Here is a 72,089-nt window from a genome sequence, read left to right on the forward strand (position 1 = left end):
ATAAAGTACATGCTCTTTCCTAACAAAGTGCTTCCCACCAAATTCTTTTATTAAAGCACTGATCTCCAAGCGCCAGGCTTTCTTTTGTTTTCGCATGTTCACTGAACAGCAGACCTGAACTGTGTACCAGGGTGGGATGCCGCCGCTCTATACACCATATATACTTACATTGTTTCGGGTCGTGTACAAGTTATAGGTAACCAAACGCAGGACTCTACCAATAAACTACAAGAGGAAATTAAGTAGAGAACATATTTTTCTGTGTAGGGTAGTAATTATATAGCTACAATTTATATCGTTCTCTTTAATTCAGATTTTTTAATCATCTTTAGTCCACACCTGTGGAGTAACGGTTAGCGCGTCTAGCCGCCAAACAAGGTGGCCCGGGTTCGATTCCCGGCCGAGGCAAGTTACCTCGTTGAGGTTTTTTTCCGGGGTTTTCCCTCAACCCAATATGAGCAAATGCTGGGTAACTTTCGGTGTTGGACCCCGGATTCATTTCACCGGCATTATCAACTTCATCTCATTCAGACGCTAAATAACCTAAGATGTTGATAAAAGCGTCGTAAAATAACCTACTAAAATAAAAAAATAATCATCTTTATGGTGTTCAGCTTGGAATCCGTGTGGAGTCGTGGGTTACATCATAGAATTCACATTAATAACAACGTTCCGAAAGACGAGCATAACTTACCTGTTTGCCCTCTGGATCAGCATGGAGAAATAATTCTTTATCCCAAGCCTGAGAACTGCAGCGAATTCTACCAATATGCTAATGACTATCTCTACACACACGTTTGTGGCCCAGATCTTTACTATTGTGCAGCCAAAGAGAGATGTCAATACAGCTATAGTTGTGACTTCAGCAACTGTGAAATGAAATCTTTGTTAAAGAAGTAAGATTAAGAGATGTCTTACTTATGGCTTTTAGAGAACCCGGAGGTTCATTGCCGCCCTCAAATAAGCCCGCCATCGGTCCCTATCCTGAACAAGATTAATCCAATCTCTAAGAGATGACTAGTGATTACAGTGATATGTAGACAGTGGATGCGGGATGACTTAAGGAAAAGTGGAGATGTTTCATATCAGAGTATATGGCACGTGCCGCGCCGTCCGTCCGTGTTTTGTGTACCTGGCGGGTACAGCAGCATACAGAACGAATGAACCCCGATCTGTTCATAGTAACTTTGCAACGCAATGTGTGCAGTTGTGTTATCCTGCTCAAGTATTTAGCACGCGTTGAATATGTTGTGCTGATCCATTCATAATGGCAAAACGTTAAATTCGCTCAGAGATACGAAATGCAATTAAGAAGTATGAGAGTGACATTTTATGTATTAACGAAGACAATATCGTGTGTAATGTATGTAAAATTGAGATAAAAACCAGACTGAGGCTATAGAGAAACATTGCAACAGTACATCGCACAGGAAATGCGTTGAAATGAAATCTGAGGAACCATCTACATCATCATCATCATCATCATCATCATCATCATCATCATCATCTAGTTTTGCGGGTCTAACGACACGTACAACATGATGCTCAGTACAAATATTCCTCTAAAAAAATTGAGTGATCCCCATTTTAGAGGTTTTCTTCAGAAATTCTCTCGATACAAAAACTGTTTAAGGGATAGGCGAAGACGATTCAGCTTCGACAACTTACGAGAATATATCGTCGTTTACTGCAACGCTGGTAACTGCATCAATGATGACCATGACTGAACCTGGCAAGGTATGTACTATAGTACGTTATTTTTCTTTTACTTCTGACTGTACGGAGATACAGTAGCATGTTGGCGTCGTCTGTTTACGTTTAATACCTGTTCAGCCAATGGTCTGAATGAAAAAATGTAACATATATTAAATATGCACTTACATTCAACGACGATAAGTCATCCCGCATCTACTGTCCAGTGATATGCGATTGACATAAGATAATCATATCTCGATATCGAATAATTAATACGTTCTTAACTATAATGATCAGTTTATATATCGTTTTAATTGCAAATATATTCTGGTCGATATAAGAAGAGTGTATATAATGGATTTTTAAGTAGAAAAGAGAACTGTTAAATCAATTAGTAATTCACTTGTTGTTTGTTGAGCATTATTTTTTTTATTCTTTCTTGGAATCTGATAATGAAAATGTCGAGTGTCTTGTGGTTTAGTAGTCCTGTCTATCATCGGCAATCCTTGTCTGAAAGTTTGTGTTATTGTGCATGTCACTTGAAAACTCTCTCGGTCCGTAGACCAGTGGGTGAAAAACTAGCTGAGTTCTTTAATAAATGTAGACTGAACTCGTTTTGAGACCACACCCTTCAGTTACATAATGATTTTTACTGTTTCGCTTGGAAATATTTACAGACTAAAGAAAGGACATGTGTTCATATAATTTTAAACGTTAGAAATGTATACTCATTTGTTTTTACGCTTAATGTTTCATTAGTATTGTAGATAGTTTTCTTGTAATATAGAGTTTTGTGGTATATGGTAGTCTACATATTATACTGTAAAGAACTGCACGAAATTTCTGGTTAATTTACTGTATTGTTCAGCTTTTGTTTTATTTTAAGCTCGTAGTATGCTGAATTATATTCAAGGCAGACTATATAATACTACTATAGAAAAACAGAAGTGATCAATTAATATCTGTTATTATTTATTACTATTTATTTCTTAGTTTATTATAAGTTCATAGATAAAGCAGACGTTGTTATTTATAATATTGAATTGACCACCTCTGTGGTGTAGGGGTCAGCATGCTGTTCTCTTACGCAGAGGGCCCGGGTTCGAATCCCGGTCGGGTTGAATTTCCTGATTGAGGTTTTTCAGGGTTTTTCCTCAATCGTAAGGCAAATGCCAGAAAATTCGGGCCACAACATCCCTGAATATCACCGGCCTCATTCATTACCGAAATCATATTCATAACAAATCAGTAATACATATACAGTCGCCATCGCCCCAGCAACTAAAACTTACCCTAGTGCAAACCCTAGTAACGCCGCACTTCGATTATTGTGACGTTTTGTTAAGTGACCTAAGTTCTGAATTGTCAGTCAAGTTACAGCGAGCTCAGAATATGTGCGTCAGATACGTGTGCAACATCCGACGATATGATCACATATCACCGTCCTTCGCAAGTCTCTCGTGGCTCCGACTTAAAGAACGTAGAACTTTACACTCTTTGTCTTTACTCTTTCGAATTCTGCACACTTCAACACCAAATTACCTTTCGTCTCGTTTCTCTTATCTATACTCTAACCACGATGTAAATACCAGATCACTTATCTGTGGCACGCTAAGTATACCTCTTCATAGAACATCTTGTTATTCATCATCTTTTACAATATCCACCTCGCGTCAATGGAATTCCTTGTCACAAAGTATTAGGGGCTGCAAGACAATAAACACCTTTAAGAACAGCTTAAAAGATAACCTTATTAGCATTTCACTCCAATCATACTGATTTAAACTATCACTGACTACATTGTTACTTTTTTCTTTAGACATCATCCTGATTGTGCTGTATTTTAATTGTCTCGTAATAATCTCTTTCTATTATCTAATATGATTTGAAATATATTAACATTCTATGTATTTTAGTTTAATTCTGCTACACAGTTTATTTCAGTGTTTAATTAATAGTTCATAGTATTTTGTTGTTTAATTTGTAAATAACTTTTGTATACATGTAACTCTCATCTCAATCAAATTGTTGGATTCTTTGTAAGTTCATGCATATGTATATATACTTTTTGCTGGTTGAGTGGAAGAGAAGGCCTTACGGCCTTAACTCTGCCAGCTAAAATAAATCATTATTATTATTATTATTATTATTATTATTATTATTATTATTATTATTATTATCTAGTTCACAACAATAGAACCAGTCTCAATAATAGTACACAGGCCTTCGGATTTCAACCAAAGATTAACTCGCGATATGACCAAAGATGTTAAAGCAAGTATAAATAACAGCGAGAAAAAAAATATTGAATTTTGTCTTCATGTCGATGGTATTTAGGTAAAAAGGCTTGTTCCACACAGAAAGATTTTTCAGAAACAATAAAAAATACATTTTTAACATATTATTTGTTACCTTATATGAAGGAATGTAAACATAATTGTCAAAAACATATCTTTCTTATTTTTAATTAAATTTTAACTAATTACTGTAGAAAAGTCTAATTAAAAAGTAGGGTTAAGCCCTTTTACCTATATACCATCGATATACACGGCTATATTCTGAATGTACCTGATATTTTGTATTAATGAATGTGTTAAATACTCAATATTCAAATAAATATGACTAAAGAAACAATTCTTGGAATTTTATTTATCGTTGAAAGGATATAGTATCTGATGAACTGTTAAGCTATTGAACAAGCAATTATTATAAACTTCCGTGGTATGTTATCTGATTGACTGGTTTCGACGTGGTGTCAACGTCATCCTCTGAGTCCTAGTGAATTCCAGCGCTATCTTCTGAAAAAGAAAAGAAAAAAAGAAACAAAAACAAAAAATAGAGTAATATTGTTACTCCCCTTCTTAAGAAGTGAATCTAATATCTGATCGAGATTGTAGATAATATTACTCGTATATCCTCTTCTTTTAGTGCATAACCGATCTCCTTTAAGGGCTATAGCAGTAATAATAATAATAATAATAATAATAATAATAATAGTAATAACAATAACAATAATAGTAATAATTTTATTTCTATTTATTTATTTATTTATTTACTAATATTAAATGTGCTGTACAACAGCCAGTGGCCAATTACAGTTCAGCACAAAGAATATAACAAAAACATAATACAAAAATAATTATTACACATAAATACAATTACAATTAATTACAATAATGACGATGAATGGATAAATAATGGATGACTTTAAAACACATAACTAAGAATACTATGAGACAATGATAATTGAGTATAATGCCTAAAAGAATACATAAATGGTAAATCGTTGCCAAGAGCAAACTAAGTCTATACATTGACGGGATCGAATTTGCATTTTTAATGCATCTGGAGACTGGTGAAAGAAATTTCGAATTTCTAATATAGAAAAGTTTGTGGGCTCTCATATCTTTTGTTGGAGTACGTAAGGTGATATTGTTCAAGAAAGAGTCACAGGATATGTCACCTTTGAGGACTTTACAAAAGAACAGATAATTTAGCTCATGGCTCTAGCATATAGATTTTGACAATTAAAATATTCACATTTTCTCTCATAACTGTACCAGGAATTAATGGGCAGAAATCTGAATGAACATAAAGATATAAATTTTCTTTGTATATTTTCTAATTTAGCCGAGTCCGTAGTCGTAATCGAGTTGCAAGCTACAGATGCATATTCGAGTTTCGATCGCACCAATGAATAGTAAAGCATTAAAAGAGAATCGGGCGTGGAAAAAGAATAAGTTATTGACCGTATTATTCCTAACATTCTGATTGCGTGATTGTAAATGTAATCAACGTGACTATGAAAATACAATTTACTGTCCAAGAATATTCCCAAATCTTTTACGCAATCCGTTCTGTTAATTAGAACATTATTTAGATAATAATTAAATTTCAGTTAACAATAATAATAATACGAGTAATAATATATTGATTACTGTTATTAGCAGAAAAAGCCTTAGTAAAGATAATATGATATTCATCAGTACTTTATAATATGGTCCTGGTGAGTTTTAAGAAAGTTTACTGAATTTTTAAAATCGAATTTACTCACAGTAACTCATTCCACATGAATAAAGAAATGGGATATTTAAACCTTTACATAAAAAGGGAGATAGAAATTATAAAAAAATTACAGAGGAATAAGTAGTCTGTTGTTAATAGCCGTTATAAAATAGGGCTATACTGTATAATTATCAGTATAACATTTCAAGATTATGCTGTTGATCAGCATACTGGCTTCCAGATCAGGAGGTCCCGGGTTCGATTCCCGGGCTCGGCTCTCGGCGAATTTTTCTTGAAGAAGAGGAATTCCCTGTGTGTCTAGAGTCTGGAAATTTGAATGAATGTGATTGTGATTGTGAGTGTGCCGGGTTAATGTTAATTAACCGATCATCACAAATATAAAAATACATCCGGACTGTCGCTGGGCAGTAACCTGAACACACGTGTCAGCGTCACATTGTTGACAAGTAACTCCATCTGTTAGCACAACCATAAATCATCTAATAGATGCTATAGAGTTACCAACAACGGAAAAAAAAAATTAAGAAACACAAAATGTATCCCGGAAAGGAAGTTGCAGATCCAATATTCTGCTTGAAATTATTAGAACAATAGAATTAGAATAATAAGTTTTTTAAGTAGTGAAATATCGTTGCAATCGAAAAGTATTGGGAATAAATTTGAATAAAGAACAAAAAAAAGGTTCCTTCCCAGGCGGGATTCGAAACACGAAAGTCTTAGGTACCAGTCTTTCGTGCTCTGGAATGAACAAGGTTCTGAAATCAGCTGCAAGAGTCGGTCAGGTTTTTATTTTGCCATTACTGTACACTGAATATTACATTTTCTTTGGCAATGCGTAAAGTGAATAGCAGTGCCTAAAGTGATTACTTTCATTTTTACGCACTAGTGTTTTAAAGGTTCAATTTAGGCACTGATATCAGTGGGTAAAATGCAACTTTACGCACTATCGTAGAAACAATACATTAACAGAATCTGTATGTTAGGTTTACATAGGGATCTACCTTCCAGTTTAAATTTATAAAATCATTCATGCCTAGGAAACATGAAGCATTACTGATATTAATATTTAACATATGTTTTTGTAGCCTGAAGTAATTATGTATTATTTTTATTCTCCAAAATAAAGTCTCTGCAAGACTAGACTGAAGTTGAGGATTGAAGATGTGAAATACTTGCAGTTCCGCCTCCATCAAGACAACGCAACACTTATTTCTTACGCCTGAACATTTAAACTTCATTAAAGAGAAAAACTGTCGAACATATGTATTAGACGATGAAAGAGTAGTGGAACGGAGAAAAATTCTCTCCGGCACCGGGATTTGAACACGGGCTTTCAGCTCTAGGTGCTGAGGCTTCATCCACTAAGCCACACCGGATACCCATCCCGGTGTCGGACCGAATCCTCTCAGTTTAAGTTCCATATGTACTTCGGTACATTAAAATAATATATAAGTATTAGAGTCTGATATAATGAACAAAAATCCAAATTACATTCACAATACTTGGAATTTTGTTATATTCACTTCAGAAAAAAATATCTATTTTTCTACAACACTGATTTCCTTCTCCATGTATACACCTTTTACACGGAAAATGGTCTGTCTCCAGTAGCGCGAATTTGTTTTTAACATTGTCGATCGGGTTAACGCGAGATTCACACGGGCAAGTATGAAGAATCGATGCCGAGGATGAAGTCAAGTCGTAGCAGCGACGTATCTGTATGTCACGAAACAACATATTCCCTACGAAGCCTTTATCGCTTAGCGATAGAGTTCTTTATTCTCATTACAAAGACCGGGCTTCGAATCTCTCTATATAAAACTCACACCTGTAAACATAGCGCACACGAAGATTCTAGAACTATCCCGAGATGGGACTTATTCTTTGAACAGCGACCAATTTCCGTGTCAAAGTGTGTAACTATGTATCTTACCTAATTGTTGTTTAGGTTCACAAAACTCTTCATACTGTTAATAACAAAATTCTGCAAATAAAAGATGCCTACAGAAACGTCAGTCACAATATTGGAATTTATCTATGAGTATAGGCCTATTAAACTCCATGTTGAAAATTTGGGAGGGGGGAGGTGGAATTTGAAGTAACTAAAAAGAATGTGAGTCACCAAGTAACTAATAATTCTTGTTGTTCTTGGAGAGATTCGTACGTGAATTTTAAGTACATTTTTTAATGTTAAGGTATCATATTTTTCTGGATACCGACTGAAAGGTCCGAGGTTGAATCTCGAGTGGTGGCGGAATTTTCTCGTTGCCAAACTTCCAGAAGGGCCCCGAGGTTCACTCAACCTCATATCAAATTAAGTGTCGGGTAAAAGGCGATCGGAGCGTGGTGTTGACCACATCACCTCATTCTAGTCCGAGGTCAAGAAAATCAAGGCACTCTACCTCCGTTCCCCCAGGTGTATTCTAGGCATGTGAAGCAGCTGTCTTACCATATTTTACAAGGAAAGGTGAAGGAGATAGTGGTACTTTGATCGTATACTTATAAAACTCGTACAAATAACAGCAAATATATTTATTCACATCACTTTTATACAATCCACATTATTTACAAGTGTTAACATAAAATAATTACTTTTATATCTCAGGTACAAAGTAAGTAATATTATTTCTTCCAGTTATTTGGAAGTGTAACGTATTACAGAAGAACATTTGTGCATATTTCTCCGTACAGTCTATAATAATAAATTACAATAACTTGTACATATGTTGCACAATAAAGTTAAGTTATTTTTATGGTAGCTAAGAATATCGCCCATATTATGTAAACAGGGTTCAAGTGATTTTTCTGAAAAAAGTTTAATATACTAAAAGCTATTAGTAAACTTAAAAATCTGAAAGATGTCATAGTTGTAACTGAGTAGTCGTTACTTTGAATTAATGTAAGTTTGATAGCTCATTGATTAATTTGCAATAAAGAGAGAAGTTCGGGTAAGATAAGATTTTTGCTTGTACTGTAAAATTAATGATTTGTCCCATTTCTACAAAAGAGGAGCTTTATAGAAAACGTTGAATTATACTTATTAGTGTGACTTTATTACTCATAGAGCGACTATAGGAACTTTTTTTTTTTAGATAATTTAATTCTGTGATCCGAAGCATAACTTTTCGTAGTGATCATGCAGTGATCAAAAGCACATTCTTTGTCCCAGGACCAAGTACAAGACGACTTTCCACTACAGAACACAAGACCCTGTGGTCACTGCATATCGTTCTGGATTGTCGCATTCATAATAATTACTGCAGTTTTCTGGGTTTAGTCAGAATCTACATTTGTGAATGACCAGGAGACTTACAGACAGGTGTATCAGCTTTTCCGATTAAGACCAATCTTTACCTTCATGAATAGACGAAATACCAGCATTCTAGCCAAGGATTTTACAGTCACTGTGGGAGCAATCTTTATCCCAGAGCCATGAACAGGTGCTCTTCTCACTACAGAAGTACAAGTCTGGAGGACAGCTCATGAGTATAGGTACCATGTTGTCGCACTCATAGTAACTGTCACAATTCTCCGGATTAGATATCAGCGTTGCATAACCACCAGTAGGTGCAGGACACGTTGGCAGCTCTTCTTTGGGGCTAACTTTGTGAGTATTAAGATTTGGTTCTTGTTTGATGCAGTCTGCGAAAGCACATTCTTTATCCCAGGACCAAGTACAAGCCGACTTTTCACTACAGAACACAAGACCCTGTGGACACTGCATGTCATGGAGGAGTCCATTGTCACATTCGTAATAATTACTGCAATTTTCTGGGTTTGGATAGTATTCTACGTCTGGTGATTGTCCAGGTGGCTTACAGATAGGTGCGTCAGCTTTTCCGACTGAAGGTAATTGTTGTTTAGCTTCATGGATGGCGGAAACATGAGCATTTTTGCCAAGGATTTTACAGTCACTGTGGGAGCAATCTTTATCCCAGAGCCATGAACAGGTGCTCTTCTCACTACAGAAGTACAAGGTCTGAGGACAACTCATGAGTATAGGTACCATGTTGTCGCACTCATAGTAACTGTCACAATTCTCTGGATTAGATATCAGCGTAGCATAACCACCAGTAGGTGCAGGACACGTTGGCAACTCTTCTTTGGAGCTAACTGTGTGAGTATTAAGCTTTGGTTCTTGTTTGATGCAGTCTGCAAACGCACATTCTTTATCCCAGGACCAAGTACAAGCTGATTTTTCACTACAGAACACAAGACCCTGTGGACACTGCATGTCATGGAGGAGTCCATTGTCACATTCGTAATAATTACTGCAATTTTCTGGGTTTGGATAGTACTCCACGTCTGGTGATTGTCCAGGTGGCTTACAGACAGGTGCGTCAGCTTTTCCGACTGAAGGCAATTGCTGTTTAGCTTCATGGATGGAGGAAACATGAGCATTTTTGCCAAGGATTTTACAGTCACTGTGGGAGCAATCTTTATCCCAGAGCCATGAACAGGTGCTCTTCTCACTACAGAAGTACAAGGTCTGAGGACAACTCATGAGTATAGGTACCATGTTGTCGCACTCATAGTAACTGTCACAATTCTCCGGATTAGATATCAGCGTTGCATAACCACCAGTAGGTGCAGGACACGTTGGCAACTCTTCTTTGGGGCTAACTTTGTGAGTATTAAGATTTGGTTCTTGTTTGATGCAGTCTGCGAAAGAACATTCTTTATCCCAGGACCAAGTACAAGCTGACTTTTCACTACAGAACACAAGATCCTGTGGACACTGCATATCGTGAAGGATTCCATTGTCACATTCGTAATAATTACTGCAGTTTTCTGGGTTTGGATAGTACTCTACGTCTGGTGATTGACCAGGTGGCTTACAGACAGGTTGGTCAGCTTTAGCTTCATGGATTGAAGAAACATCAAGATTTCTGCCAAGGATTTTACAGTCACTGTGGGAGCAATCTTTATCCCAGAGCCATGAACAGGTGCTCTTCTCACTACAGAAGTACAAGTCTGGAGGACAGCTCATGAGTATAGGTACCATGTTGTCGCACTCATAGTAACTGTCACAATTCTCCGGATTAGATATCAGCGTTGCATAACCACCAGTTGGTGCAGGACACGTTGGCAACTCCTCTTTGGGGCTAACTTTGTGAGTATTAAGATTTGGTTCTTGTTTGATGCAGTCTGCGAAAGCACATTCTTTATCCCAGGACCAAGTACAAGCCGACTTTTCACTACAGAACACAAGATCCTGTGGACACTCCATATTGTGTAGGATTCCATTGTCACATTCGTAATAATTACTGCAGTTTTCTGAGTTTGGATAGTACTCCACGTCTGGTGATTGTCCAGGTGGCTTACAGACTGGTGCGTCAGCTTTTCCGACTGAAGGTAATTGTTGTTTAGCTTCATGTATGGAGGAAACATGAGCATTTTTGCCAAGGATTTTACAGTCACTGTGCGAGCAATCTTTATCCCAGAGCCATGAACAGGTGCTCTTCTCACTACAGAAGTACAAGGTCTGAGGACAACTCATGAGTATAGGTACCATGTTGTCGCACTCATAGTAACTGTCACAATTATCTGGATTAGATATTAACGTTGCATAACCACCAGTAGGTGCAGGACACGTTGGTAACTCTTCTTTGGGGCTAACTTTGAGGGTATTAAGCTTTGGTTGTTGTTTGATACAGTCTGCGAAGGCGCATTCTTTATCCCAGGACCAAGTACAAGCCGACTTTTCACTACAGTAGAGAAGACCCTGTGGGCACTGCATATTGAGGAGGATTCCTGTCTCACACGCATAAAAATTACTGCAGTTTTCTGGATTGGGATAGTAAGTTACGCCTGTAGGTTCGCCAGGATCACAAAGGGGCTGCTCAGCTTTAGAATGAATATGTGTATTGGCATCTGTCATTTCACAGTTGCTGTAGTCGCAGTTGTACAGATAGTCGCAGTACTCCTTAGCTGCGCAGTAATAAAGATCAGGAGGGCAGTGATGTGTGTGAAGATGACCTCCAGCACATTGGTAGAATTCACTACAGTTCTCTGGTTTTGGGTATAGAATTATTTCACCGTGTTCGTCCTCAGGGCAAGTTGGGAGTTCTTTGCTTTGGTGATGACTGTGGACAGTTTGCAGGGAGAACACCACCAGGATTGCTGCCACGGCGACAGCGTGGAAACCTGAATCAGGAGAAAAATATTGTTAATAAATTATATCAGTTGAAATTCATGCTATTAATTATGCTATATACATGTTTTGTATTGAAATTATAAGTAAAACTACGGAGAAAACTAGTTTCTACAACGTTACAAAATTAGCTGATTGTACTCAAGGATGGGAAGAGAAATGGAAATATAAATTTTAAATTGTGGTGCTGATGAAGATAGCTGCGGTGTGGAAATAATGAAGGAAGAATAGTCTTTCGTATTACGGTGATATTAATACCTGCATAAAAATATGTAAACTTATTGTATAATCCCACTGTGAGTAATTGCTCTACTATTGATATTTCGTCATTTCGCTTTAACTTAAAGAATAGCGTAAAATAGTGATCTACCTTGTGCTCATATATCGATTTTTATTTTATTTTGTTGGGTTATAGTACGACGCTGTATCAACATCAATGTCATTTAGCGTCTGAATGATATGAAGGTGATAATGCCGGTGAAATGAGTCCGGGGTCCATCACCGAAAGTTACTCAGCATTTGATCGTATTGGGTTGAGGGGAAACCCCGGAAAAAACCTCAACCAGGTAACTTGCCCCGACCGAGATTTGAACCCGGGTCACCTGGTTTCGCGGCCAGACGCACTGACCGTTACTCCACAGGTGTGATGTTACTCATATATCGAAGAAAATGTTTAATAATAATAATAATAATAATAATAATAATAATAATAATAATAATGTAAATCAGCGTTTTCAACCTTTTTTTTTAACACGTGGCACACTAAAGTTGTAATTTAAAATCCTGCTCATTCTCATTTAATCTAAACCAGTGATTTCCAACCTGGGACGAATTTGTAGGGTTTTAGAGGGAATGTGTTTATCTGTACCGTGTTGGGTGAATGTTGACTCTTATGGTCTCACTTTTTACTACTCTTTCCAATTCTTTTTTTTTTTTTTTAACTACGACAACCTTTACTATTTTCATTTTCTCGCGATACACCAACGGATAATTCGCGGCACACTGGTTGAATATGACTGAACTAAACTTTCGCGTAATGTAGAATACGAGACTTATGCAGAGTTGAGATAGAAAACGTTACTAATAAACCATTCACAAGCCATGGATATTTAAACTGCGTGTAACTATTATACATGGGAATTGCTTTGCAGTTGTTATATACACGAAACGCCTTGTTTAAGCGTTGTATATAGAGTAAAATATGGCCGCCTCTCTAACAGCTGTTCGTATCGATTGTCATTTTATGATGAGCGAGGGGTTGTTTACCAAAATTTACATGTAATATACTTAAATCCTTTCAAATTCCCTTTTATGAGGTTCAGAAAATTGTAATGGAAATTCTGAAGGCCTCTCTTCAAATTCTGCACTATAATCTATATGTTAACGCGTAAATTTTTGGTTTAATATACAAATCGAACCATTATTTTCCTCGTTTCATTTCCCTTTATCTTTTTTGTTTGTTAATTCCGGATCCCAGTGGTCAACCTTACTTGAGGACGGATGATTTGAAATAAATCTTAGTAGTAGCAGAAGAACAAACCAAAGAGCACAATTATTAGAATAATGTTGATGTAGCTGTAGTCTTTGACCAAAGTATAGCGTGGTAATCGATCAGAGCCAGTTGTACTATCGATACTTAGCGCGGCACACTAACGCGCCCTATCGGATGCAATAGAGAACCTCCATTATCATATTTCGTGGTATAGTAGTGACGAAACTATGACGTAGCTGTGCAACAGCTGTGCTGTTATACAAGACGTATGTAGTGATTATTAGTAAGGAAATTACACATGACTTATAAACAAGCTATTAATTGTGTAAGTATAAGACAGTTAAACGTCTATATAAGACTTTTTATTAGTAAGACCGTTATTGTATATATCATAGTATTGTTGTAACAGATGCATTATAGGACACACCATAAAGTATTTTCCCTGGACCAAAAATGGAGTATAAATGGAATAGAATTAGCATTTTATAATATATTATAAAGATGACTAATATGAACTTAATTTTATCGTTGTATTATTTATTTATTTATTTATTTAATACTTTACACTTGAGCTACATCAGGCATTGCTGCCCGAAAGAGCAGAAGCTCGTGCTCGGGCGCAGTTCAGATCAGTTATACAAAATATATTACAAAATTAAGAGAGTTCATTGAGCACAATAACATTAATAAATGGTAAAATAATACAGCATGTAATAATAGGGTCTACGTATATACAAATATAAAATACAAAAGTACATAAATATCAGAGTATCAATTTTTAACTCAATTAGCTTAAATAATTAAATAATTAATTTGATTTGTTTCTTAAATCTATGTGTGTTAAGTGTACTTAGCTCAGGGTAAGCTCTAATTAATTCATGATATATTTTAGGTCCAAAACTTCTGCTGTGTTTTAATCCGGCAGTTGTGTGGCATTTCGGAGTATTTAGAAAGAAACTGTAGTTTTGTCTCGTATGGTATTCGTATACCAATGTTGTATTGTTTGAAAGTTTAATGTTACTGTGTTTTAAGTTTAGCTTTGGTTTGTTTCTTTAAACTTTATTTTGAATAAAATGTAATATATTGTATAACAAAGATGACTAAATTATACATATTTATAGTACTATGTATTTAGTTTTGTTAAGATGGCATACTTGATATAATAATCGAAAATATACAATATATAATCGATACTGTTCCATATTGTTATACACCTGTTCCATATTGTTATACAAATTATATTATGTATTAAAATTTTATTTAAAAATTGTTACAACAATAGAATTTTACAATTTCACCATGAAATGGTTTATATGCTACACACATCCGTCAGTAGGCCTATTCATTCGATTTCGGAACGTAACTGATCGTCTGATTAGTTTAGTAAGTTGCTAAATTTTATTTTCAATTTCATCACTGATAATTTGTCATTAGCAATGAGGCTCTTGTAAAATGGTTGTGCTAAGTGAAGGAAAACTATAGAACGGGGAGAAAGTATTAAGAAAATATCGAAATTATTTAACTATTTCAGTTCCAAATGTATATATATATATATATATATATATATATATATATATATATATATATAATTAAGAAATCATATGGCACAGCCACGATTCGTGATTTGTCTTATGAGTACTGAAAATGAAATTTCGACTGATATTAATTTTGAAGACATAATTTTACAATTTTGACTTCTCGAAGTGCCGAAAAGTTTCTCTCTAGAGTCTAGGAACTAGTATTTAAGGACGAGTGTTAATAAATGCGTGGCTGTGAATGAAATTCGTCTCTGTGTTCTACATCAAAGTAATAAGTTGTTATTAATATTGTGGTTGCTATTGTTATTATTATTATTATTATTATTATTATTATTATTATACAAAAGGGGCCCAATTATTGCTTTCACCGTGGGCCCATAACATTCTTGATTCGTCACTGATATAATTTGAATTTACATTGAAACTTGACGTAGAAATCATAATTTTTTTACAATCGTAGATATTTACAAACAGCGTTGTTGAAGTACATAAGACGTAGAATGAAAGAATACGGATACCTGCCTATGTTGTACGTTTGAATAACTCTGATTTGATTGTTAATATTGCTATAAAACAGCTAAATTTTGCTAGTAAGTTCCTCTTCGGTGTCTATACAAAACTTCATAAAAGATAACGCAGGAAGCTAACTTTGTGAGAGATAAATTAATATATTGATTTGATTTGTTTTTACAACGTGGAAACTATTGAGGAAATATTCGTACATAATTCACTTGAAGGTTTTGTTTTTCAAATAGGCTTACAGACTTTCTGAAATGCTGATTGATAATGCTGTTTTAATCCTTCTGTTAAATAATTTATACATTGTTGATAATATATATTATTGCAGCACTCAAAGGCTCAATAGCTATTTTCAGGCATCATACATATGAACCATGACTAATTCACATCTCCTTGACATTACTTCGTCTAATATCACTTGTTTCAATATAATATAAATTGTTATTTTTCACTCTAACAACAATGTATCACTAAGCCTCAAGGCATTTACTCTATTGTATCACGGTACTCTTTGTCGATGGCAACCTGTAGTGGTTACAGGAAGAAATTAAATTAATTATATATAGTTCTTAAAAGCACAAAATACATTATGAGTATATATTCTCTCAATTTAGAAAATGGTTGGGGAGAATATGATATAATATATTTTACCATTATATGTTTTGTGCTTTCCGTTCATGCGGAAGATATTACTATCTGTAGTATAATAATATATTGCATTATTATTCAAAGTAGCTTATGTATGTAAATGAAATAATTTAATTTCAATCAAAATGGCATGTTGAACTTCTGTTTTGTGGATTTCACAAAATTTATATTCTATATAATCTAAAATTAAATTCATTTGATTTTATTTATAAATTATATAAACATAAATTTTGTTGAAATATTATTATTATTATTATTATTATTATTATTATTATTATTATTATTATTATTATTAGGTATTGCTATTATTTTTTTTTACTAAAGGTACCCAATTATTGCTTCCGCCACGGGCCCATAACATTCTTCATTCGTCCCTGATATAATTGGAATCTACATAAGTTAAAAGAAAGTATTTTAGACAGCTATGTGTATATCGTAATCTTTCTAAATTATCTTCCTCTTTAAGAAAATTAGCATTTATATGTAAAAAATATACGAGTACTACAACACCGCGAATAAATTCTCCTTTTTCACCTTAAACATTTCATTTGTTCTTTCAGTGGCTCACTCAGGCACAAAAATATTTTCTAACCAAGCGGAATTATCTATTAATAATGAGGGTCCTGGTCCCTTCATCCATCTAGACTTGAAATAATTCGCAATGAGAAGTAGATATAATTCTATATACAGTAATTAATCCTCCGAAACATAGTGGTGAAACTACTTAAAATAAAGGACAATGAGCACTTTGCAATTTACCTCTCATGCTGAATCTCTTCGACTTCACAGAAATCGCTCTCTTGTTCACAGGCGCTGGTCAATAGCGTTCAAATGTGATCTTTCAGTTGATTCGCGTCGTATTTAAACCAAATAGGAGGGTGATGGATCTGAAGTGGTTTGCTTACTGACGGAATTATTACTCAATCAAATGCCTTATCTGTGAACAAATCGGTCGTTTGTGAAGGATTGCGTAAGATGCATTTCCTGTCCTTCGAAATATCTTACAAGTATCTAGGACATTCAAGACGACAATGAAAAGTCATTTAGCGATGCTGTATCAACTACGAGTTTATTTAAAGAACATGATTAACTGCCACTTTTAAATGGGATAAACATATTGGAATCATTTCAAATAAACTCAGAACAATAGACACTACCATACAATTTACATTAAATCTACATACTTAGACTTCAACAAACAAAATTTGATAACACAATCTCAAGGGAAAAAATGGAACTCTCTGCATCATAATCCACAGTTAATTCCCGATTTACCACGAAAATCGTCTGTACCTGCATTTAGATTGGCAACAGTCCATGATTGTTTGGCCAAACACCTGCATAGAATTGGAATATATCAGTTCCCTAACTGCCCATTGTGCATCTCAAACCAAGGAATGGATTCGGAACATCTCAAAATCTGTGCTTCAGTGGTTGAACATAATATCTCTGAAAAATATTGGAGTGTAAGAGGTCAAATGACTTTATTGTCAAACGCCTGGCATTAGAAAACAACAATAACATATTATATAAAAGAAAATACGCCATACAGCATATTGTGCACTGTACAGTATATGAAATTCATGTTTGAGAAGTAGTTATAAAAATTATTTAAATCGTCTATATAGAATACAAAGAAATATTGTAAAAACGTTTACTTAAAATTCCATCAAGATCTAGCTGATCATGATCTACAGGGTGATCGTTTGGGCATGGATAAAATAAAAACACCGTAAAACATTTGCTACTGAACTTTATTTGTTGAAACTTTGTACATACAACAGTGAAAGATGGGAGATTCTTCGTATGATGACGCAGAATATCTGCATGGAAATATCATATGTACTTCGGTACATTAAAATAATATAGATTCTTCAGAGCTCAACATGACCCCCATTGCGCACCCTGCACAACTCATAACGGTGATGCAATTCAGCCCATGTCCGTTGTAACATAAGAGGGGGTGATTTGTTGAAAAGCTTGAGTAATTTTTACTCTCAGATCATCAATGTTCCTGGGTTTCTGTGAATAGACAATGTCTTTAACAAAACCCTACACGAAGAAGTCAGCAGGGGTTAAAACTGGGGAGTTTGGGGACCAAGCCAAGAGTTAGTTGCTTCTCGTACTGCTTTTTCACCTGCGATCTCCTGCATGTTTTTTTAACATAGAACCTGTTTCTACAAATGTTCGATACCACAACATTATGGAATCATATTTAGGTACATTACGCACACTATACTCACGTCAAAATTCCCTTTGAACTCTTTTAACACTTTCAAATTTATTATACTGAAGAACACATTGTGCCCGCTGTTGATTTGTAGTAGCCATTTTAATTATCTACGATTTTCATTTGTCCTTTCAGATTATGCATTGTTGATTGTCATATACGGAAACTCCCATCTTTTAATCGTAATATAACCAGCAAGAAATTTTTTCTACTATCATAATAGCTTTATAATAATAAATTAGTCCACACCTGTGGAGTAACGGTTAGCACGTCTAGCCGCGAAACCAGGTACCCCGGGTTCGATTCCCGGTCGGGGCAAGTTACCTGGTTGAGTTTTTTCCGGGGTTTTCCCTCAACCCAATATGAGCAAATGCTGGGTAACTTTCGATGTTGGACCCCGGACTCATTTCACCGGCATTATCACCTTCATCTCATTCAGACGCTAAATAACCTAGATGTTGATAAAGCATCGTAAAATAACTACTAAAAATAATAAATTAATATTATCCATACCCAAACTGATCAGACTGTATATTATTATTGCAACACATTATCACCAAAATAACTATATTATTATTTTATTCATATAACCCATTCAGAAACTTCCTTCCGCCAGAATTAAAACAGACTTTAGTGCACACCCTCGTACTACCACTGTTTGACTATTGCGATGTAATACTTACAGACTTGACAACTGACCTTTCGAACAAGCTGCAGCGTGTGCACAATATGAGTGTCAGATTCATCAGCAATGCTCACAAATTTGACCACATTACACCCTCATTCAAATCTTTATCCTGGCTGCAACTTAGTAACCGTAGAACACTTCATTCGCTGTCTCTTCTGTTTCGAGTTCTCCATATTTCTACTACAAATTATCTTCGTTCCCGGTTTAACTACTTATCCTCCAATCACAATCTAAACACCAGGTCACAGGAGAGCCAAATCCTAGCAATCCCTGCCCATAGAACATCCCACTATTCATCCTCTTTTACTGTCTCAGTCCCCCGTGAATGGAATTCTCTACCTCAGAAGATTAGGGGCTGCCAGACAATAACCACTTTCAAGAAAAGGCTAAACGATTTCTTACGGGCGCAGTCAAATTGAAGTTAAAATTGTGATCGAGTTTAATATTTTAATTTAATTTAGGTATGACTATTATTATTATTATTATTATTATTATTATTATTATTATTATTATTATTATTACATAATTATTTTATTGGTGTTGTGAAGATGAAAAGAATTGTCATTTTATTATATTAATTATGTATTATATTGTCTTGTATTGTAGTTTTGTATTACTTTGAATTGTATTGTATTGTATTAATTATGTTATATTCACAGCATTGTAGTAATTTTCTATCATACTGGTTGAGTGGAAGAGAAGGCCGAATGGCTTAACTCTGCCAGTTAAAATAAACCATTATTATTATTATTATTATTATTATTATTATTATTATTATTATTATATTACATTGCATCTTTCAGAATTATAGACTATACAATTACATCAAATCATAAACATAACACTCGAAAACAGAACGGATAGACCTACATTTTACCTTCAACAGTAATAGGCATAAATAATTATGAGAAAAGAAGTCTAAATTACAAAGTGTCTTGGATTTTGAATTGAATTCCAAACTTCGGAAATTTTAGGGATAGAAATTATTAAAGAAAAATAGGATATCTAGTTAAACAGAATATTTATAGATTAATAAATTATTCGCCATCATCATGTACTCATAATTAAATTTTTAATAGTAATATGCGTTACAAGAGCGGTGTGTTGAAGTTTTCATGTACGAGGAAAAGTTTGAAAAAGCGAAACGTAGTTGAGCTTTTTTAATTTCCGAGAATTGAAAGAAAACATACCGCTCGTGTATCGTACATTATTTTGGGCGAAGATCGTTTATTACATACCGGAAAGAGGAATTTCTAATTAGTTGCAATGAAATCTCCATCTTGGTTACTGTTAATTGACGGCAAATTTGCAAAACAAAAATATCTATCTTCAACATTGTTGCTTTAAAATGTTTTCTGTGTTTACATACTCCAGCAGGCCGTGATATACGTCTGTCTTTTCCCCCCCCCCCCAGTCTATGATGAGTCTGGAATCTTGTTGATTTTTTCACGGCTTCCTTAATGTTACTTGCATCACGAATGCAGTAACTTTAGTGGAGTTGTAGAGTTTACTTAATTTTTGCAAATATTTAAAAATAATAATTAACAGTGCAATTTAGGTGAAATTGCAGTGGTAAGTTTCCAATTTATAATTGTTACTATATTGAACGTCTCTAAAAATAATATGTTAAAAGCCTAAAGCAGTAAAATCAATATGTCACTTAAGCGGTAAGGAGAGGGAAATTGTTATGTGTGTTAGGTTGGGAATACTGAATGTGGAATTTTAGACTTTCCGCGGATTGGTTTTGTGCGGAAACCAAGCAAATACGCGCGATCTCGCACAAAACTAATTACCGTATGTAGGCCTATATATATATATATATATATATATATATATATATGTATGTGATATTTTCTTATGCAAATTTTGTTGCTGTAAGGTTAATTGTAATCCACCGCTGTGGAGAAACGGTCAGAATGCCTGACCGTGGATCGAGCGGGTCCTCGTCCATATCCTGGTTGGGGAAAGTTACCCATTAAGAACAAATGCTGAGAAACTTTCATGCTCTGAACCCTGGACTCATTTCGCCGGCATTATCATCTTGATGAAGCACTTGATGAAACGTCTTTAAATAACCAATTAAAATATAAATTGTATTGCATTGGCACCTGCTGCCAAGCCATGTTTAGTAGGGCCACAAATTTTATGTAAATAAATTAGCGTTCATCGAATTGGTGATAGTGAGATAGTATTTGGCGAGATGATTTTGGGAAATCTCTGAAAACTGCCGAAGCAGGAGAACTGGAATCGAACTTACAGCGCAGCTCCGGATCAGCAGGAAGACTTTATTATGGATCGATGCAACTTTGAATTACCTTGATTAAAATATGGGAATAATTTGTGCTATATCTTTGCAATATATTCTGTTATTTATAATTTATATTTCATTCTATGCTAGCGTATTTTTTCCACATTTTAAGTGCATTTTACCCTACCTCTTATAATCCAGATAGTTTCCGAACTTCTAGTATATAGCGTAATGTGACAAATATCCAACAAAACTCAGCCCTTCCCGGATAAGTTATGAATAATCATAGATACTCGTAACAGAGGATAATTGTATATTTATATACATTTTTGAGGCACTTAGGAAAGGTGTAGATTGAACTTCTTCCGTTGCTGGTAATGAAAAACAATGGTAAAGTTCCGAAGATTTGCTATTGCACTTTTTCTCTTAACTAAAAAGAAATAGAGAATTTTTCGAAGAAGCGTCGAAACAGTGGATATCGATAATTATAACAGACTTTCATCCAAAGTAAAATACATATCAGCTCTCCCCACTCGGATGGAAAATAAGAATATACAGGTAACCTTAATTGTTATACCCTTAAATTAAAATTACGTTTTTCGCGTAACTGTATTGAAATAATGGAAAAATTGCGAATTTATGGAGAAAAATATACCTATGAGACCAATTCTGCGCACAATTTACGTGACATTCTTAATTTGAAGGGTACACGGGAAAAACGATCAAGATCCATGAAAAATCTAAATTGAGTTAATAATGCTATCTTATAGTGGAAAGGAAGTACTATCATGTGGTCTAGCTAATAATAAGAAATCATCGTTCTTGACATTCCACTACGTCAATTTCTATTTTTTTTTTTATTTTATTGGGTTATTTTACGACGCTGTATCAACATCTAGGTTATTTAGCGTCTGAATGAAATGAAGGTGATAATGCCGGTGAAATGAGTCCGGGGTCCAACACCGAAAGTTACCCAGCATTTGCTCGTATTGGGTTGAGGAAAAACACCGGAAAAAACCTCAACCAGGTAACTTGCCCCGACCGGGATTCGAACCCGGGTCACCTGGTTTCGCGGCCAGACGCGCTGACCGTTACTCCACAGGTGTGGACTCAATTTCTATTAAATACACACATAACAAAGTATTAAGTGCTTAAACTTTATGGGTGCTATTCATAGACATTTCGCAGCACGCGCTACGAGCGTACTAAGCTAGCCCCGGCTATCCACTGGTTACTTGTACAGAATTCAAATCATATCCTATCGCTAACACTGGTTTATGATTACGAAAAACGCTGATAATCCACCGAAAACCCGCGCTAAAAAGATCTATGAATACGGCCCTAATTCATTTTTCTCGAAACTTTCTAAAATGGACCTTGATAGTCATTCCCGTGTACCCTTCATTTGTGATTAGTGTATTTATCTCAAATATTTTAAATCATATAATTTACTATGTAACCTATTTCACTATTTTATACAATCCAGATGCATATTTTTGCAAAATAATAAACAATAAGGCGTGTAACATTAAAAAAATTAGTACTGCTTGTTTATGCGGATGACGTGAATATGATAGGAAAGAATCCAAAAACTATTAGGGAAGACAAGGGAATTTTACTTGAAGCAAGTAATGAGATAGTTATGAAAGTAAATTCCGAGAAAACAAAGTAGGCCTATATGATTATGTCTCGTGGTTAGAACACAGTACAAAATGGAAATATAAAGATTGGAAATTTATCCTTTGTGGAGGTGGATAAATTCAAATATCTTGGAGCAACAGTAACAAATGTAAATGACACTCTAGAGGAAATTAAACGCAAAATAAATATGCGAAATACTTGTTAGGCCTATTATTCGGTTGACAAGCTTTTGTCTTCCAATCTTCTCTCAAGAAAACTGAAAGTTTTGATTTGTAAAACAGTTATGTTACCGGTTGTTCTGTATGTTTGTGAAACTTGAGTTCTCACTTTGAGAGAGGAACAGAGGCTAAGGGTGTTTGAGAATAAGGTGCTTAGGAAAATATTTCGGGCTAAGAGGGATGAAGTTACAGGAGAATGAAGAAGGTTATACAACGCAAAACTGCACGCATTGTATTCTTCACCTGACATAATTAGGAACATTAAATCCAGACGTTTGAGATGGACAGGGCATGTAGCAAGTTTGAGCGAATCTAGAAATGCATATAGAGTTGTTAGTTGGGAGACCTGAGTGAAAAATACCTTTGAGGGGGGGGGAGACGTAGATGAAAGGATAATATCAAAATAGATTTGTGGGAGGTGGAATATAATGGTAGGGACTGGATTAATCTTGCTGAGGATAGGGACCGATGGCGGGCTTATGTGAGGGCGGCAATGAACCTCCGGGTTCTCTAAAAGCCATCTGTAAGTAAGTAAGTACTGTAGGCGTATATAATATTACAAATTGAATTACAGTATTGCACAAAATCTGTAATATTTTGAAGAATGTATATATTCTTTCAATTCTACTTACTTCCTGTATTTATTAATTTTTTTTATTGCACCAAATTTTCTTTAGTGTCTTTAGTGACAGTATTTTTAATCGGTTATTTTACGGCGCTTTATCAACTATTATGGTTATATAGCTCCTGAGTGAGATGAATGTGGTAATGTCAGCGACATGAATCCATGGTCCAGTACCAAAAGTTACCCAGTATTTGCTATCAGTAGTTGAGGGAAAATATCGGAAAAATCTCAGCCAAATAACTTGTTGCAACCAGGATTTAAACCCTTGCTCGCTCGATTCACGGTCAGACGTGCTAACAGTACTCCACAGCTGTGGATCTAGTGACAGTATAATAGAGCTCAGGAATAGTATAAAATAAAGATGCGTGGTGACCAACTCGGTTGCTTTTACGAAGCAGTGTGTGCACTCACGAGCAGAAATGTCGTTGAACGATCTGTTTTTGCATTCTACACATGAGCAGCGAAAGTGTTCTTGTCCACACCTGTGGAGTAACGGTCAGCACGTCTGGCCGCGAAACCAGGTGGCCCGGGTTCGAATCCCGGTCGGGGCAAGTTACCTGGTTGAGTTTTTCCGGGGTTTTCCCTCAACCCAATACGAGCAAATGCTGGGTAACTTTCGGTGTTGGGCCCCGGACTCATTTCACCGGCATTATCACCTTCATATCATTCAGACGCTAAATAACCTGAGTTGTTGATACAGCGTCGTAAAATAACCCAATAATAAAAAAAAACGAGATTTCTTGCACAAAGCGCACCGGTTGGTCATCACTGGTATAGATAAATAAGAAATTGCGACTATTATTTTGATTGATTAAACTCTTTTTTGCACTTTTAAAAATATATTTTAAAATCTATGTTTAATCTACAGCACTTTTGAGTCTTTGTGGATTGTTTCTGTTTGGGGATGTTTACATTTTAGAGTAAAGCACTTTTGAGACTTTGTGTATTGTTTCTGTTTGGGGATGTTTACATTTTAAACTACGGCACTTTTGAGTCTTTGTGGATTGTTTCTCTTTGGGGATGTTTACATTTTAGAGTACAGCACTTTTGAGTCTTTGTGGATTGTTTCTGTTTGGGGATGTTTACATTTTAAACTACGGCACTTTTGAGTCTTTGTGGATTGTTTCTGTTTGGGGATGTTTACATTTTAAACTACGGCACTTTTGAGTCTTTGTGGATTGTTTCTGTTTGGGGATGTTTACATTTTAAACTACGGCACTTTTGAGTCTTTGTGGATTGTTTCTGTTTGGGGATGTTTACATTTTAAACTACGGCACTTTTGAGTCTTTGTGGATTGTTTCTGTTTGGGGATGTTTACATTTTAAACTACGGCACTTTTGAGTCTTTGTGGATTGTTTCTGTTTGGGGATGTTTACATTTTAAACTACGGAACTTTTGAGTCTTTGTGGATTGTTTCTGTTTGGGGATGTTTACATTTTAAACTACGGCACTTTTGAGTCTTTGTGGATTGTTTCTGTTTGGGGATGTTTAGATTTTAAACTACAGCACTTTTGAGTCTTTGTAGATTGTTTCTGTTTGGGGATGTTTAGATTTTAAACTACAGCACTTTTGAGTCTTTGTGGATTGTTTCTGTTTGGGGATGTTTACATTTTAAACTACGGCACTTTTGAATCTTTGTGGATTGTTTCTGTTTGGGGATGTTTACATTTTAAACTACGGCACTTTTGAGTCTTTGTGGATTGTTTCTGTTTGGGAATGTTTACATTTTAAACTACGGCACTTTTGAGTCTTTGTGGATTGTTTCTGTTTGGGGATGTTTACATTTTAAACTACGGAACTTTTGAGTCTTTGTGGATTGTTTCTGTTTGGGGATGTTTACATTTTAAACTACAGCACTTTTGGGTCTTTGTGGATTGTTTCTGTTTGGGAATGTTTAGATTTTAAACTACAGCACTTTTGAGTCTTTGTGGATTGTTTCTGTTTGGGGATGTTTACATTTTAAACTACAGCACTTTTGAGTCTTTATGGATTGTTTCTGTTTGGGGATGTTTACATTTTAAACTACAGCACTTTTGGGTCTTTGTGGATTGTTTCTGTTTGGGAATGTTTAGATTTTAAACTACAGCACTTTTGAGTCTTTGTGGATTGTTTCTGTTTGGGGATGTTTACATTTTAAACTACAGCACTTTTGGGTCTTTGTGGATTGTTTCTGTTTGGGAATGTTTAGATTTTAAACTACAGCACTTTTGAGTCTTTGTGGATTGTTTCTGTTTGGGGATGTTTACATTTTAAACTACAGCACTTTTGAGTCTTTGTGGATTGTTTCTGTTTGGGGATGTTTACATTTTAAACTACAGCACTTTTGAGTCTTTATGGATTGTTTCTGTTTGGGGATGTTTAGATTTTAAACTACAGCACTTTTGAGTCTTTGTGGATTGTTTCTGTTTGGGGATGTTTACACTTTACTGTAACATCGAATAGAATCTGATACACTCAACTTGTTTTTGAGTTTTTAATCAATAAAAAAGCAAAAAAAAAAAAAAAAGATATACACATCCGGCTGCTTCAGATCTCTAATCTTTGCCGCAACTTGTAGATCAGTTATCTAACATTATTTGCTATCTAACATAATTATTATATTGAACTTGGGAATGAAGGTGTTGAAATGTAATCAGGCGATACGAAAATAAGTTTTATTTGAGTGGAAACGGATGTATTTTCAGGATAAGCGTCATTATTAATTACAAATACGTCGCATTAAAAATATAAGTCTTTATGAAAAGACCGCATGTAAGATACACAAATCTATTCGAACTAACGAACACAAGACTGTCGAGTAAACGAATCAGAGTTACTGAATAAGTAGGAGGACTAAACGAGAGAACTGGATCAAGAAAACAGCGGGATAGTACACCAGCTACAATATCCTACAAACTTAAAATGAGAGGTGAGTGAATAAATCAGTACACTATTTATAACTCCTGTCGGAATTATATGTTGCAAAGTCTTAATACCAATAAAATGTCTACAATAGTGTGCTGTACTGTTGTACAAGTATTTGTTTAATATATGAGATGAATCCTAAGCTTGTATCAACAGCGCTTCGCTATTTTTCAACCATTCTTGTATATATATATATATATATATATATATATATATGGTTGTGGATTCCTACGCTGTACAGGTGAGCCATTTATGTTTATAAATGCCAAAGAAGATATTATATTAGTAACAGCGAGAGATGATCTAAGATCATTACAGATTTCCGTGCACTTAGACACCCATGAGTTGTATATCTTCGTATGGACAACATTTTTCTTTTCCCCATACGATTCATGATAAAATAAATTGTAGATTCCCACACGCCGTATGGTTCCCATGACCACGGACTTGCCCAACACAAGTTATAAATCAGAGATACACCGGGGATAGAGTCCAGGTCGACAGGATTACAAGTCCAGCACTCTAGCTACTAGGCCACCGTGGTAGCATGATAATAATAATTAAGGCTAGGATTTGTATGTAATTACACGTTCTTTCCCTTTGTATATACATAACTAAAAATGATAAATGTTCACGAAATAGGACGTTACCCACAATATATGAAAATTTATCATTACATTTTTTACATACTGTTATTGCAAGTTATCTTGAACTTCCTGAGCGGGGACAGAGGGACAGAGGGAAGGAAGCGCGTAACGTGGGTGGAGCCAACTGAGTTGTTTGCGCATGCTCCACATCATAATCTCTTGTCAAGAAACATAGAACTATTTCCTTTACTGCGTACCAGTAGTGTTAACATGGAGCAGCAACCACAGGGTAGTAATTATGGTGAAATCACACCACCGCGGAGAAAAAGTAACGCTGTTATGCACAGCGGAGAAAGAGAAATTATCACAAATATAATATCTGTTACGAGGAGGAAAAATTAAACAAATGTTTGCTGGAACCTCTTGATAAGGAACATGAGAGAGCGGCTAAATACTCTGGCAAAAGTATTAGTTCCGTGAAGAGAATTAAGAAGAATATTGAATTACAGCCAAATGAACCTCACACTACTCCGAGAAAGAATAGGTATGTAATGTTTAGAAATTATTGCTATAATAGTTGTGTACAATAGTGTGTGTACTGTGAGAGACATAATGAAATACTGTTGTAAGTTATTATTTTGTTATAGTTCTGCTAAACATATTATTTCATTCCAGAATTAGGACTTGTGTAAAGTTGAAATGGACGACTTCGATCAAATGGCATTCGGGATACAATCGAAGAATTCTATCTTGTTCAGAAAGTAGTACCTACGATTAAGAAGATAATTCCGAATGGATGATGCCATTGACGAAATAATAATTAATTTTGGACCAAGCGTTGAAGACGATGACGATGATGGCAGTAATGATAGGGATATGAATTGCGTTTAATTGTAAATTAATGTAAATTCAAATAATAAGCCTGTAAAATATTGTTATAAGAATATTTACATATCAGCTGTAGGTGTAAGTCATGTAGGCCTATATAATGTATAGAAGTAGCTGTAGTAACTCCGCCATTGCCGGTCCCCAGCCCGGATGAGAGAGGAGAAGTGTACAGACGATTATATTTAAATACTTACTCATTAGAGGTTAATTAAAACCTGCTACGAAACCATGTTCTCCACTGAAAACCGGAGTGTCGTGAGATGATGATGTCTGTAGTGAACCAAGTTATTTTACAGTAGAGAGCTGTAAAGTGAAAGAACCAACGTTTTCTGAAAAGAGTCACGTTACCCGAGGGAGGGGCATCCTTACCGTGCCGTTACGTTGGTGAGTACATACCGTGCCGAGCAATTCGAAAGACAGACTTAGGGGATGTAAGGTTCAAGATAACTTGCAATAACGGTGTTTGATAATAATTACGCATTATTTACATATTTTACTTTCTTTTATCTTAAATTACATATTCTGTCTCTTAATTACAGTAAAAATTTCGTAAGTGCAATATGATTTAAAACAGTCTGTATGACAATATTTGAGGCGCTGACATGGGAAAGGTAGTAACTGCCAAAAACAAAATTTTTCAGGGGAAGCAAAAAACAAATTTATGAACACTTTCTTACTTACATTATTACAGAAACTGCTTTAAATGAAAGACATACACTCATGTTTGTGTTACATATGAAATTTGATTTGAAAAGTCTGGCACAGATTTATCTGAGAAATCCTATTTTATGAAAATACAACATTGAAATCACACCTTAGCCAAACTGAGAATTAACGTTATTCATACATTATGCACAAATGTTTCGGTAAAATGCATGATACTTTTCATCGAGGAGGTCTAACATAGATAACAAGTCTCTCTTTTTGGCATAAGGGACGACTGGTCTTCTTTCAAAGCGTTGCAAGCACTGCAAGTTAGTGATTGACGTTAATGACTGTCCTTTCTTAAAAATCCTGTGCTCTGTCCACATTTCAAGGTCATTAAATGACTGTCTTGTTTTTATTAGAGGAAAATCAGCTCTTGAGAGTCTAATCTAGTTGAGGGTGCTGATTTTTATAGGAGATGTATTCAAAAACTTGTCACATTCTGCAGAAAAGTCAAGAAATCCTCATCCTTCATCATTATTACATTATTAGGCCTTACCTCTTCTGGAACCATGGTCTTGCATCTTTTTTTCTTTTCTCTATGATGCCAAATTCCCTATCACATGGCATGTAGGAATGTTCTGAAACCAGGAATTTCAAGTCCACTGAATCAAAATGTTTCTTGGCAATAATGTAAAACAGGACCATTAGAATCACCCGATTCTTATTCTGCCCTGCACAGTTATCAGCCCATATCACTCTGATGTTGTAAAAGGAGTTACTACCTTCTCCGCGCCAACAGCTGTGCACATACAACTTACAACATCTAGTGACTACGTTTCCAACTTCGTTTCATTACATACGGACATACTACCTTCTCTGTGCCATTGGCTTGGCTATTTACTACCTTCTCAATGAAAAACCTAAAAATTCGAATTTTTGGCAGTTACGACCTTTCCCATGTCAATGCCTCATTTGTTCACATCAGGAACTGTGGTACTGACTCTGAAACGGATTTTCCAAGCTATTCAAAAGCTGCTGAGAAAGAGTCAGGGAAGAATTCCATTCACTCAATACCGTAAATAAGGATATATACACTGCTGGTTTTCCAGCATTCCAAGAACTTGTAAAGGCATTGGTGGAGAAAAGAGTATGGAAATTCACCTCTCACTCTGCTTTCCTTCTTCGCAGTTTGCGTTACTGTAGAAAGGTCATCCACCCTAATTTATTTGAGTTGTCCATTGAGTGCCTGAGGCACTACTTTTGTACCTATTGTTAGGAAAGAGCGTTGCTATAAAGCCCCCCAATGTGTATTGTACTATAGAGAACAATTGCCAAATATGAAATTGCCCCCTGAACCTGTCCTGACTAGGTGGGATACGTGGATCGAGGCTGCCTGCTTTTATAGTGAACATTTTAAAGCAGTGAAGTCTGTGATAGATTATTTTCCAGGGAAATCGGCAGTTTCAGTGAGAGAGGCCCAAAGTGCCTTCAGTGATTCTAAAGTACAGTGCAAATTAGCATATATTCAAAGCAATTTTGGATTCATTGCTGACAGCATTATAAAATTAGAAACTCGTGGGATGCCTTTGAAGAAATCATTGGACATTGTGGAAGATGTGGAAGATGTTAAATCAAAGTTAAGTGCTGTTGAAGGGATTGTTGGAATAGGAGTAATGAACAAATTTATGTTTATTATGGGAAGAAACCTGGCTTCTCGACATTCACTGCAGTATGCAAGATCCTCAGAGGGGAAGAAGAAAATCCTCCAGACGACATGTCTCCTGAAAAATTTCATGTACTTAAATTTGCACCAGCAACGTCCTGTGATGTGGAAAAATCATCCTCTCTGACCGGTGCCATTCCATGACAATGGAAAATTTGGAGATGTATCTGATAGTTCATTGCACTTCGAAATGAAGTAAGTCGATTGAGTTCTGTAAAGTAATGTTTACTTGGACAGCTAGCTTAAACAGTGACTATGAAAATAATTGTATAATTTTCATTAAATATGTATTCGCATTTTTCATATAGAATAATGAAATTTATTAAATTTTACATATAATACCGACATGTTTAATTAATTAATTAATTATTGTATAACACTTTATTTTGAAAAAAAAAATTAATGAAATGAGGGGCTCTGCAAGTAACTTAATGTTTAGTATAAAATGTATATAAAAATTGAATTTTAATGTACCAGTACTTTAATATTACATATACCGGTATTTTAAGAAATTGTTATGTAATATTACATATTTAGCTACATATTTCCCCTAACATTGTTACATAAATATGTACATATTTTGCATGTTGATATTACATAAATATCCTAGCCTTAATAATAATAATAATAATGATAAAAGTAATAATAATAATAATAATAATAATAATAATAATAATAATAATAATAATAATAATAATAATAATAATAATAAAGTGATAACCAACCATTATTTATAATAGGTTAGCTCAAGGAATGGCTATAAAATAAAAATATAATATTGATAATAATAGTTATGATAAATATCTACCATTTCAGAAATTGTAAATTTATAGGGCAAATGAGTTATTCTCATTACACAAGTCGGCAGTTTTAATGTTTCTAGAGACGGGAGAAAGAGATTTAGAATTTCTTTTTCAGGAAAGAATTTAACGTATCATGCCTTGTGTATGAACACGAAAGCTAAAGTTGTTTATGAATTATTGATAGTTTATATTATCTTTAAGAACCATGAATGTTCGGAATAAAAAGTATGATGCTTCAATAAATCACTATATTCCTGATAGCTATTTTTGGAGTCACAACATCTGGGGGATCACCACACATACCTTCGTTATAGTCGAATGATCGTTCACCTCTGCTGAAGCATGTGGATGTGAGGCCAGCAGCCAGTTGGTCGGCAATGGCCCTACATGAGCTTTTGCGTCACTGATTTATTCATTTTTTCTTGGAATCATTGGGTGGAAATTTATACATCATAACCAGGCTGGTTCACAATAAACCGGAAACGGAGCGAGAACGGAAATATCTATACTAATAATAAATCTGTAGCCGAAATTTTTCTGGTAATTTTCGATTTTCCAAAAATAATTGGTCCTAACATATATAATTAACCACCCTGAAGTCGAAAATCGCATTTTGAAATTTTTGTTTGTAAGTCTGTCTGTATGTTTGTTACCTTTTCACGCGATAATGGCTGAACCTATTTATATGAAAATTGGAATATAAATTAAATTCGTTGTAACTTAGATTTTAGGCTATATGGCATTGAAAATACTTTATTTAAAAGGGGGTTATAAGGGGGTCTGAATTAAATAAATCGAAATATCTCGCTTATTATTGATTTTTGTGAAAAATGTTACATAACAAAAGTTTCTTTGAAAATGATTTCCGATACGTTTTATTCTTTACAAAATTTTGATAGGACTGATATTTAATGAGATAAATGAGTTTTAAAATTAAAATAACGCCATCTAAGACGGTGCAATGAATTGAGAACAAATGACTTCGTCTATAAGGGGCCTTGGACAACAACAATCAAAACAGGGGCCTTGGACATCAACAATCGAAAGCTATTAAACATAACCTACAGAGAATGTTTCTGTGTTTGTATGAAGTAATATCAGAAGCTAAATTAACCGATTTGTATAATTAATTATTATTTCACCATTGGAAAGTGTAGTTTCTCTAGATGGACATAATGCTATAATGTTATTACAGTAACTTCTGAGTAAATCGAGGACAGGTAAGATTAAAATAGCTTCTTATACACAGAAAATTTGATAGGCTAGATTGTACATTCGTTTTCTGTATTTCTTAAAATAATATTTATGTACACTCATTTTAATCTCAGAGAATTAACGAACAACGAGAGTGTATTGATTTAGTATGCAGTAATAGTACGTTAGCTTAGCAATCCATTATTTTATAATTCAAATTTTAACTATGCTCAATTGAATCGTGTTAAAATACATAAAATATATATATGCAATAAATGCAATGCAAAAAAAATTGGGTAATGAGCGAAGCAGATTATCTTGCGCTGTTGTAAAAATTGTTCCCTGGATCAAACGTCCTATTTTAATTATGTAATTACTTTATATTTATTTCTAACAGGTGCAGCGGAGCGCACGGGTACGGCTAGTTGTTAAAATAAATGTATTTAAATGTGAGCATTCAATTAACGAGAAACTTTCCGAATCCCGGGAATGGAAACGTGAAAATTAATTGTGAATGCTCACATTTAAATACATTTATTTTAACAATATTTCCGTTCTCGTTCTCGTCTCCGTTCCCGGTTTGTTGTGGACCAGCCTTTAGAATCCGAGACAACTTAACAATGAAGTGAAGTTAACAGTGCAACGGAGTACAGATGGAATGAGGTGGCGCGGTGAGTTTTGTTTACCTGTTCGTCAGTGTACAATCCGGTTCGTGATCAGAGGTACAGTATTCTTCCGTCTCTCCCTACGAAACGATCTGAAGCCATCACAGTGCATTTGCAATTCATAATGAACAGTTTTTTCGAACTACTGTAGTTGCAAATATGTACTACACGGTTGTTCATTGTCGCCGAGTGACATGAAAACTTGTGAGGTATGCATGCTTCCTACTTCATTTTCCACCGTCACTAGATTGTACTATTAACAACAGAAAGCCACCGGGGTATCTCTGTCGGCTAAGACGCTTGCCTACAGATCCGGAGTTGCGCTCGGGCGCGGGTTCGATTCCCGCTTGGGCTGATTATCTGCTTGGGATTTTTCCGAGGTTTTCTCCAACCGTAAGGCAAATGTCAGATAATCAGTGGGGAATCCTCGGCCTCATCTCGCTTCACTTACCTTTCTTCCCACCATAATCTGAACACACGCTCTCGTCATGAAACAATACTAACAATACCATCCCATCGCACCTCCTCATACTCATCTTCTTTCACAATAGCTCTGCCAAGACTCTGGAATTCGCTACCTGCTAGCATCAGGGACTGTCGAAATAAAATTGAATTCAAACGAAAACTTACTAGGCACTTGGTCAGTAATTGATTACTTGTAAATAGTTTCTTTAATCTATCACAAAATATTTCAATATTCAGTAATTTCATCACTATACAATTTTGTTATTCTAGATTTAATTTGTAATTCAGTAAATATAAAATATTCTTTGTTTCTCTATGATAAATTATCTAGCTTTAATTATTCAGGTAATCTTTTCGTACTTTGATTTTATTGTAATTGTAAATTTAATACTAATTGTAATATTATTTGTAATTGTAATTGTAAATTTAATACTAATTGTAATTTTATTGTTGATATTGTAGTTGGAATCTCCTGGTAGAGGGGCAGAGAAGGCCTGACGGCCTTATCTCTACCAGGTTAAATAAATAAATACTAATAAATAAATAAATAAATAAATAAATAAATAAATAAATAAATAAATAAATAAATAAATAAATAAATAAATAAATAAATAAATAAATAAATAAATAAATAAATAAATAAATAAATAAATAAATAAATATCATCTCACCATCACCAATCTCATCGGCGCTAAATAACCTCGTAGTTGATACAGCGTCGTTAAATAACCAAGTAAAAAAACAGCAGAATATAACGAGCACATTGACGTCGTTGTTTACATTCACAGTATGTCTGTCTACTATGTTAAAGGAACTCTATAGTCAAGTTGTGCTACATTGGTTGCTAAAGTGTCCCGGATCCTAAGCCTGATCATAACGTTTGCGTTGGACACTTTCTAACCGGCGAATTTATTAAAGAGTATATGCACTGATTTATTGAGGTCAGAATCTCTATTTTTTTTAAATAATCTGCACGATTCTCTAGCCTCTGCTCCAACTATTATTCTAATTGCTCTTTTGGTTCCAGAATTTGCAGAATTTGAAGTAAATTTATAATCACTGATTAACAATAGTATTTTTTCGACTGTCTCCGTGGTCTGTTGGTAAGCATGCTGGCTTCCAGGTCAGGGCGTCCCGGGTTCGATTCCCGGGTTCGGCTCTCGGTGAATTTTTCTTGAAGAAGAAGAATTCCCTGGTTGTCTAGTCTGGAAATTTGTATGAATGTGAGTGTGCCGGGTTAATATTAATTAACCAATCATCACAAATATAAAAATACATCAGGACTGTCGTTGGGTAGTACCTGAACACACGTTTCAGCGTCACATTGTTGACAAGTAACTCCATCTGTTAGCACAACCATAAAGCATCTAATAGATGAAGGGTACACGGGAATAACGATCAAGGTCCATTTTAGAAAGTTTCGAGAAAAACGAATTTTAAAGTGTAAGCACTTAATACTTTGTTATGTGTGTATTTAATAGAAATTGACGTAGTGGAATGTCAAGAACGATGATTTCTTATTACTAGCTAGACCATATGATAGTACTTCATTTCCACTATAAGATAGCATTATTAACTCAATTACGATTTTTGATGGACCTTGATCGTTTTTCCCGTGTACCCTTCAGATGTTATAGAGTTACCAACAACGAAAAAAAAATAATAAAAATTATCTGGCTGACTAGGTGTCCGTCATTGGCCGAAGTGAGGTCAAGCGTTATCTTCCGATTTCCTGTTATGGTGGAGTGTGTTCATGATTGTGTCGAAAAGGGTGTGTGTTTTGAAATTCAGTTCAGTGTTCAGGATGTCCTGGGGGTGTGTTTTTGTATGTTTGTAAATTTCATGTTGTTCTAGAGTGTTAAGTTTCTGTTTTTTTTTTTTTTTTGGATGTGTAGGATTTTCATGTCAGTGTCTATATTGTTATAGTTATGGTTGGAGTTTATGATATCTTTTGCGTAGGTTGAATGGTTGTGTGGTTTGGTTATGGCTGTTTTAATAATTATGTTCCTTGTAACAAGTTTGAAATGATCTTCCAGTCTGTCCAATGTAGAAGTCGTTGTAACTGTTGCATGATAGTTTGTATACTCTTGTTAAGTTGTAGCCTATTTGTTAGATTGCTTATAGTAGCGAAGCATCTTATTTTGCAAGGAAAGGTGATGGAAATAATGGTAATTATAATAACTTTCTTTTTATAAAATATATAATTCCAGTAAAGATTTTTATTTACATTACTGTTATGTAATCCACAGTCTTTACAAGTGTTAACATAAAATAGTTGTTTTTAAGTCTCAGGTACAAAACTTAGCAATACAATTTCTTCCATTTCATTTGGAAGTGTAAGGCTTTACAAAAGAACGCTTGTGTATATTTCTCCGCACAGTTTGTGAAATATAATTTTTAACATATTACAGAACAGAATTATGAAATTATGATGGTTGCTGTGAGTATGGAAATAGTTTAATTAAATATTGTGTTTCTGATGTTTTATGGAGAGCTTGTGGGGTTTTTTATGAGGCAATTTAATTCTGTGGCTCGAAGCGTGACTTTCCGTAGTGATGGTGCAGTCATCAAAAGCGCATTCTTTATCCCAGGACCAAGTGCAAGCATTCTTCTCTGAGCAGAAAACAAGTCCTGCAGGACAATCCAAAATGTGGAGACGTCCGTTGTCGCACTCATAGTAGTTGCTGCAATTCTCACTGTTGGGGAAGTATGAAACGTTATGGTTTCCTGAAGGTGGTGGACAAATTGGTACACCGAAAGTTTCTTGATCATCATTTACAGGCTTCCTACCGAGAATCTTGCAGTCGGTGAAGGCACATTCAGGATCCCAGATCCAAGAACAAGTACTCTTTTCAGTGCAGAAATATGTTTGCTCAGGACATTCCATTGGTATGGGTACCATGTTGTCACATTCATAATATGCGCTGCAGTTGTTAGGGTTGTTCACAAATGTAACATTACCATCTTCAGGAACTGGACAAACTACATCAGCCTTAACTTTTTTCTCAATTCTGCCAACGATCTTGCAGTCGGTGAAGGCACATTCAGGATCCCAGATCCAAGAACAAGTACTCTTTTCAGTGCAGAAATATGTTTGCTCAGGACACTCCATTGGTATGGGCACCATGTTGTCACATTCATAATATGCGCTGCAGTTGTTAGGGTTGTTCACAAATGTGACATTACCGTCTTCAGGGACTGGGCAAGTTACGGCAGGCTGAATCTCAATCTTGGCAGCTGGATTCGTGGTGATTTTGCAGTCGGAGAAAGAGCAGTTTTTATCCCACGACCATGCACAATTCTTCAGTTCGCTGCAGTATAGTAAATCACCAGGACATTGCAGTAGTACAGGTCCCATATTGTCGCACTCATAGAAAGTACTGCAGTTATCTGGGTTTGGATACAAAATGACTTCGCCTTCTCCGATAGGTGGACATGTTATATCAGCAGGAGCTTTTACATCCACGACTTCAGATAGCGTCTTGACACAATCAGAGAATGCACATTCTTTATCCCAATCCCATGAGCAGACCTGTTTTTCACTACAGTAGAGAAGGTCTCCAGAACATGACAAGCTGAGGAGATTTCCATTGGAACATTCATAATAAAGGCTGCAGTTTTCTGGGTTCGGGTAGTAAGTAGCGTCTGGGGATTGGCCGGGTGGGGCACAGACAGGTAGGTCAGCTATTCCGAGTGAGTGTTCTTTTACATCCACGACTTCAGATAGCGTCTTGACACAATCAGAGAATGCACATTCTTTATCCCAATCCCATGAGCAGACCTGTTTTTCACTACAGTAGAGAAGGTCTCCAGAACATGACAAGCTAAGGAGATTTCCATTGGAACATTCATAATAAAGGCTGCAGTTTTCTGGGTTCGGGTAGTAAGTAGCGTCTGGGGATTGGCCGGGTGGGGCACAGACAGGTAGGTCAGCTCTTCCGAGTGAGTGTTCTTCAGCTTCATCGACGTTTTTGCCAAGGATTTTACAATCACTGTGGGAGCAAGCAGTATCCCAGAGCCATGAACACGTGTCCTGCTCGCTACAGAAGTACAGGTCAGGAGGACAGCTTGTGAGTATAGGTACCATATTGTCGCACTCATAGAAACTACTACAATTTGCTGGGTTAGGTAACAGTGTAACATTACCATCGGTAGGTATAGGACATTTTGGCAACTCTTCTTCGAGGTTAACTTCGTAGGTGTCAAACTTCGCTGATTGTACGACGCAGTCTGCAAATGCGCATTCCTTATCCCAAGACCAAGTACAAGCCGACTTTTCGCTACAGAACTGAAGATCAGCGGGACAGTCCAGATTATGGAGGAATCCGTTGTCACATTCATAATAATTACTGCAGTTTTCTGCATTAGGGTAGTAAGTTACGTCTGTTGGCTCACCAGATGGCGGTTCGCAAACTGGAAGGTCAGCTTTTGCCTTGGCATCTGGCATTTGACAGTTGCTGTAGTCGCAGTTGTACAGGTAGTCGCAGTACTCCTTAGCTGCGCAGTAATAAAGATCAGGGCCGCAGTGATGTGTGTAAAGATGACCTCCAGCACATTGGTAGAATTCACTACAGTTCTCTGGTTTTGGGTATAGAATTATTTCACCGTGTTCGTCCTCAGGGCAAGTTGGGAGTTCTTTGCTGTGGTGATGACTGTGGGCAGTTTGCTGGGAGAACACCACGAAGATAGCGGCCACAGTGACCGCGTAGAAACCTGAATTAACAGAAAAATATTGCTACTTTAATATTTCAGTACAAATTCTTCCTATTCACTTAAATTACATTAATTATTTTCTAAGGAAATTATGAGTAAGAAATCGGAAGAACAATATAACGAAATATGCGAGATCGGCAACGACAATTAAATAAATATGTGAGATTGTTCTTTTTACTTTGCTATTTAACGACGCCATATCAAGAAGTATTATATGATATTCTTATTGAATTTGGTATTCCCAAGAAACTAGTTCGATTAATTAAAATGTGTCTCAGTGAAACATACAGCAGAGTCCGTATAGGTCAGTTTCTATCTGATGCTTTTCCAATTCACTGCGGGCTAAAGCAGGGAGATGCACTATTACCTTTACTTTTTAACTTTGCTCTAGAATATGCCATTAGGAAAGTCCAGGATAACAGGCAGGGTTTGGAATTGAACGGGTTACATCAGCTTCTTGTCTATGCAGATGACGTGAATATGTTAGAAGAAAATATACAAACGATTAGGGAAAACACGGAAATTTTACTTGAAGCAAGTAAAGCGATCGGTTTGGAAGTAAATCCCGAAAAGACAAAGTGTATGATTATGTCTCGTGACCAGAATATTTTACGAAATGGAAATATAAAAATTGGAGATTTATCCTTCGAAGAGGTGGAAAAATTCAAATATCTTAGAGCAACAGTAACAAATATAAATGACACTCGGGAGGAAATTAAACACAGAATAAATATGGGAAATGCGTGTTATTATTCGGTTGAGAAACTCTTATCATCCAGTCTGCTGTCCAAAAATCTGAAAGTTAGAATTTATAAAACAGTTATATTACCGGTTGTTCTGTATGGTTGTGAAACTTGGACTCTCACTCTGAGAGAGGAACGTAGGTTAAGGGTGTTTGAGAATAAGGTGCTTAGGAAAATATTTGGGGCTAAGCGGGATGAAGTTACAGGAGAATGGAGAAAGTTACACAACACAGAACTGCACGCATTGTATTCTTCACCTAACATAATTAGGAACTTAAAATCCAGACGTTTGAGATGGGCAGGGCATGTAGTACGTATGGGCGAATCCAGAAATGCATATAGAGTGTTAGTTGGGAGACCGGAGGGAAAAAGACCTTTAGGGAGGCCGAGACGTAGATGGGAAGATAATATTAAAATGGATTTGAGGGAGGTGGGGTTTGATGTTAGAGACTGGATTAATCTTGCACAGGATAGGGACCAATGGCGGGCTTATGTGAGGGCGGCAATGAACCTTCGGGTTCCTTAAAAGCCATTTGTAAGTAAGTAAGTAAGTATATCGAGAACTATGTTTTTCCGCGTCATACTAGACTTACTAATAGCAAGGTAGAATTTGGCGAGACTAAAGGCCCATTCACAATGACAATTAAACATAACTGTAACATAAACGGAGAAGTTTGCGCCCAGGCTACCAAATGGGATCATTCACAATGATTCATATAAGTATTGACATAAACATTACCGTAAGACGTTAACATGGAAGTTTGCAAACTCCAGATTTTCATGCTTATGCTTACGTGATTTACAGACAGAACACAATCGTGGAACAATGACAGAATATGAGGAAATGGCGTCGTTGTTATGTTTCCATGGTTACGAAGTATGTTTGCTGTTATGTTTATGTTCCCATCGTGAATGATGGTATGACTTCTTGATTTTACCGTAACGTTTATATTCTTAAGTTAACGCTTACGTTATGTTTAATTTTCATTGTGAATGAGCCTTAAAACCTAGAATTCGCCATAGATTACCTGATATTTGCGTTACGGTTGGGGAAATTTTAGGAAAAAAAAATACAGTAGTGGCAAAAAAACCGGACCGACCCTTATAGCTGATACAAAAGAATCCTGTGCTGTGTATTGTGTCAAACTGTGGTAATATCAATATGGATAGTGAAGCCAGAAGTATGTACTGCTATTTAATGTAAAAATACGCAGTTATCTTTGCCGAATAGAGGTAGAAATGTAATACTGATGCCAGATGAAAATAAAACTCTCAAAGTTTTTTCGTCTGTAAGTTTGAGGCATTGAAGGAAACAAAAGACGGTAAGAATCAAATAAATACAATAAATTTCATTGTTATAATTAATTATACAAGATGGATGTGTTTTGTGATTAGCAAAATTTGAATCTGTGACTCTGAAATCAGCTACAAAGGTCGGTCCAGTTTTTTTGCCACTACTGTACCAGGTAATTTGCCCAAGCGAAAATCGAACTTAAGCTCGAGAGCAGGTACAGATCAACGATATTCTTATCTTGATGTGGTACATGCAGGAGGTTACTAAGGCCAAACTTAATTGTATTTTGAAGTTATTACTTTAAGCATATTAATATCGATATAGTACTCGGAGGTGGTAGCAATGTCAAACTTTACTGTATTTTGAAATTATTACCGGTACCTTAAGTATATCATAGAGATGTAGTACTTGAGGGGGGGGGGCGGTAAAATCCCAAACTTTACTGTATTTTGAAATTATTACCTGAAGCATATCATATCGATATAGTACCCGGGGCGGTAATAATGCAAAACTTTATTGCAACTAAAATGACTGCCTTAAAAATATTTCAGGAACAAAATGCCTATTTCATTTTTCACTGCCTTTATATAAGAAGATTATAAAGAAAATCATTGGATTTATAAATGCATAGCATTTGGTGTTACTTTAGCCTAATGTCTTGAAATAGAATAATATTGATATACATATATGGCAATTTATAGTTAAAAGAGGTGTCTTATACTGAATAAGAATGAAACTACGTCGAGCAGAAAAAGAGTAGAATTTGTCCACGAATTAAGCAGAGACAATCAGATTGTATGACATAAACTAGGCTACTAGGTCTATTCATATATCACAGAGGTCTCCAAAACGCGTTTAATCATTCGTGATCCCGATGCTGCCCGCCGAACACAGTGTGCTGTAGAGAAGGGGGAGAGACTCGTACCTCAACAGATGGGAGCGGTCAGTGAGGGATTGCGGCAACGATCTCCCTTATGTTTACAAATAATAACATCGAAAGGATAAGAAATGTAAGTTTGTATATTATTTTGACGTACTAGGAAGCTTCTACTTTTGATTGGGGAATATTCAATAATGGAATAATTCATTTCGCATTACATCTAGAAGACATTCATGCACAATTTTACAAATGCTCATTCTGTAAAGGGCTTCATTGATTTTCCGATATTTCAAGTTAGAACATAGCTAGCAAGAAGTTTTTTTTGTTTAAGACTGAGGATACGTGTGTGATTTGTGTTTATATTTCCTTGTTTCAAATTTATCAAAATATTTGTATGTATTTCACCTAAAATGAAACGAAAATTGTCTTGCGAAACTGAGTGTAAACGTATCGTAATATAGTGATTATTATGTATAACCAACAGTTATACAGACGTCCCAAAATAAATTATTTTCACATGTTGAATTTTAACACACTCTTAAGATTTTTCGAACAAATGAAACATTTCATATTCTTTCCACTAACACGAAAATATATTTCTCTTCCCTTTCATCCTTGAATGCACTACGTCCATGATTGGAAGGCATTGTGAAACGGTGGAACACTCCGACCAACACAATGATAATGGCAGTCCACCACTGTTCTTCGTTTGCGCATAAACATTGAGTACAGTACAGGTGGGGATGGGTGAGGCGGAGCGCGCGCATTACGTACTGGCTTCGGTTCCGTTCAGGGGCTTACTCGCGAGTACGCTTTTGGAGACGTCTGATATATCAGGAATGCTGAAAATTATATTGCCTATGTCATCAACGCCTGAAACTAGATTTGATGTATTTCACAAAGTTTCTGTCTCTTTATCATGACTATACATTAGAAATAAGACAAAGTAAATAAACATTAGTTTATAATTTGAAGTGACATTGAAACTTGTCATAGAAAACAGATATGTTTTTTTACTCATAGATGTTTACAAATTTTGTAATATGATGGAAACTTCTAGACGTAATCTCAACCATACTATCCATGACCCTGAAAACTTATCGAGATAACATTTAACGATAGTTTTGTTTTATTCTTTCGTACGCGGAAAATCGTGAAGTATTTAGTTTTATTATTCGTTAATATTCGTGTGATATTTCTGAACCTTGAGCCCTCTAAATTGTGTAGGCCTAACTAATTTCACGCCTATTATCTCCTGAATATGTGCGTATAAAGAAGTTGCAAATAAATGCATGAAAAAATACGGATGCCTCTCTTTAAGGGGACTTTTTTTGTTTTTATGGTGGTAATTGAGGGCTTTGCCGGAAGAAAGGCGGATAGACCTATACGCCCTTCTTCGGGAAAACGGTTTAAAATGTAGTGAATAATTATAGTAGCGAAATTTTGTTTTGATTGTACTGTACATACCTGCAGGCCAGGGCTGCGTGCGTGTATAACATTTTATTCAGGTGCGTTTTAATATCTTAGATTGCATGTATCTCAATTCACCATATTGACGTATACGCCCTTCTTCCGGCAAACACCTCAATTACAATTGAGACTATTTTAAAGTTCTAGCCAAACATACGGTGCGTGAGTAAGTTGGGAGAAATGTTTTTAGTGCTGTTTTCTCGACTTTAGTCCCGCGCCGTGGCGTCGTGGTCTAAGGCATCCTGCCTAGGACTCGCGTTACAGAATGCGCGCTGGTTCGAGTCCTCGTGGGGGAAGAAATTTTCTCATGAAATTTCGGCCAGTGTATGGGACCGGTGCCCACCCAGCATCGTGATGCACTTGGGGAGCTACGATAGGTAGCGAAATCCGGTTGCGAATGCCAGCTATAACGGCTGGGGGGATCATCGTGCTAACCACACGATACCTCCATTCTGGTTGGATGATCGTCCACCTCTGCTTCGGCATGTGGGCGTGAGGCCAGCAGCCGGCTGGTCGGTCTAGGCCCTTCACGGGCTGTAGCGCCACGGATTATTATTATTATTATTATTATTATTATTATTATTATTATTATTATTATTTCTCGACTTTAAAATTTTAAGCAATTTATTGCATAAAGAAAGCTCTTTGCACAACAGTTATTGTCATATTGGTCTGAAACTTCTCACAGAGGTCAATTAAATGTTGATGAATAAAAAAAGTTAGCATTTGTATGAAATATTAACATTGAATTCCTTCGGTGCTTATTCATATTGCACTTAGATTTAAAAATGCTGTAATGGTAAATTCATGAAATTTAAATATCTATTGTGACTGTATATTTACGCTGAGCTCAAAAAAGCTAATTAATTTTTATCCCTATGACTATTTTGACGCTTTTGAGAGAATATGAACTAAACATTTTGAAAACTTTGACCCAAGGAGCCTTTTTAATGATGTCAATATAAAATATATTAAAAAATATAATTTCAAAACAATTAGCCTTAATAATTTCAAGGACAAATTGTTCCGGGGCTGGTTATCGATTCCAGGACCCTTCGCTTAGCGCACGAATGCTCTACCAACTGAGCTACCCCAGGAAATATACACGACACCTCACAATTTTTCCTTTTACATCCACACAAGACGCCAGAACCCAACTTTGAGTGCACACAATTCTGAACGAATGTATTATACAAATCTGGCTTTCAGGTAGTAGCTTCCTGTAAAGCAGGTTTGAATAATTTCAAGGAAAAATTGTTCCCGGGTCGGGTATCGATCTCGGAATCCTTCGCTTAGCGCACGAATGCTCTGCCGACCTTTCTCTTAAAATTTGGGGTTTTTAGCTCTTTTATATTTGGTCGAACTGGACTTCATATAATTCGCAACGAAAAGTAGAGGTAATTCTGCATGCAGTAATTATTATTTCTCCGAAACATAATGGTTTGAAAAGCTATTAGACGGTTCATTTCGTAAAATCTTCATCTTATGTAAGGAATAAATAAGTTATGGTTAGGATCGATTTTAAGTTTATTGCTACTTCATGTAAATAAATAAAATATTATATTTCATGTAGCTACATAATTTCCGGATAATTTGACTAGTAGAAAATTAACATAAAAAAATCCGACCAATGCAATGATTTAGGATATATCTCTGTACATAAATGGATAACACGTTCAAACTACTGTCTTGATATAAAGATACCGGCACTAGAAATGTGTGTTCCCGTGAAAATTTTGTAATTATTTTTTGCGATATCATGTTATTTTCTGCAACGAGAAAGGAAAAAAAAAAACTATTTATTGGAATTGTTTAATAGAAATCAATGCGAAGGCTACTATGAATAAATTGTAATAGTATTTATTAATTACTTCTCTTTTTAAGTAAAAACTATGCACTTTTATATTATACTAAAACGACAAAATTGTCAGCAATAAAATAAAATGTTAAAAAACAGATGCGTACATGATTCATCCCATATTATGTATTACCAAGTGATAATTATTCATAGGTGGAGGTAAACCTTTCGTTGTTAAAGAAAATGGAATATAGATGGTTTTATTTAGTATTTAAGGACAGGAGATTAGAGTCAAGCAAATTTTTCACTACGTTAATTCCATTGCTAGCATTTAAATAAGTTTTATCCCAATTTTCCCCATTAAATGTCAGTCGCTGGAGAAGAAAAGACAGCCATTGATTCAGTTCAATAAAGTTTTGATATGTCGTAGATTCATAACAAAGTTTTACCGTGTTATTTAGTTTATAAAATAACGTCGACGTATTAATAGAAATTCTGTGCAAGCCATGCAGTTTATCGCCGTCTAAATTTTGAAATGAACAATATAATGACTTGGGATCGGAGGTCGTTGTTAATGAATGATGCTAGTGTGATTTATGTGGAACTAAATAAAGAACAGACAGAACTTGGCGACTTACCTCTCATGCTGATTGTATTTGACTTTGCAGGAATCGGTGTCCTATTCACAAGCACTGGTAATTGCGTTCAAATGTGAACCTTTAGTTGATTCGGGTCGTATTTAAACACGAGGGCAGAGAATGTGAAGTGGTTTGCTTACTGACGAAATTGATACTTAATCTGATGCCTTATCTGTGAAAAAATCGACCTTTTGTGTGAATTGCGTAAGAGCCCTTTTCTCTTCTTCGAAATATTTTACAAGTATCTAGGACATTCATCCAGATAACGAGGAATCTTAAAGATAAAATTGGCGAAGCTTGTAACTTTGCTGACCCTGATCGCTCTTCAGATGTTCGTATTGCAGTTACGCGATCAATTATAGCTCTCATAGATTACTGACTGATAGCAATATAACAGTGCATTTGCATTTCGTGGAATTAATTTTTTGCTACCCCCTTTAATTTGTAAAATGTGATTGATTATGGAACGATTAGGGAAAACACGGGGATTTTACTGGAAGCAAGTAAAGAGATAGGTTTGGAAGTAAATCCTGAAAAGACAAAGTATATGATTATGTCTCGTGACGAGAATATTGTACGAAATGGAAATATAAAAATTGGAAATTTATCTTTCGAAGAGGTGGATAAGTTCAAATATCTTGGAGCAATAGTAACAAATATAAATGATACTCGGGAGGAAATTAAACACAGAATAAATAAGGGAAATGCGTGTTATTATTCGCTTGAGAAGCTTTTATCATCCTGTCTGCTGTCAAAAAATCTGAAAGTTAGAATTTATAAAACAGTTATATTACCGATTGTTCTTTATGGTTGTGAAACTTGGACTCTCACTTTGAGAGAGGAACATAGGTTAAGGGTGTTTGAGAATAAGGTTCTCAGGAAATATTTGGGGCTAAGAGGGATGAAGTTACAGGAGAATGGAGAAAGTTAGGGGAGAGTCGGGTAGTAACGGACATCGGGTAATATCGGACAGTGAGTTTCTTTCATATACCACATGATGATAGTACCTGATTGACATGGTTACGTTTCTGTGATGTCGCATAGAGAAACGTAACCATGTCATTCAGGTACTACCATACGGTGGTAGATGAAAGAAACGCACTGTCCGATACTACCCGATGTCCGATACTACCCGACTCTCCCCTACACAACACAGAACTGCACGCATTGTATTCTTCACCTGACATAATTAGGAACATTAAATCCAGGCGTTTGAGATGGGCAGGGCATATAGCACGTATGGGCGAATCCAGAAATGCATATAGGGTGTTAGGCCTAGTTGGGAGGCCGGAGGGAAAGAGACCTTTGGGGAGGCCGAGATGTAGATGGGAAGATAATATTAAAATGGATTTAAGGCAGGTGGGATATGATGATAGAGAATGGATTAATCTTGCTCAGGATAGGGACCGATGGCGAGCTTATGTCAGGGCGGAAATGAAACTCCGGGTTCCTTAAACGCCAGTAAGTAAGTAAGTTTGATTATGAAATTCTTATCAAAGAGACAGTAAATAATTTTAATTAATAAATTTGGTTACTACGCATTACAACTCAAAATAAATTTAAGAATATGCATAATTCTTTCGTCAAAGGATAAAATTAATAATATATTCATATTAATTTTAAAATATCGAGACATATAATATACAAAGTTAAAACCGATTCTTTTTTTGCGTAATTCTATTATCATTTGTTTTTCGTTATTATCATCTGCAATCAGTGACTGGATACATTGTTTAATGATCATTGTGAACCAATATTATACATACGCAAATAATGGGATTCTCTGGTCATATGAACTAACAAGGCATAGGTAATTGACCATCGCTAAACACATCAGCAAATACAAGACTTCCCTGTTGGGAATTGAACCCAAATAACTCAAGTCTGTAGCTAGAAATTATGTAGATGTGTATATATATATATATATATATACATATATATACAAGGTAAAAATGGTTATTTGACGAGAAAAATTCGATTCGGCGCCGAGGATCGAACCCGGGTCCTTGGTTCTACGTACCAAGCGCTCTAACCACTGAGCTACGCCGAAGCTAAATTCACAGCACCTGATCGAATCCCACTCCTTTAGTGTTTTTCCCTTTGTAGCCTTTACGTAGATTCTTCGCCCAACAGTGCATATAAGCCTACTGTGTAATCCCGGCCAATAAGTCACTCAATTGAGTGCGCTCCTTGTATTAATTTTTTTTATTTTATTGGGTTATTTTACGACGCTGTATCAACATATAGGTTATTTAGCTTCTGAATGAAATGAAGGTGATAAATACCGGTGAAATGAGTCCGGGGTCCAGCACCGAAAGTTACCCAGCATTTGCTCGTATTGGGTTGAGGGAAAACCCCGGAAAAAACCTCAACCAGGTAACTTGCCCCGACCTGGATTCGAACCCGGGCCACCTGGTTTCGCGGCCAGACGCGCTGACCGTTACTCCACATGTGTGGATGAAATTATATAGATATATATGTATATATATACAAATATACAAGGTAACAATGGCTATTTGACGAGAAAAATTCGCTTTGGCGCCGGGGATCGATCCCTTTGTGGTCTTTACGTAGATTCTTCGCCCAACAGTACATATACTGTGGAATCCCGGCCACCAAGTCACTCAATTGAGTGCGCTCCTTGTATAATGGCAGTTGACTTATATGTCAACATATATGTCGAACATGAAGTAAGGCCATAAAGGGAAAAAACACTAAAGGAGGGGGATTCGATCCGGTGCTGCGGATTGAGCTTCGGCGTAGCTCAGTGGTTAGAGCGCTTGGTACGTAGAACCAAGGACCCAGGTTTGATCCCCGGCGCTGGAGCGAATTTTTCTCCTCTAATAACCATTGTTACCGTAACAGATAAATTCTGTAGGGCCAAAAATTGAAGCGTCGGCTGGAACAATGTTGTAAGTTACAAAATTTTCATTCGGCGTGTTTCCGTCTAATAATGTTGTATGTCATGTTACTTTGCTATACTCCTTGGCTTGCAACTGTCCATCAATGCAGTACGTGAAATTTGTCCACTCAAAAGTTTGCTACCCTCATAAGAACAACGTTGTACGCGTACACATTTTTGCAGCTCCTGTAAATTTTACCAAATGTAACTTACAACGTTATTCCACCCGACGCTTCAATTAACTTTACGTATATACAGGGTGTTTTAAAAGTGACGATAAAAAATTAGGGATGAGAAGTAAAGACAAAGAGAAACAAAATAAAAAGGTCCAGTAAAGATGGGTCCACAAATTAACCGTGTACGAGATAATGCAATTTTTCTGCTGGTTGGGCCGCCACTGAACCGAGCGCCTGGGTATAGAGCGGCAACATTCATGCTTCGCACGTATGCCGCACTCCCCACATTCTATTTCCTTCTACCGTACTCCAACCAGGAGAAAGTCTCAGGGGAATGAGACGCAGCGGGGTAATTCTGTCAACGAATGTTGATGTCATGTCACACACGTCGGTACACGCATCTCCATTGGCTAACTCTCAAAGCACAAACGATAACACTGATACACACATATTTATACTACCCTAGTTACAAAATTAGATCACGGTTAATCTCCTGGTCTTTTAATCCCTCCATATAGGAAATAACATATGCAGGAGAGCGCATGTTTTTTAAACTGACGTTATAACGGTAATGTTGTCTATCTACTTCGCTCCAATAGATGGTGCAATAGTAAGCACATTCCTTTCACGGTTAATCTCCTGGTTGGAGAACAGTAAATGTGGGATGATATCTAAACAGGCGACATGGTGAACGGTGGATAGGTAGAGGAGGACCTATACCTAGATCACCGGATTGTGAGTGGGATTATGCAAAAATTCTAGTCCACACAACAAACATCACCACACCTGAAAAATTGCAGCATAGGATTGTAGATGCATTCCAGTAAATGAAGATGATAGGACTGTGACCCATTTTCAAGTTGCGCACCACTTCGGCGGGCCACGTTGTGCATGATGTATATATGTGTAGTAGGTTATTTTACGACGCTTTATCAACATCTTAGGTTATTTAGCTTCTGAATGAGATGAAGGTGACAATGCCGGAGTCCAGCACCGAAAGTTACCCAGCATTTGCTCGTATTGGGTTAAGGGAAAACCCCGGAAAAAAACCTCAACCAGGTAACTTGCCCCGACCGGGAATCGAACCCGGGCTACCTGGTTTCACGGCCAGACGCGCTAACCGTTACTCCACAGGTGTGGACGTGAAGAGTTATGTCGTGGACTAGGGTGAGTGTATGTTAAATGTTCGTGTAAGTGTAGTGTAGGGAATGGGTGAGGATGATAATGAAGGTGAGGAAGGGAGAAGGGGAAACCTGGTGACGGCATGTAGCCTACTCCTGCCGAATAGCACCAAAAGGACCGCCTGGCTTAAAACCCCCATCCGACGGACGAATCACTATCAACAGTGACATATGCCTTCTCTTCATATGCACTGCGGAGAGATTTGGGATTTAACCCAGGCATATTGGTGCACAATCTAGTGATTAGAAATTGTGCACCACCATCTCTCCTAATCCCGAGGTAGGAATTTGACATGAAAATTTCTGACCCTACCGGAAATCGAACACGGGCAGGCTAGTCTAGAGGCAGACGCGCTACCGCAGAGCTAACTCGGCGGACACCTGTTGCAAAATGTTGCAGCATTGTCTTGTAATCGATGAGGCAATTCAATGAAATTTCTCATTATTGTGTGCATCTTACATTAGAATATTCGTATTCATTCAGACTGAATGATATCCTAATGGAAAACCATTTTTTTTAGATCTATTGATGTTCTTGATCTGACCACGGCAATGATCGCATCAGGCTGGCGGCGCGTGTTGGGTTGAAATGTCGTGGGCGTCTGGAGGCGTGGCCTACTTTCTCAATGAATATCGGGAAATACATTCTCGCACAAGGTGGGGATGATCTTCTGAATGGCGACTTGTTCAAACTTGCACCATACCCACTCAAGATGACACTCATAACCCGTATCGTCCACTTGATGTACATGTAGGACCATATATTGACAAACATGTAAGAACTGGCGGCCAGATATTGTTATATATAAGACTGAATTCTAACCTCAATGTCACACTTCAGTGTCGGGAGGAAATTAAACGCAGAATAAATATGGGAAATGCATGTTATTATTCGGTTGAGAAGCTCTTATCATCCAGTCTGCTGTCCAAAAATCTGAAAGTTAGAATTTATGAAACAGTTATATTACCGGTTCTTCTGTATGGTTGTGAAACTTGGACTCTCACTCTGAGAGAGGAACATAGGTTAAGGGTGTTTGAGAATAAGGTGCTTAGGAAAATATTTGGGGCTAAGAGGGATGAAGTTACAGGAGAATGGAGAAAGTTACACAACACAGAACTGCACGCATTGTATTCTTCACCTGACATAATTAGGAACATTAAATCCAGACGTTTGAGATGGGCAGGGCATGTAGCACGTATGGGCGAATCCAGAAATGCATTTAGAGTGTTAGTTGGGAGACCGGAGGGAAAAAGACCTTTAGGAAGGCCGAGACGTAGATGGGAGGATAATATTAAAATGGATTTGAGGGAGGTGGGGTATGATGATAGAGACTGGATTAATCTTGCACAGGATAGGGACCGCTGGCGGGCTTATGTGAGGGCGGCAATGAACCTTCGGGTTCCTTAAAAGCTATTTGTAAGTAAGTAAGTAAGTATGTCACACTTCAGTTATAAGTCTCTCAAAATTGTTGGCGAAACTGAGCGTACAGTATTTATACATTAGATGCTATTATTCTGCGTTTGTGGTCCGAATGTATGTATGTATGTATGTATGGTTATATGTATGTATGTATGTATGTATGTATGTATGTATGTATGTATGTATGTATGTATGTATGTATGTATGTATGTATGTATGTATGTACTGTTCTCCAACCAGGAGATCAACCGTGAAAGGAATGTGCTTACTACTATTGCGTCATCTATTGGAGCGAAGTGTGTAGATACTATTATAGTTATAACGTCAGTTTAAAAACCATGCGCTCTCCTGCATATGTTATTTCCTGTATGGAGGGATTAAAAGACCAGGAGATTAACAGTGATTTAATTTTGTAACATGCTACCGGCGTGGCTCAGTCGGTTAAGGCGCTTGCCTGCCGGTGAAGTTGCGCTCGGGCGCGGGTTCGATCCCCGCTTGGGCTGATTACCTGGTTGGTTTTTTTTTTGAGGTTTTCCCCAACCGTAAGGTGAATGCCAGGTAATCTATGGCGAATCCTCGGCCTCATCTGGCCAAATAACATCTCGCTATCACCAATCTCATTGACGCTAAATAACCTCGTAGTTGATACAGCGTCCTTAAATAACCAACTAAAAAAATTTGTAACTAGGGTAGTATAAATAATAAATATGTATGTATCAATGTTATCAATTGTGTTGTGAGAGCTAGCCAATAGATATACGAGTACCCACGTGTGTGACCTTATGACATCTTATGACATCAACATTCATTTACAGCATTACCCCGCTGCGTTTCATTCCCCAGAGACTTTCTCGTGGTTGGAGCACAGTATGTATGTATGTATGTATGTATGTATGTATGTATGTATGTATGTATGTATGTATGTATGTATGTATGTATGTATGTATGTATGTATGTATGTATGTATGTATGTATGTATGTATGTATGTATGTATGTATGTATGTATGTGTGTGTATGCATGCATGCATGCTACTTAAACTCTTTGAAAGGTCTGAGGAAAAAAACTTTTGGAGAAGTTGAGACGTAGATAGGAGGATAATATTAAAGTGGTTTCGAGGGAGGTTGGATATGATACTAGGGACTGGATTACTCTTGCTCAGGATAGGGACCGATGGCGGACTTATGTGAGGGCGGCAATCACCGGGTTCTCTAAAAGCCATATGTAAGTAATTATTTTAACAAACGTCTTCCGAAGAAGAATATCATCGAAATGATAGCCGTCAAAATCTCAGATTTAAAATATCGGCATCCTAATCAATTTAAAATGAACAAAAAAGGAAATGTAAATTAATGTTAAAAAAATACATAATGAAATTTAAAAAAAAGAATATTCTGCGACAAGATTTGATAGCTATCAAAACGATAAAAAATTATTGAAAATAAATAATATTCATTGAATATTATAAAGATGAATAAAGATGGTGATTGATGATGTTCAATGAAGATTTTAAAATGGTTGATGTAATTGTCTGAAGAGTCTTTTCAGGAACCAGTAATTTTCTGAGGATCTCCAATGTAAATTTGGGAATTGTTCCTCGCGCACCAAACATAAGTCCAATGACATTCCAATCTTGAATATTATATTTGTGACTGAGATCATCACAGCATGGAAGGTAAATAGCGCGTTTCTCTTCATGTATTTGCTTTGGTTGATCTTCATTAATTTCGAACCTTACAGTGAGGTCAAGAATGAGACCAGTTTTTTTTATCTCGGTCAATTATTATGATGTCTGCACGCCGTGTGGATCCTTCCGTAGAAAGACATTGAACTTCCTCATATACTTCGTATTAACCATGTTCCTTTAATCTGATAGCAATTACTGAGCTGATTGTGTTATGTCTGTCAATTCGCAGTACTTCGCCCTGAGGGCAGGAACCTAGCATGTGGGGTAAGGTTTCATGCTCATTGCATCTCCTGCAATGGGCATTGCTAAGGCTTCTACCGGGGTGAGATATAGGTGTAATATCACACTGTCTTTTCCGAATTGAATTTTTAATATTGGCTTAGTATACACATACATTTCCTTGTAACTTGCTTTACTTTACAATTAGAAGCAATATAGAAATAATTATACGATTAGCACATAAATATCGAACTTTTTAAAATCTCTGCAACAGTTAGATTTAATGCAGATGTAGAGAAGGTTTTAATTCTAAACTACAGTGAAACCCCGATAATACACGCCCGTTTGTTACGCTATCCCGCATTATACGCATTAGATTTAATGCAGATGTAGGGAAGGTTTTAATTCTAAACTACAGTGAAACCCCGATAATACACGCCCGTTTGTTACGCTATCCCGCATTATACGCATTAGATTTAATGCAGATGTAGAGAAGGTTTTAATTCTAAACTACAGTGAAACCCCGATAATACACGCCCGTTTGTTGCGCTATCCCGCATTATACGCATTAGATTTAATGCAGATGTAGGGAAGGTTTTAATTCTAAACTACAGTGAAACCCCGATAATACACGCCCGTTTGTTGCGCTATCCCGCATTATACGCATTAGATTTAATGCAGATGTAGAGAAGGTTTTAATTCTAAACTACAGTGAAACCCCGATAATACACGCCCGTTTGTTACGCTATCCCGCATTATACGCATTAGATTTAATGCAGATGTAGGGAAGGTTTTAATTCTAAACTACAGTGAAACCCCGATAATACACGCCCGTTTGTTACGCTATCCCGCATTATACGCATTAGATTTAATGCAGATGTAGAGAAGGTTTTAATTCTAAACTACAGTGAAACCCCGATAATACACGCCCGTTTGTTGCGCTATCCCGCATTATACGCATTAGATTTAATGCAGATGTAGAGAAGGTTTTAATTCTAAACTACAGTGAAACCCCGATAATACACGCCCGTTTGTTGCGCTATCCCGCATTATACGCATTAGATTTAATGCAGATGTAGAGAAGGTTTTAATTCTAAACTACAGTGAAACCCCGATAATACACGCCCGTTTGTTGCGCTATCCCGCATTATACGCATTAGATTTAATGCAGATGTAGAGAAGGTTTTAATTCTAAACTACAGTGAAACCCCGATAATACACGCCCGTTTGTTGCGCTATCCCGCATTATACGCATTAGATTTAATGCAGATGTAGGGAAGGTTTTAATTCTAAACTACAGTGAAATCCCGATAATACACGCCCGTTTGTTGCGCTATCCCGCATTATACGCATTAGATTTAATGCAGATGTAGAGAAGGTTTTAATTCTAAACTACAGTGAAACCCCGATAATACACGCCCGTTTGTTACGCTATCCCGCATTATACGCATTAGATTTAATGCAGATGTAGGGAAGGTTTTAATTCTAAACTACAGTGAAACCCCGATAATACACGCCCGTTTGTTACGCATCCCGCATTATACGCATTAGATTTAATGCAGATGTAGAGAAGGTTTTAATTCTAAACTACAGTGAAACCCCGATAATACACGCCCGTTTGTTGCGCTATCCCGCATTATACGCATTAGATTTAATGCAGATGTAGAGAAGGTTTTAATTCTAAACTACAGTGAAACCCCGATAATACACGCCCGTTTGTTACGCTATCCCGCATTATACGCATTAGATTTAATGCAGATGTAGGGAAGGTTTTAATTCTAAACTACAGTGAAACCCCGATAATACACGCCCGTTTGTTGCGCTATCCCGCATTATACGCATTAGATTTAATGCAGATGTAGAGAAGGTTTTAATTCTAAACTACAGTGAAACCCCGATAATACACGCCCGTTTGTTGCGCTATCCCGCATTATACGCATTAGATTTAATGCAGATGTAGGGAAGGTTTTAATTCTAAACTACAGTGAAACCCCGATAATACACGCCCGTTTGTTGCGCTATCCCGCATTATACGCATTAGATTTAATGCAGATGTAGAGAAGGTTTTAATTCTAAACTACAGTGAAACCCCGATAATACACGCCCGTTTGTTGCGCTATCCCGCATTATACGCATTAGATTTAATGCAGATGTAGAGAAGGTTTTAATTCTAAACTACAGTGAAACCCCGATAATACACGCCCGTTTGTTGCGCTATCCCGCATTATACGCATTAGATTTAATGCAGATGTAGGGAAGGTTTTAATTCTAAACTACAGTGAAACCCCGATAATACACGCCCGTTTGTTGCGCTATCCCGCATTATACGCATTAGATTTAATGCAGATGTAGAGAAGGTTTTAATTCTAAACTACAGTGAAACCCCGATAATACACGCCCGTTTGTTACGCTATCCCGCATTATACGCATTAGATTTAATGCAGATGTAGGGAAGGTTTTAATTCTAAACTACAGTGAAACCCCGATAATACACGCCCGTTTGTTACGCATCCCGCATTATACGCATTAGATTTAATGCAGATGTAGAGAAGGTTTTAATTCTAAACTACAGTGAAACCCCGATAATACACGCCCGTTTGTTGCGCTATCCCGCATTATACGCATTAGATTTAATGCAGATGTAGAGAAGGTTTTAATTCTAAACTACAGTGAAACCCCGATAATACACGCCCGTTTGTTACGCTATCCCGCATTATACGCATTAGATTTAATGCAGATGTAGGGAAGGTTTTAATTCTAAACTACAGTGAAACCCCGATAATACACGCCCGTTTGTTGCGCTATCCCGCATTATACGCATTAGATTTAATGCAGATGTAGGGAAGGTTTTAATTCTAAACTACAGTGAAACCCCGATAATACACGCCCGTTTGTTGCGCTATCCCGCATTATACGCATTAGATTTAATGCAGATGTAGAGAAGGTTTTAATTCTAAACTACAGTGAAACCCCGATAATACACGCCCGTTTGTTACGCTATCCCGCATTATACGCATTAGATTTAATGCAGATGTAGGGAAGGTTTTAATTCTAAACTACAGTGAAACCCCGATAATACACGCCCGTTTGTTGCGCTATCCCGCATTATACGCATTAGATTTAATGCAGATGTAGGGAAGGTTTTAATTCTAAACTACAGTGAAACCCCGATAATACACGCCCGTTTGTTGCGCTATCCCGCATTATACGCATTAGATTTAATGCAGATGTAGAGAAGGTTTTAATTCTAAACTACAGTGAAACCCCGATAATACACGCCCGTTTGTTACGCTATCCCGCATTATACGCATTAGATTTAATGCAGATGTAGGGAAGGTTTTAATTCTAAATTACAGTGAAACCCCGATAATACACGCCCGTTTGTTACGCTATCCCGCATTATACGCATTAGATTTAATGCAGGTGTAGGGAAGGCTTTAATTCTAAATTACAGTGAAACCCCGATAATACACGCCCGTTTGTTACGCTATCCCGCATTATACGCATTAGATTTAATGCAGATGTAGGGAAGGTTTTAATTCTAAACTACAGTGAAACCCCGATAATACACGCCCGTTTGTTACGCTATCCCGCATTATACGCATTAGATTTAATGCAGATGTAGGGAAGGTTTTAATTCTAAACTACAGTGAAACCCCGATAATACACGCCCGTTTGTTACGCTATCCCGCATTATACGCATTAGATTTAATGCAGATGTAGGGAAGGTTTTAATTCTAAACTACAGTGAAACCCCGATAATACACGCCCGTTTGTTACGCTATCCAGCATTATACGCATTAGATTTAATGCAGATGTAGGGAAGGTTTTAATTCTAAACTACAGTGAAACCCCGATAATACACGCCCGTTTGTTACGCTATCCAGCATTATACGCTCTTTTCGCCCGGTCCCTTGACATCCCTATATAAAACCATGTAAAATCCACCGCTTAATACGCTCATCATCTCGTTAAATACACTCCGTCATCTACTGAAAATTCTAAAATACCGTACTTTAAAGGATACTGAGAAAATTTTCCTGGACTTCTACATTTACCGCTAGCGCCAACATATTCAAGGATTTGTAGAAATCTTTGTTTGGTGAATACAGTCTTGAGTTCCTGCAAGACTACTGTATTTAGAGCCTATCCTTCTTGCTGGCAGTTTTAAACTGCATTGTTAGTGAAGACTTGAAGAGAAAGTGGAAGCGATAGACATCCCAAATCCTTCTCGCAACGAAGCCCTTGCCTTGTGATTCGTAGATTCGTTAATGTTTCTAGGAGTAAAATTACTGATGTCCCTTCCGATTTAAATCTTGTGGAAAATGCAATTAATTCATAGTACTGGATCAAGTGCAAGACAGAAAACAATTTTGACTTTTTTAATAAAGGGGCACATTAATTGATAGGACAGTGTATTTAATCTGACATTTTCTGAAAGGAAAGGAAATAAAATAACATTTTATCCTGCATAATTACAGTATTTAATCCTTAAATTTCTTCAACAAATGTTTATGCTGATTCTTACCTTTATGTTAAAATTTAAAAAAACAAAAAATGACCCACTCTCGCTAATACACGGTCCCGTGTAATACGCTATATTTATGCGGTCCCTTGAAGAGTCTTACCGAGGTTTCACTGTAATTATGTGAAACAAATTTTGTTAAAATTAACAGTCATAATTAAAAGTTAAATTACGATTCTAGCTTAAATGCGATTTCTAGTCCATTTTGATACTTGCTTATTAATAAACTAGCCGTACCCGTGCGCTCCGCTGCACCTGTTAGAAATAAATATAAAGTAATTACATAATTAAAATAGGACGTTTGATCCAGGGAACAACTTTTACAACAGCGCAAGATAATCTGCTTCGCTCATTACCCAATTTTTTTTTGCATTGCATTTATTGCATATGTATTTTATGTATTTTAACACGATTCAATTGAGCATAGTTAAAATTTGAATTATAAAATAATGGATTGCTAAGCTAACGTACTGTTACTGCATACTAAATCAATTTACACTCTCGTTGTTCGTTAATTCTCTGAGATTAAAATGAGTGTACATAAATATTATTTTAAGAAATACAGAAAACGAATGTACAAAATAGCCTATCAAATTTTCTGTGCATAAGAAGCTATTTTAATCTTACCTGTCCTCGATTTACTCAGACGTTACTGTAATAACATTATAGCATTATGTCCATCTAGAGAAACTACACTTTCCAATGGTGAAATAATAATTAATTATTCAAATCGGTTAATTTAGCTTCTGATATTACTTCATACAAACACAGAAACATTCTCTGTAGGCTATGTTTAATAGCTTTCGATTGTTGATGTCCAAGGCCCCTGTTTCGATTGTTGTTGTCTAAGGCCCCTGTTTCGATTGTTGTTGTCCAAGGCCCCTTATAGACGAAGTCATTTGTTCTTAATTCATTGCACCGTCTTAGATGCCGTTATTTTAATTTTAAAACTCATTTATCTCATTAAATATTAGACCTATCAAAATTTTGTAAAGAATAAAACTGATCGGAAATCATTTTTAAAGAAACTTTTGCTATGTAACATTTTTTTAGAAAAATCAATAATAAGCGTGATATTTCGATTTATTTAATTCAGGACCCCTTATAACCCCCCCTTTTAAATAAAGTATTTTGAATGCCATATAACCTAAAATCTAAGTTACAACGAACTTGATTTATATTCCAATTTTCATTTAAATCGGTTGAGCCATTATCGCGCGAAAAGGTAACAAACATACAGACAGACATTCAAACAAACATTTAAAAATGCGATTTTCGGTTTCAGGGTGGTTAATTATATATGTTAGGACCGATTATTTTTGGAAAATCGAAAATTACCAGAAAAATTTCGGCTACAGATTTATTATTCGTATAGATTAATTTATAGCACGAAGCATATAATAATAAGAATGGAATTCAGTATCTACAAAAAAACTCAGAATTACTTATTCTTGTATAGTGAAGCACTGTCAATAAATAACAGAGCAGTGTGTTTATTAAAGTGTGGTGTAGATTGCATTCTTAGTTTGCATAGGTACTAATTAAATTTTATTTACACAATCCAGAAGATTTTACGTAGCTACAAAGTTCAAACTGATAAAATTCCGAACCCTTTTCAAAGATGAACTTATCATCTGACGTTCAAATGATCTAATGCTGCTAATTGAACACGTTTCAACACTTATGTGCAATGACTCGCACGTATGTAGAAGATACAGCTTTCTTGGAGAAAACGTGAGCTGAAATCTGTAAAATTCTTATGATTTTGAGATAAATGACGTGTTTATTTTCCTCAACTTGTGGCACGTACGTACATGCATGTAGACATATATACCTGCATGGAAATTGTTGTAAAGGAAAACACGAGTATGAAGCGACTAAAAATACATCGAAATGCGCTAATAATTTTTTCGTTTTCTTAATTGGTTCAGAAGAATTAATTACTGTAAATAAAATTACAAAATGTAACTTCATTTGCTTCATCTAACATTTTAAGGGGAGAGGATGGTATTTTTTAAAACCTTTTTCCTATTTGGTGTAAAATATTAATTTTTTGTATGTAGAGAGCTCATAGCTGTGGCAACTCAACCAAATAAAAATATTTTGAAAACAAAAAATTATTTGGGGCCCCAAATTTGAAAAAATATACCCAATGCAGGATTGTACTAAAACCGATATATCTAAACCGTTTTTAAAGATAGATTCAAACAGTTTTCTGCAATGTATTTGCAAAAGCATGTTCTACAAATTGTCTGTAACAGAATTTTGATATTAGTTCCTACGTTTGTAAAATAAACAATTAAACTTTAATAACAATTTTCTGATTTCCTTTCTTGCAAACAAACGGACGTATTTTTAAAATGAAATCAATTAACAAAATTCTGGCACAGAGAAAAGTTTCCTAATAGTCTAAAGAGTGTGTGTTCTAAATTTCATGCATGTATCTTTAATAGTTCAGAAATTATATCCATTTTTGTCTGACAATGTAGCAAAAAAAAAAATGAAGTTGCTGGAAACCGATAAAAGCGGGCGTGTGATTTGAAAATTCATAGCGCAGGAAGTTTTAAAAATGACGTCTCAACATCCGATAAGGGCACAATTACCCACAAAATGTTATGCAATGCATTCCACACACATAGGGCATTTTAAAGATTTTTTTTTTTTGAAAATTTAATTTACCGGAAACAACAGTAAAAGTGGGCAAGTGATTTAAAAATCCATAACGAAGGAAGTTTAAAAATGGCGACTCAACATCCGATAAGGGCACAAATACCCATAAAATGTTATGCTATGCATTCCACACATATCACAGAGTATTTTAAAGATTTTTTTTTTTTATTTACTCATTTTTCACCAAAAATACCATCCTCCCTCTCACCTTAAATTTGTTTCTTCTACAGTCAGTTGTTTTTATTTGTATTGAATTTAATTTCGAGTTTCACAATGTTACATAATATAGTCGTGGTAGAAATAACACAGCGAGTAAGATTAATTAAAGTCATTGAAGGAAATGGCTTAAAATGAATGAAAGTATTATGAAGGAAAAATAATATCAAAGAAAAAAAAATTAGACAATATTAACCGTTAATAATTTTTTATCTCTTGATTTGTTATACAGGGATTTCATTTCAAAACTTCCCAGTCTAAATAACTAATTATTTAAATTGAACCCAATTTAAACAAAAAACACGTCAATTTAGATATTGAGGGGGAAGTCTGAAACCAGCCTTAATTGCATTTTAGATTTCACCCCCCACCCACAGACGCCGTAGTTTGAAATTTCAAATGACACTCATATTTTTATACTTAAATATGAAAGAGCATTCAATTGTTTATACACCTCATTCATTTGTTTTCACATCTTTTGTTTTCTATCGTCGCCTGGCAACCTGGATTGTTGTTATTGTTCATTAGAGCTGAAGAGAATTTATTTTTTTGGGTTATTTTACGACGCTGTATCAACATCTAGATTATTTAGCGTCTGAATGAAATGAAGGTGATAATGCCGGTGAAATGAGTTCGGGGTCCAGCACCGAAAGTTACCCAGCATTTGCTCGTATTGGGTTGAGGGAAAACCCCGGAAAAAGCCTCAACCAGGTAACTTGCCCCGACCGGGAATCGAACCCGGGCCACTTGGTTTCACGGCCAGACGCGCTAACCGTTACTCCTCAGGTGTGGATAATAATGGAATAAGACAGACTGTTACAGTAAACGGGAAGCGCTACTACAGCATGCTACAAAACTTCCCTAGACTGAGGAATCACGATATGGAAAACAATCTTCATGAAAGATGGCGCACCACCCCACATCTTTATCCCAGCAAAACAATTAATTACGCAGATGTTTGGCGATCGTATCATCAGTAGGCACTTTCCAACAATGTGGCCTCCGCGATCTCCAGATTTCAATCCGGCCGACTTTTGGTTGTGGGGTTACCTTAAAGAACGAGTTTTCCTGACACATCCAACAACTCTACTGCAACTGAAAGGTGCCAGCCATCTCGCAAGAAATTGCCAATATTCCAAGACATTATCTGAAAAATACTGTACTGTGTATGGCGTCGCAGACAGAATGCTGTACGTTGAAGAAGAGAACAGCTGACATCTACCCAATGTTTTGTAAACCCCGTTGTTTGCCCAACACTGTGATGTTTTTGTTTTTTCCATATCTCAAATATTATAATATTTATAGCGGTTTAATGTTTGAACTGACTTTCGAAATACCCTACATATATTATTCATATGTCATGTTAAAATGCATCTATTGGGGGTTTCTATATTGCTTTTAAGTTTATGTCTAATTACTTTTGACTCAGCCTAATGACATTTAAACAATTATTACATGAATTTCATACTTAAAATAATATTATTAAGGGGCGGAGTTTCATGTATCAGCAGCGCTAGAATTTAAAACGCAGACTAAATCCTAAGAGATAATCACTAGAGAGCGGAATTTAGGCAAAAACCTATTTTTTTCCTTGATACATATAGCCTTGAGATTTAATATTTACATTTTTCATGGAAATATAGGTATAAATAAAGGAGTTTTATAGTGCCAAAAATGCCTATTTCGACGTTATTGCCTATTTTTATGTCTTTAAACATTTTTGCATCATTTTTCGTAACTGTTCATTGTTTTTCTTAACATCCTGTACCGTTTACATTCCAAGACGGATAACAACTCCTTCTTAAAGGCTGTGTGATGCATCTTGTCTCACTGTGAAAAGAGAGAGAAAGGAGATATGTCTTACTTCGTCTGTGTTGTTATGGCGATGGGGGAATGGAGCAATGCCGTCCATCCATCCAGTGGCGGAAGGGACCAGTTGATACATTCTGTAGCGCAAAATAAAATTACAAAATATCTCTCTTCGTACTGTGTAGTTCCGTCATTGAGCTTGTCTTTCAAGAAACTGAGTTCCGGCAGCCTGTACAATAACGAGATTTTGAAAGGAATCCTGAAAATTTACAACCCTCCTATAATTTCCACCCTCATTTGAAGGGACTTGGTTTTATTGCTACTGAGACAAGATAAACCTTACCAGATATAGCAGTGAACAACACAATAGAGAATACCTCCAGGCCACCCTTTCGCATGCTTACAATCTTTCTAATCCTAGAGTCTGTGTGATGCATCTTGTCTCACTGTGAAAAGAGAGAGAAAGGAGATATGTCTTACTTCGTCTGTGTTGTTATGGCGATGGAGGAGTGGAGCGGTGCCGTTCATCCATACAGTGGCGGAAGGGACTAGTTGATACATTCTGTAGCGCAAAATAAAATTACAAAATATCTCTCTTTGTACTGTGTAGTTCCGTCACTGAGCTTGTCTTTCAAGAAATTGAGTTCCGGTAGCCTGCACAACAACAAGGTTTTGAAAGGAATCCTGAAAATTTACAACCCTCCTATAATCTCCACCCTAATTTGAAGGGACTTGGTTTTATTGCTACTGAGACAAGATAAACCTTACCAGGTATAAAATTCCAATTTTCAAGCGGCCTGGGTAACGTAGTCGGTATAGCGCTGACCTTCTGTGCTCGAGGTTGCGGGTTCGATCCCGGCCCAGGTCAAAGGCATTTAAGTATGCTTAAATGCGACAGGATCATGTCAGTAGATTTACTGGCATGTAAAAGAACTCCTGCGGGACAAATTATTATTATTATTATTATTATTATTATTATTATTATTATTATTATCATCATCATATCTTCCTCTGTCTGTCAGCAATTTAACACAAACTCGCTGGTTGTGCCCGAATAAGCATTCTCTTACATTCCAAGACAGATAACAACCCCTTCCTTTTTTCTCACCATTTGTAAGTACAGCAGTGAGCGACACAATACCCACAATAGGTGCTGATCATCTACTGTGAAGCGAACTATGGAAATGTGATTGGTGAATGAAAAACACTAACTTAAAAACTGAATGTTTTCATTTTCTGTAGGCCTATGCACGTGTACCTTTGTAAAATGTGAAATGTGTGGAAGTTTCTTTTAATCCTAGAATTTTGCATTAAATAAATATTGAATCTTATAGACTATTAATGACATTTAAGCTTCGAGAGTTCGGACTCGATAGAGCAGTTCAGTGGGGAATCCGCATAACGGCGTACTGAGTATAGTGGTTAAGCGTACAGTGGGCGGGGGTACTGTAGAATGAATGACAACAAATACGCAAAGGAAAACGCTCTGGATTTGAAGGTTCTGATGAATAATTTGGTTTTCAAACAAAACTATTTGCAAACTGTGTCTGAAACTATTACACGGTTAGAAAAGTCAGAGCAAGAGATGCCGGAAGCCCTCAAATTAATTGAGGAAATGACACAGAGAATTAATGAGACACCAAGTACACCGGTTACTGAACGTGTGAAATAGAAATGGAAATCAATTTTATGTAAAAATAACGGATATGGAACATTGTGTAATATAAACAGCAAATTAATGGACATAATAAAGGACTGTCTCTTAGAGACTGCAATGATGTTAGGTTTTTCCGTTTTGCTCCTATCACGTCATGCAACGTAGAGCGCACTTTTCACAGTAAAAACTATATTTGGCAGATAACCGAAAAAAGATATACGTTTGAGACACTGAAAATGTATCTTGTAGTACATTGCAATTCGGTACTGTAACTGTACTTCCTAAAGACGACCAATAGGATAAATGAAGAAAATAAATTTGCTACATGATTATTTCCATTATTAACACTGTGTATAATTAAACTCAAATGCTTATAAAAGACAGGAGAATAAATGCTTTTCACATTCTTTTGACATTGTCATTGTGTAATGCATATTTACTTTCAGAATGTACATATGTGTCTGTTTCCCCATACTACCGGACTCTACTCTAAATAGCAACGTTGTTACCTCAACTCATGTCTACCTTCCTCTACCTGCAGCGAATCAACAACCTAAAGTACATGCACAGTAAACTTATTGTATCGGGTCCCAAGTCTCGAATCCTGGTGATATTCTTAAAAAAACATTTTTTGTTTCTATAGAGCCTAAATAAAGGAGTTTAAGGGCCTATTTTAGGCGCCTAAAATACCACTTTTTAGGGCCTAAAATTCCGCTCTCTAATAATCGCATACAATCATGAGAACAAACTGTGCGCATAACTAGATTGTAATTAATGTAATTAAATAGGCCCTATAGCTAGGCTATATATTTTCTAAGGTGCGTTTATTAATTCCAGGTCTTCTTCTATTTTATTTCTCTTCTCATCTTCGCCTACTCCTCAAAAGCTAAAAATAGGCTGTAGAATCGTTCTATGAATTTACTCCTGCGGTTATTATTCGAAAGTTTATCCCTATTGACACTCACGAGTGGAATTTAATTCATCTGTTATGATTGTATAATAATTAATCACGCTTTATCATGACCGTCCAGTGCAGTAATCGAGAGCAATGAGTTGGTGTAACTGACATTGATTGATCGATTCCTACTTTACTTTACTATGACGAGTCATTTGATACATAATCATTCATAAATATAGAGCAAAAAGTGACCTAAGTGTTCACGTAGCATACGTAGATGTAATGGATATTGCGGATACATTGATTTAAAAGCCTGTATCATACATAATCAATGAAAAAGACTTTTTGTGTGAAATTTCGAAAATTGTAGCTGTCTAGTTCCTGGCTGCTCGAGTGTCGTCAGTATGCCGAGCTGGGAACAGATGTAGTGACTAGAGCTGTGCATACAGCAGCATTCAGCCTGCCTGACCTGCTTGAACTGGTGAACAGTAGAGATGGCCGACATTTCACAAACCGGTATTTTGTCACAGGCAGGGGCGGTTATTCAGGTGAAGTAGGTGAAGTGTCACTTCACGTATTTACGTGTAAAACACAATTTTATCTCATATTAATAATTAATTCCAGTTATTACCGATACCGTATTTCTAAAATAAAAAAAAAGTTTTCTTTTCAGTCGTTATAAATAAAGTTTAGTTGTATAAATAGTACCTGTAACCGTCCGCTGAATAGGATAATGTCAACTGTTACGAGCGCCGAGCGGTGACTATTGGAACTTACAATACTGTAAAGGTGAAATTATTTGGGCTCCCATTCTCATACAACACTTGGTTTCCATGGTAACGTGACGTCACGCACTAAAGAAAGATTGTATGAGTGAAGTGCGTTTCTGAGTCCTTCAGTTACGGAGAACTGTCAGACTTCTTGTAGGTGGAGTGACCAGTTTGCAGATCTATAATAAATGTTATGTTTTATTTAACGACGCTCGCAACTGCAGAGGTTATATCAGCGTCGCCGGATGTGCCGGAATTTTGTCCCGCAGGAGTTCTTTTACATGCCAGTAAATCTACTGACATGAGCCTGTCACATTTAAGCACACTTAAATGCCATCGACCTGGCCCGGGATCGAACCCGCAACCTTGGGCATAGAAGGCCAGCGCTATACCAACTTGCCAACCAGGGCGACTTGCAGATCTAACGGTACTAATGTATTTAGAGTATATTAGTCATAAGTGTACATAGTGTATTAATCCTACATCATAGTGTAATCACTATAGTGCTATTATACAAATAATTAGGTACCAGTACATAGAAAATGTTGATTAATGAGTGCGAAATATGTATTCCGAAAATGACACGGTTTGTAATTTATTAGAAATGTCGTTTTGTAGAGTTAAATATGAAGATAAAAAAGATGTTTTAAATTCTGGACGACCTACAGTTCCATTTGTTATTTGTTTTAAAAAGTGCTAAAAAATAGAGAAGTTGTATAAAATAACCAGGGAAAGGATTTATATGTAAATACATATTTACTTATAAAGCTAATATAATTTATATTTTGCATTATCTTTATGTTTCACAATGTGTAGGGTTGAAAAATCCTACTTTTATTTTCCATATTTTTCCATATTTTAGAGTTTAGTACATATTTTCGTTAATTTCCATATATTTTCCATATTTCATATAAAACAGTCCATATTATATTAGGTTTAACAATAAAACAAAACAAAATTCCATTAACTTTTAAAAATACATTTCAACAATAGAGATTTAAACACATGTTCAGTAATCCCTTTAACATCAGAGTTATTTGAAAATTAGCAGTCCTATCAACAATGGGAAAGTAAGTTACAAAACTGTATTAATTTAATTTAAAATTTTTAACAGACTTCAGTTGTGCAGCTCAACAGTTAAATGCCAGTCAGAGTACACATAGGTTCAGTTTTGTAAATCATACTATAAAGACGGTAAATATGCCAAAAGTACGTCATTCAGTCAATTTAAAATCAAAACTAACAAGTTACATTTCAGAATTTAAAGAAGATGGTTTATCAACTGACAATAAAATATTATTTTGTAATTTGTGTCAGTGTGCAGTATCATCTACACAAAAGTTCCTGGTGCAACAACACATTACAACTAGTAAACATCAGGCCAACAAACAACTAAATTCCAAGCAGAGACAATTGTTTTTAACACAACCAACAACATCGAATGTAAGATCTGAGTTTAACATCGACCTGTGCCGTTCTCTCATCTCTGCTGATATTCCTCTCTACAAACTAAAGAATAAGGTCTTCAGGGAATTCCTTGAAAAATATACTCAACATACAATCCCGGATGAGTCAACACTTAGGAAGACGTATGCTCCATCCATCTACGATGAGACAATACAGAAGATAAGAGATGAAATTAAAGATAGTTCAATTTGGGTTTCCATTGATGAGACTCCCGACAAAGAAGGTAGACTTGTTGGTAATGTAGTTATCGGTTTGTTAAGTGAATAATATTCTGAACGAATTCTTTTACATTGTGATGTTCTAGAAAAGTGCAATAACAAAACTATAGTTAAACTGTTCAACGAAGCTATGGGTATCCTGTGGCCAAAGGGTATTATGTACGATAATGTGTTATTCTTTATTAGCGATGCTGCCCCTTATATGGTCAAAGCTGGACAAGCATTATCTGTTGTATATCCTAAATTGACTCATTTTACTTGTGTGGCGCATGCATTTCATCGTGTGGCAGAAGTGGTCAGAGACAATTTCCCTAAAGTAGATTTGTTGATTTCATCAGTGAAAAAAGTATTTCTCAAAGCTCCCAGTAGAGTTAACGTGTTGAAAGAAATGTACCCTGAAATTCCATTGCCACCAAAGCCAATTTTAACTAGATGGGGTACATGGCTAGAAGCAGTTGAATATTATGCCGAACATATAGACTCTATTAACAATGTTCTCCTTGCATTGGACTCTGAAGATGCAGTCTCAATTGATACTGCGAAAACAGTTACCTGTGACATAAGTGTGAAGAATGACTTAGCTCACATTCAGCATACATTTTCATGCATCATAAAAACGCTCAAAAGTCTCCAAAATAGGCACCTTTCACTATCTGAAAGTTTTGAAATTATAAATAGTACTGTGGAACAACTGAATCGTGGTAGAGGTAAAGTTGCAGATGCAGTAAGAGCTAAGGTGGACACTGTACTTTCAAAAAACCCTGGATATGAAGAACTACAAAAGGTTGTTGCTGTGATGAGTGGTGAATCAACAGTGAAGATTAACTTGGACTTATCCCCAGCAGACATTGTGAAATTGAATTATGTACCAGTTACTTCTTGTGACGTCGAACGCTCTTTTAGTCAGTATAAATCTATCCTCAGAGACAATAGAAGAAGATTCACTTTTCAGCACTTGAAAGAAATGTTTGTAACCTATTGTTATGGTAACAGACAATAAAAATTGTGTTTTGTTGAAACTACATTGGAAGATAAGGTACGTCCATTATATTTTTTGTTTAGTTTGATTAAAATGTACCAATATTTAACGTACATAGTCATTTTTTTATAATTTTAAGTCCATATTTAATTCCATATTTTGGTAAAAATCCATATTTAATTCCATATTTTGGTAAAAATAACTACATATATATTTACATATTTCATATATTTTTAGTCCATATAAATCCGTTCCCTGAAAATAACTTTAAAAAATTCTTCCGATGAAAGAAGCTTTTCTGTCTGAAAAGATTGAAAATTTCACTCGGAATGCTACACCACAGGAGAGACTTTCATCATTAGCCCATAGCTTTGCATAGAGATATACTGTCCACCCTCAGTTAAACTCAGACATTTTATGAAGATATCGACAGATTTGCTGCTTTAAAATGTAGGAGAATTGACTTGGTATGCAAGAAATTGGGTGAGTCCTGAAATAAATAAATTTTCCTGTTTGCATGTGTTCTAGAACTAGTAAAATTGTACGTAGTTTACGAATAGTAGGCGTACTCATTATATTAGCAAAACTGTTCATGCATTTGTTTATGTAAACAGCACTTCACCTATTTTTTTTACGGCGAGCCGCTACTGGTCACAGGTATTTTTTTGTCACAGATAAACCTGTGACTGGTGACGCGAAATGCCTGTGACAAAATATCGCTATCGAAATCTTCTCCGTATTCAGTACTCTGTGACTGATATTTTCTCCTCTACGTCGTGAGTTTGCGCGTGCGCATGATTCAATAACAGCAATCTGGCAGTAGTTTCTCCATATTATTATAAATGATGTAGTTACTACACGATGTAAATAATAACACCATTGGTTACCAGTACTTAATCTTGTGTAAAATCCTGTCTGAACTGTTTTGTTTTGTAATTTTTTTCCAATGTTTTTCCGAATACTTATGTTTCATTAATTTTTATTCTATGACTCAATATTATAATGTTAATGCACGACTTAAAATAATTTATCCATTATATTATATACAATAAAAAGGATCAATTTTTAAAACGATTAGGATAATCATATAACCTCAATTTCTCCATACCCAACTACATTTAAAAAATGATCAGCTGGTTCAATATCTATAATATAACCTCTTGGTACATGAGGTTAACTTTTTGACATGTTTACTGTTCAGTCAGGTAAGTATTTATTTGTTAATGGTACATGTACATAATTTCTTTGTTGAATTTTCCCATATAAATCACTGATGAGTGGTGTGTATAGAGAAATCGTATTCGTATTTCACTGCCCTTCAATATTTCATGCTAATTTTTATCGGTGTGACGAAATATCGGTGTAATTTATGCTACGTATAGATATAAAATATCGTTGTGACAAAATCACCGATAAAAGTCACAGATATTTAATTGTCACAGTCACAGTTGTCACAGATACTTGAAAATATCGCTTAAGCTCTTCTCTAGTGAACAGGCAAGACCATATTTAACCCAACAGTTTATGTGTTGTGTTGTGTGTTGGGTTCCACGTGAGCTTGCTCCTAGGATGTCAGGCTCTTATCGTGCCTCTTCTGTTTTGTTTTACGTGTAGTTAGCTTTCACAGTCAGTACTGGATTCAATAAATATGAAAGCTGTGTCTAAGATAACTATCAACTTTTTATTTTATTGTTAATTTCAAAGTTTATTTCTCGTACAACTTCAATTATTGAAATAGGTATAAATGAATGCTGTTTTTAAGGAGAAAAAAATATATTCAATAGGGCCTGTCCTAACTTTAAGAATCCTTCCCCTTCCACAGTAGAAAATGGTCTCAAGTCTTTTGCGCACATTTCCACACACTTTTCCAGTAAAAAATCTTTATCAGTTTTCAAAACATTTTACCCATCTTGAACATTTCTTTCCACTTTACATTATATATGACGTAACATGCATGAGTACCTGTTTTCACTTTTCGAATCCAAATGTCTTCTCATTTTTTAAAACTTGATATTATTATTATTATTATTATTATTATTATTATTATTATTATTATTATTATTATTATTATTATTATTATTATTAGAACCAAAAGGACAATTTGGCCCAAGAGTGCAACGTCAAGTAGATGAACTCACTTCTAAATTCGGAAATATATGTGTAACCCGTTCTTCATCAGGAAAGCTGACGTCTCAACTCCATAGGACAACCTTCTTTCATTTGCTGTGCATGGTGCAGGAAATTTGTATGTTTTGTGAGTTTTTATGACATTTTTCATAATGAATCATGTACAAAATGAAGTGGAATAGAAACAGAACAGACACCAGTGACCTGCCTACGTGAGCAATATTTCCTTGTTTATCCTTTACAATGCAATAGAAACAGAACAGACACCAGTGACCTGCCTACGAGAGGAATATTTCCTTGTTTATCCTTTACAATACAATAGAAACAGAACAGACACCAGTGACCTGCCTACGTGAGGAATATTTCCTTGTTTATCCTTTACAATACAATAGAAACAGAACAGACACCAGTGACCTGCCTACGTGAGGAATATTTTCTTGTTTATCCTTTACAATACAATAGAAACAGAACAGACACCAGTGACCTGCCTACGTGAGGAATATTTCCTTGTTTATCCTTAACAATACAATGTTATTAATTAGTGATTTGTTTAAAACATGATGAAGCGTTCAATACATTGAGAAATATGATATATGTAAATAGATTACTGTGATCACAATATTAATCATTATTAAAAGAAAAAAAATATAGGGCCAGTTAAGATTCGAACTCAGGTTTCCTGGATAACAACTCAGCACCCAACCATATGAACTACGCTTTTAAACAGTCTAATGCTTCCCTATTAGGCATTTAACGGAAGCATGTCACAAACAATAGCCAATATTTCCAAAACGAGGGGTCATTAGCCACCCATACCAGGTATGACTTTAAACAGTACGTCTTGTACTTTAATCTCACACAATCTTATTTAATTCGGTGATATATAGAGCGTGTCCTCTCCTTATTAGATCCGAAACGTTGAATGTTTCTTCATCTGTTTGATATGGTGCAAAATAAATAAAAAGTGTAGCACGTTGAGGAACGTAAAGCTCTAAAATATAATATGTATTCTTCTCACTTGCATTCACGCCCCTGCGTCTCCCGGAATGAAAATGACACAGTGTAACTTTATTCTAAAGCATGTTGTCAGCACTGTTTTATGACACAAAATTTAATATCAAGCTCTGAGTTTAAAAACACATGATAGAGGGGAAGAGACCCCTGGTAGAGGGGATGAGAAGGCCTGATGGCCTCATCTCTACCAGGTTAAATAAATAAATAAATAAGTAAGTAAATAAATAAATAAATAAATAAATAAATAAATAAATAAATAAATAAATAAATAAATAAATAAATAAATAAGTAAGTAACTAAGTAAATAAGTATATAAGTAACTAAGTAAGTGAGTGAATGAATGAATACATGACTGAATAAATGAATGAATAAATGAATAAATAAATAAATGAATGAATAAATGAATGAATAAATAAATAAATAAGTAAGTAAATAAATAAATAAATAAATAAATAAATAAATAAATAAATAAATAAATAAATAAATAAATAAATAAATAAATAAATAACTAAGTAATTAACTAAGTAACTAAGTAAGTAACTAAGTAAATAAGTAACTGTGTAAATAAGTAACTAAGTAGGTGAGCAAGTGAGTGAATGAGTGAATGATTGAATACATGAATGGATAAATGAATTAATAAACGAATGAATAAATGAATACATGAATGAATAAATGTGTAAATAAATGAATGAATAAATAAATAAATGAATGAATGAATGAATAAATGAATGAATAAATAAGTAAATAAATAAATAACTAAGTAAGTAACTAAGTAAATAAGTAAATAAGTAACTGAGCAAGTGAGTGAGTGAATGAGTGAATGAATGAATACATGAATGAATAAATGAATTAATAAATGAATAAATAAATGAATAAATAAATGAATAAATAAATGAATGAATAAATGAATGAATAAATGAATGAATAAATAAATAAATAAATAAATAAATAAATAAATAAATAAATAAATAAATAAATAAATAACTCAGTAACTAAGTAAGTAACTAAGTAAATAAGTAT

The 72,089-nt window shown here is 35.7% G+C and overlaps 1 protein-coding gene across 1 annotated transcript; it reads right to left on the bottom strand.

Annotated features, from left to right (window-relative positions):
* Window positions 1-8,238: 8,238 nt before the first annotated feature.
* LOC138702815 (uncharacterized) lies at window positions 8,239-45,294 on the bottom strand. The gene is made up of 3 exons (XM_069830113.1): window positions 45,136-45,294; window positions 36,063-38,312; window positions 8,239-11,868 (listed from the first exon to the last, which is right to left on the bottom strand). Exons 1-3 carry the CDS (start codon window positions 45,140-45,142, stop codon window positions 9,104-9,106), a joined length of 5,022 nt encoding a protein of 1,673 aa, XP_069686214.1. The 5' UTR covers window positions 45,143-45,294; the 3' UTR covers window positions 8,239-9,103.
* Between the last annotated feature and the right edge of the window lie 26,795 nt (window positions 45,295-72,089).

This window comes from Periplaneta americana, chromosome 7 (assembly GCF_040183065.1).
Source record: "Periplaneta americana isolate PAMFEO1 chromosome 7, P.americana_PAMFEO1_priV1, whole genome shotgun sequence".
Classification (NCBI taxonomy): domain Eukaryota; kingdom Metazoa; phylum Arthropoda; class Insecta; order Blattodea; family Blattidae; genus Periplaneta; species Periplaneta americana.

Excerpts from the sequence above, each read along its gene's own strand:
- LOC138702815 (XM_069830113.1), bottom strand. Across the intron at positions 11,869-36,062 it reads ACATCAGAAACACAATATTT|GTTTCCACGCTGTCGCCGTG; the intron begins AATTAAACTATT and ends CTCCTGATTCAG.